The sequence below is a fragment of the Dermacentor silvarum genome, chromosome 3 (genome assembly GCF_013339745.2).
Source record: "Dermacentor silvarum isolate Dsil-2018 chromosome 3, BIME_Dsil_1.4, whole genome shotgun sequence".
Taxonomy (NCBI): domain Eukaryota; kingdom Metazoa; phylum Arthropoda; class Arachnida; order Ixodida; family Ixodidae; genus Dermacentor; species Dermacentor silvarum.
The window spans coordinates 43,338,312-43,407,808 of record NC_051156.1 but is presented as its reverse complement, the minus strand read 5'-3'; the positions used below and the strand labels follow the sequence as shown (position 1 = coordinate 43,407,808).

The window sequence follows — 69,497 nt, the reverse complement described above, 5'->3', positions numbered from 1 at the left end:
CTGACACCAACAAACGTCTGTACAAACACAGGCGCCATTTGCGTTGCAATAAAATATTCATAGAGGAAATATTGTGGGTACAAGCGCTCACGCAGACAGCGTGTATAGTTTTCCTTGCAAAAATACGGAGGATCGCATAACAAAAATACGGAATTCTGTCTGTTTCGTACAGAACAGTGTAGTCACCGTATTATTACGGAAAAATGTCCGTAAAACTTTAAACGGGGAGCACTTTCCGTATTTTAACGGAAATTTTGCTGTATTTCAGAAAATGAGATATTTTCCGTATGTTTACTGCAATTTTTCCGTATAATGACAGAAATTCTCCGTATATTGACGGAAATTTTTTACAGTGCACGCACGAGGGAGTTCATACGGTGAGCAGTCGCCAGGGTGCTGCAGTGATATCCTTGATAGGGTGCCTTGATGCCCGCGCGCATCGAGGCACTCTAATCCTTGATAGAGTCAGTCATGACAATGATCTTTCCATTCCCTGTCTATTAGGGGAATGGCAACGCAGCGCTGTGGCACGGTTGTTCACCGCAGGTGCTTCACTGAGGCGGCTATTAAGGCCGCCGCTTTACCAACTGAAACGACGGGAGCTACGGCTATCACTGCAAATGGCTGTGCGGTATTCTAGGGTGCGTAGTGATGCAGCACAGTGAAAATGCGTCCCTTTATCTGCGTGCGCGAAGCCTCCGTGATGCATTGCAAAGAGCGCGCTGCCCAGCGACACAATTCATTGCTTGTCGTCGCTTGCCCAGTGAAGTTGCCTCCGTGCGCATATACGCAAAATTTGAGTGTGTTGTTCTCTCCAATGTGCTTGCCGATTGCCTCTGCTCCTGAGCTAAGAGCGATCGCAGATGAATATAGTAACGACAGCGCAGCAATCGCATTTTGGCGGGTGATGGCTCCTGTGCGCAGTTAGTAAATTAATCTTCGAACGCAGGAAGGGGTTGCAACTGTTTAGTGTGCCGTGCTTGTGATGAAGAAATGCCATCGCATTGGGTGTAAAAAGGTGAGCGTTTCTTGACGATGACCGTGTTTGCAACACTGCGGGTCCGATACATCACCAATGACAGAGCAGCCATCTCAAACAGCAGCTGCGATACCTTGACGTTGGGAAACACTACGCAATGCTCAGCATCGTCATACACAACGGCGCATTGACGCCTTGCAAGCAGCTACAGTGTCGTGCCGATAATTATTTGCTGTGCGCTACGTCGCTACAATGCAGACAATTAACTATGTTGTGGGGCCATCACAGCCTAAGACAGATACATAAGCCAGCGAAAGTCGCCGCTTTGTTTTTGATAGTGGTTCTCAGTACATCACCGATGACAGTGTGCTGTGCGTATTTTCTGTCGGCGGTCAAAATTCTTGATGCCTCTCACTTCCGCACCACGTCGCTGTTGCCGGAAAATAAGTTGGGCGTGGCCCAACCCTGGTGGGCGCGCGCACAAGAGTTACATGCCTCGCGCGGGGCGTGGCGTTGGTTTTGATTGACACACGAACTCGTGCCAAACTCGTACATCGCGAAACCCCCCTGGAGTTGAACTCGGGAACATGGTGGCGGCAGCAGTAGCCTGTGTCATCGCATCCAGCGGCAGCAAGCGTCTATATGACCGTCTGGACCCATTCACCTACATGTCCGATGTAGAGTCTCAGCGTCATTTTTGCCTTTCCAAACCGTCAGTGCACTGGCCGCGTCACAAGTTAGGCGAAGGCCCCGGTCTGCGTAGATAGCGTGGCGGGCAAATTATGCTTTCCCAGTACAGACTGGTGTGACTAGGCTGCGGAGGAATAGTTCGTGCGATCGCTTTGGCTCGCTCCGGCTTCAAGCGCTGTTCTTCCACCGCGCCCCAACCCCAGGCCAGTTCCGGTGTCGTCATTGGGGTACTGGGGCACCTGCGAGCACCTGGGGTTCAACCCGGACTAACCAACTTGTGAAGAAGTGGTCACATTTTCCAGGAAGACTCAGGATGGGCGCCAGGCTGCCTTCCGGTGCAACAGGTGCCGAAAGCAGTTTTTGCATTTACACGGTACCGCTGCACTGTAGGGGCAGAGAGGCGAAGGCAGTTACTTCGCCAATACGAACCGCCTCGGCTGTCCGAACGTCCACCTTTTTAGGCGGCAAGTGATTTGGCTCACGTACTGCGCGAGCAAAAGCGTGGACATATGGCTGCTGAAGGAGATGACCGACGACTTAATTCCTCTATCGGAGCAAGCTATCGGCGACTGGAGGAACTACCCTGTGAGGCCGCGAGGGACGACCTGCTGGCGCGACCTCCACTCGGTGGCCCCGGGAAGATAGCGCAAATTTCCGAGTGTCTTCTTCGCGGTGAGCAAAGGTACAGTCGAGGCCGCCTAATGACAGGCGACAACGTTTCACCGAGCTGCTGCGACTTTTCAAAGTCGACACGAAAGGCGGCGACGCTAGGCGCCATTATTGCAGCGAGTGTTAAACCGGGGACCATTATTCATAGTACCAAATTGTCCGCATACAACAGTATCCGAAATTTAGTAGATGCTAACGGGGCTGTGCCTCAATGTGCATTGGGAGGCAGCAAACCACAGCATGAACTTTGTGGACCTCATCACGGGCGTTCACACGCAAAAAAATAGAAGGTATTGTAAAAAAGTGAAGCGATACCTCGTCAGCGGTGGGTACAGGGTAAATGCACCGATGCTGGAGTCCCACCTGGGATGGATGTGATGGCAGTCAACGGCCACGTGCGCAGCAAAGACTTTCTTGCGTTTGTTAGAAGCCACGGATCGCTCGGGCTACTCACTGTGAAGACTCCTTCTTGCGGTTGTTAGAAGCCATCGCACGGCGCTAGCCAGTATGAAGGTGCATCACAAAATAAAAAAAAAAATAAAGCGTAGTTTTCTGACCCATTCAAACCACTTCTGTGTTAGCCGACGCTCACATGGCCACATGCAGCGATCTGTTCATCAAACACCAGTGCGAAAACCAAGCGCACACCAATCTGTGCTCGGAAATGCTAGCGCAAGCACGTATTGAGCCGCGCCAATCCAGTCAAGAAGAAAAAAAGGGAAGGGCGAGCGTCCCCTCGTGGTATAACGCGAAACGTATTAAACTACAAATTAGTCTAATACACATTCAGTCGACATCTTGTAAACGTTAAAATGCTTATAACCCACGTCAATGTAACTAATAATATTGTAATAAATGTATTTATTTTATAACTTGCTTGTGCGTGTAATGCACTCGGTGGAACGACAAACAAGTGAAAGAAGTCACGACCATGCACCGACCGTATGATCACGTGGGCCCCAGTTTGTCGACCGCCCATATGGCAACGACCAAGAGATGATAGCCACCCACAGTGAACCTAGATAAACCAATAAAACGGGAGGCGTGCCGACTGACAAACTTTGTCTTGTTACCATTAGTTCTTTCAACTTGGGGCGTCGCCAGAGCTCGTGAAGATCCCGAGTTTCGCCAAACTCGGCACATCCTGCATAGCACCCCAGTACTCGTGTTTTTACGTCACGGCACAACGTTTTTCACCCCATGTAATATTTATTTCCTTTTACCAAACCACAATTTACGCTAAACTGCTTCTGGATCATCTTGTGAAGCCTAAACGCCAAATGGAAGGGCCGTTTTCTTCACTCGTGGTGTTGTCAGCACTTGCAGCGAATACGTCACGCTTCCGCTTGCTTCCGTTACCAGCACTCGGCGCATTCACCATTTGGGATGCACGTTCCATTATGGCAGGAACCCAAACTGCAGTTGTAGATTTTGATTTCTCCATTAGATGTATCTGGCCCAGTGTAACCGTACTGAAAGAGAAATAGAACTCTTAAATTCTAGAAACTGACCTATTAGCACTACACTTTTAAGTAATTTTCACAGGTCCTGGCATGCAGTCGCTCATGTGTGCACTCGGATTTGCGCCGCCACTGCTCACCTGATAAGAATTACCCAAAACGTAATGCTTATGTTTGTCATAATTAGCTTTTCGCTGTAGAAAATGACTTTCCTGCTCTTGAAGCGACGCTAAGTTTTCCCTCTCTTCCTTCCGCTTTACAGGTGGTGGTTACTGTCGAAGGATGAGGCCTCGAACTATTCTCATCAGTCATGTGGTACTTCAAGTTGACCGATGGATTTGTTTCAACACAGTACTTAAAGGGGCCCTGAAACACTCTTTATCGAAGTGGAGACAGGCATTTGAAGAGAAAATAGGCTATTTCAGAAATATTTGTCGCAAAAAGTACTTCAATGCGTTCTGCAGAAGCGGAGCTATTGGCAATTAAACACGGCATTCACTGTGCTCCCGTTCCTTCTTCAACGCCTTGCACTGCGAAGGCTACGGCGGAGTGGGGTATCGCCGCAACGCTCCGCCTTCTAAATGTGACCTCGGCGCGCCGTTCACATTTTATTTTGGATGTTAACGTAGACACCTTGACTTCTGATTTTGGTTCCTACGATGCAGTAAACCTAAGGCAAACGCGGTTGTCCTCAACGAGCCGCATGCCCGCTTATCCAGTGGACTCGTGGCGGAACCCCGCGGCGGCCGCGGTATTACGCCACGTAGACGACCGCAGCTAACAATAGCAGCCGCGTATGGGAATCCGCTTTATTACGAAATAAAGCGTCCAGAAATCAATGGGGAACATGGCTTCTGTTGAAAACAGAGCGTTTGAGAAAAACTTTTTGAGCAAACTTTTCTTTGCCTGCAGAGCCGCGGGTTTGCAACCTGGTTCCAGCTTTCATCCCTCCACTATCCCTTAGGTGCCCTGGAGATACTGCGCTCCCCGCCCCTCAATATAACAAGCGCGCTCTTCAGGTCTCCGTATGCCGTATTATTTTTATTTTCGCATGCTAAATGATCTCCGAGGACAAGCATATGCATGATACCGATGGAGCACATAATTTTACATCATGGCTAACCTACGCAAGCTGCTGTACCAGAGCTGTAGAAGAGTCGGGCTGCCATCGAAGCATTGAATCATTCATTATGAGCGCTGCCACTGATTTACATGAGCGGTCTACGCAAGTTCGTCTCGGGACCACAAAAAAAAACAACAAAGCTCGGATTGTATGCGCGTTGCATAAAAAGCTGTAACGGTTTAACCGTACCTTACTGCTACAAGTTAGCCCTACCGAACTAATCGGAAGAACTCCGAAATTCTTGGTTGTATTCAATAAACTTGGTTCGATTTTGTGTAATTACTCCATTTTAAGTTGTCCCCCAACCAGACAGAATTAAGTCGGTTCTTTATCTTCGAAAATACTCAGTGGCGAAAAAAAAGAAACACCAATGTTCGCTAATTGGCAGAGGGAGGCTTACTCTATTATGTTAATGCTTGGCGCATTATGCCTTCAGGCTACTGCCCGTTCTTCGAAAATGACACGCTTTCCCTCTGCACCCCTCTCAACCTAGCAAGACAGACGTCCTTTCTCAGCAACCGAGAAAATGAGAACATGGCCTAGCATATCGCCGCTCCAGAAAGTCACAAACGCAGTGCTGCGATTCCTTAATGGAACCAGACTAAGGGACCGACTGCGATAAAACAGGTATTGAGAATTTTCAATACGTCGACGACATCAACACTGGACTTTTTCTTAACCATCTGCTCCCATTTTCTCTTCACCCAGTGAAGGGTAGTGAAGCGGGCTCAGATCTGGTTAACCTCCCTGTCTCTCATTTGTCTTTTTTCTGACAAACATGAAGGCAGAACTTCGGGCAGCGTTCGACAGGTATCAACAGTTGCTTTCTGCCGTTTTACCGCTCGGACTTGACATCAGCTAGCTAGCAAGGAAGCTAGAATATCAGGCGCGTGCTCTTGAAAAAAATTGCTGAGTCCGTAGTTTTATGTTGGTAGCAGGCTGCGGCTAACCCTTGCTTTCACGTAATGCGCTGGATGTCTTGTCTCATCTTGTATCCATTGCGAAAGTGGAAAGTGCGTCCACGATGTTTTGTTCCGTTAACATGAAGGCGTGCCGTAATGACCGATTCTGAGATTGGTAAGTATTGTCACGACATAGTAGGAGACAATAAAGCCGGCGTACATTACGGATATGTCGTTGACTTGAGTGGTTGTGGCGCATACCCACAGTGGGGGTGGGCCGTCAATTGGGTGGTTAAATTGGGTGTATAAGAACAGGGTAATTACCGATTTGAACGCTGGAGCTTCGAAAGTAAGGTTTTGTGAAATATAAGAACAGCCAACGCAACGTCGTTGTCTCTGTTTCCCTACCCGCGCTTCTTTAGCGTCATTTTCATGGCCTGGCACATACACGCGGCGACGATATAGGATGTGGCATTTGCGCTTTGTATGCAAAAAAAAAGGTTATTGCCCCGATGCAACAAGTTGTGTAGAGAAAGAGCAGTGTAGAGAAGGTGCAAAGTTGATGTCAGTGGGAAAAGTGTGGCTTCGTATGATGCACGTGCACAATCTCGGACAGATGCGACCGCCGTTTGGAGCAGTAAGGACAGTCGCGAGAGTCGTTTTCATGGCTTGTCCTATACACGCTGCGACAATAAAGGATGTGCCATTATGTATGTAAATATTACACGAAATTGCAACGATGATAAGCTTTTCTACTATTGCGAATGGTACCTAAATAAAAACGTTCTTGCAGTTATACCTTTATCATTTTTTAATGACAGTCTAGGCTATTTTTGAGAAATGAGAAGGAACTAAAAGGCCAATATGTTTAAAAAAAAGCCGACAACATCGTTATTTTATTGCACAGAAAAAGAAAGCTCCAATAGGCTTCGTTTTCTGTAGAAAAAAGAGAAGATTCGAAGAACACCTTGCGATTTACTCCTGAAAGAAACTCAGAAAACGATAAATCCTGCAAATATTAAAGAACACACCTGCACTTTTGCATTTCGTGTCCTTTTCTATAAAAAGAACATAACACGTTAGTCGAGGCAGTGCGGCCGATGTGGTAGCGCAGCAGATTAAGTGACCAGTAGCGCTTCAGACTTTCCCCTGAAATGCAACGTCATGGCACTCTCGGAGTTCTGAGAATATGCATAAACTGGGAACGATTACAATGAGGTGCCTCTTGACTAAACCTTTTGTATTTATCGATAACTACTTCTATCCTGCGCTCCCACGGGAACCGGAGAGAGGACACCATTTTCTACAGCCATTCCAATTCCAATTCATTCCAAATGGATACGTCTGACAAGCGCACCGGCTGCAATTCGTAAATTGCAATGTGTCGTAAAGTAATTGCTATCAAGTAAATTAGTGAATTTTTTTTAATTAGTTGAGAATATGTTTCGATCTCTCGTGCTACTAATGTCGCCTCAGCGAATAACCCAGCTCAACGGTAAAAATTATGCTACCTGCCACAGGCGATTTTTAAAAATTACATCAAGCTTAATTTTGAACACACGGTATACTAAAGAAATTAATTGTTGCCGAAGCTCTTCCAAAACGGGCTTCCAATAATTGTTGTTCAGTGTGGCATCGCGCATTGACAATAGCTTACGTGGTAAACTGCCGATGTCAGTTATGTGCCTCTTTTTGCTCATAGCCAAAAGTGACTCTAAAGCCCCAACAGCTAGACAGCAATTTCTGCTACCTTTGTCCCTTTATGGGAAGTGAAATGTGTTGCCGACATTCGCTTTTCTTTAACTCAGAACTGGTATGCGAATTCACGCATTATTTCAACAGTTGTTTTTAGGTTCGGGCTCGATCGCCAGGAATGAAGGCCCATCCAACAAGGCGGAGTCTTTGCATGCTAGTGCACAGGAATGTCTGTAGTACGCAGTGCTTTCTCTCACTGATAAATTATGATACATCAATGTTGCTTTGCACTTTAAGCTCAAGACACAGTCAATCTCAGTAAAGCTTTGTTTTGATTGCCACCTAACACTACTAGGCAGAATTATAGATTCCAAGAACTGAAGAACCGAACCCTAATATCCTGAGAAAAAAGTAAGTGTTAAACGTGTTTAAAGATGTTGCTAAAGGTACTCACGTAACATGTTTCATTGTCATAATCAGTTTGATTCCACGACGATGTGGTATTGTAACAAGACAGGGTACAGTTTTCTGAAATCTAGAGGAATAAAAATGGAAACGCGGCAGGTTATTGCGCAGTAGTCTTTTGAAGTAGGTTATTGGTGAGGTTATTGCGCAGAAGTTTTTCTGCTTTCTGATTATTATAGTCTTGTTGTGCTTCTTAATAACACCAAACTAGCTTTTCCCACTTCTATCGACGCTCTTTGTAAAAAAACGATTTGTAATTATTTTTTGTCTTATGTAAAAAATCCCAACACAAAAGCAGGCTAAAACGTGCGCTCAATGTCTTCATGCTCAACTGTGTACTGCATGTTTAGAAACTGTGAAAAAAATAACTAGATGCTGTCAACACTCTCTATTCAACTCGCTTCTGCTGAAAGCCCTGTCCTTCAGGCTGGTTCATTTTCCACAAAGTACAGTGCCGTAATATGACGATGTCAAAACCAAGAGCAGGTAGCTGAACCACAAGAACCTTTACGGTGCGTTTTGGAACGTTCAGCGAAGCCGTCATGGCTTGTTACATATTTACGAAGAAGTTTTAAAGAGAAGGCCACTTCTCACCTACTGTAAAAAAATTCTTGCATGATTTCATTGGCTCGTACAGTAGTGAAAGAGTTCTTGTTAACCACAGGTAGACGCCTAAATGTTGCACCGAGAACAGCATGTCGCACCGTGTTCACATTTCGTAGAAATGAAGGTGGTGTTAGGGGTTATGTGCAGCCAAAGCTAGAAATGCGGTTTCATTACGTCAGACAGTAACTTATTTGAGCACTGGAAAGCATTACAACTCAGATATCACCGGGGTCCTGGCAGAACCAAATCTGACAGCCAGTGAGAACTTGTGTGTCAAAATTTGCAGGGAACGAGGGTCATGTTATCATATGCGAGTCAAATAATTTCTAATAACGTCTAGTTCAAGATAGCACTGTAAATATTCATCATTGGACTTTATATCTGGGCGTTTATGTTCTAGAGCTGCAGCAGAGTATCCCGACCCGGTGTTCTACGTCACCTGCAAACTCGTATACTCCGTTTCATATTTAGCGTGCACCACCGTGAAATTTACGCAAGGAGTTCGGCAATCAGAAGTACACCTCCGCGCATTTCGTCCTTTAAGTGTCGTGGTCACCATGTTGGGCCTAGCCGAGCGCGAGCTTGCACACGGTGCGTCGCGCCGGGCTGCAAGTGAAAACACCATGCGGAAAGACAACGAAATGCTAAATAACCTAAAATAACTTTTAAATATGACTATATTATAAATCGTTTGATTCGAAGATTAAACAAATTCATCCATTACTGAGCCCATATAAAAGAAGAATGTAACGCAATTTCGAGTAAAAAAAATCACCAACCATTTCCCTGTCGAGAAAATGGAGGTAAGCGAAGCTTGTTGTCGGTGTATCTGACCTTCGTCAGGGTAACGTTCAGAAGCCGTCGCCTCGGGATTCTATGATCGTCGCTGACGGCGGGCATCAGCTTCGGAAGCCCTCACCTCGGGATCGTCGGCTCTTCGCTGTCGGCGAGCCTCGGCTAGGGAAGCCCTTACGCTAGAATCGGCACGTCGACTACGAGCCCTTTCCCGAGCAAGTTCGCGTGGGCTATAATCAAACGCAACTTGCTCATTTGCAGAACGCACCACGCGTGTCCTTCCCATCTCTTCGCCGAACTGATCTGAGGCGAGGGAAGCCCGGAGGAGCGCGTGCGAACCCGCTTCCTTCCATACACACCAAACGAACCTGATCGGTCGCGCGCGTGTCATGTGATCCGCGTGTCACGTGATCCGTGATCAAGCGTGTAGCATATCCAATGCGGGTGTGCGCCACACGTGATTTCTTTCTTTTTTCTCTATTTCTTTCGGTCTTCCTTCCTTTATTTCTTTCTGCCTTTCGTTCTTGTCCCTGGTATGTCCCATTGAGCTTGGAACCTTTCTGTACTATCATCAGGATCGGCCCACCCGACAGGGGTTTGTGCTATCGAGCTTGGAACCTATCTGCACTATCGCCAGCATAGGCCCACCGTTTAGAGTAACACCACCACCACAACTGCGGACACTTGTGAGCCTATAAAGCTTCGCTTAAAAAAAAAAAAGCTTTCGTGGTGCGAACGCAGCTACAAGAAAAACTCTTGCTCGTCTCCACAACAGTGCACGCCACGTATGCTAACGGACTTGGATGGTCTTTCGTGGCATTGGTCGTACACAGATACATGCGCGGAAGTTTCGCGGCGTTATAACAGCGTGTAGTATGAAGGTTCGCCGAATAGTGGCGTTCGTTTTTTTTTTTACTCCCACAGCAGCAATGGCCCTCATGACGAAAATGAACACTCAATAACAGTGTGCCCGCCGACGTAACAATTTCCGTGGCAGCTGGCGTGGTACCTTGTCGAGAAATGCCGCGAAAACTGTAAACTCCGCCGCCGCACTCTCACCCATTGAGGGCGCCGTAGCTTGGCAGGCCTCGCATTCTGTGTTTTCATGAGCGGTCCTGGTACAACCGTTGCAAATAAATCGTCCCAATTCTGAGATATTCATTGTTAGTTTGAGTTGTAGGAACATATTACGCACGTCCAAAGCCCGAGGCGTACAAGTTCGGATCCTGTGAAGTCCGTATGGTATGAGAGATTGCTGCCGTGATTTACCTTAAGAGAACCAACAAATAGGATCTCATGGGCTCGCAAAGTTTACTCGGGAGGCCTTGGCCACAGTTCATTAGGCGCTAGTTTCTTCCAGGTTTTTTTTTTGTTGCCTAACATTGCTATGCATGTTATTATGCATTCGTGCATTTGATAACCTTTAAGAAAGGGTTAAGAGTATTTCTAAATAAAAGAAATTCACACCGCATTATTTGTATGAGTATTCATACTCAACAAGTACTGATGTTTGTGTGAATTGCGAAGGAAGACGTTTTCACTTCACAATTATTCTCAGAGGGATGGCGTCCCTGCATATACCTCAAGCCCCCACCACGCTATGCTGCAGCCGATGCGGACGAGGTTGTATCCGTCGCAAAGGCGTTCCAGAGAAGATAGCCATGGCCGCTGTCAGAGGCTTTTGTTTGGAGCGGAGCTGAAGGAGTGGCTCAACTCAGTTATTTTGTTTGTCGTTCTGCTTAAGGCTGTGCAGATTTCGCGCGCCATTTGTGGACGTCACGTTCTGAGAGTGGTGGCTACGGCCTATGTAAGCCGTATAAAACTGGTAGCGATGCAATAGATGCTGCGCGATTGAGCCGTCATTCATAGCGCTGCTTTGAGCGGAGCGGGCATTCTTATAATTCATTTCGCAAGTACGAATATTCGCTATCTTGGATTTACGTGAACGGGGTGTCTTCTTCGCCCCGGCGTTATTGCTGCGGTGTGGTAGTCACTCTCGTCTTTGAAATTATTCGGGCGTCATTGCATAAGCTTTACAAAAAGTTGGAGTGCAGGGGTGCTATGCAGGATGCGCCGAGTTTCTCGTTCGCACGAGTTTCACCCGAGTTTGCTCGATGGCAGTCAGTGAACGGAGATAGCAAGGAACGTGCAAGAACAGCAGGCAAAAAGAAATGTCGAGATAAAGCCGCGTATGACAACATGAGTGCACCCTATGCGGCACAGTGATTCCGTGCTTCAAGCACACAAGACTGCGCAGCAAAACGCGCCAGCGCCGCGTATTGTTATCAACGTATTATCACTATTTAGCAACACCATGACTGTACCGCTGTCTATCTGCACACTTGCCGTGAGCCTCTTGCCCCGCCTTTCTAGGGCGCGTAAAGGGCGTGCCTCCTCTTTCGAGCATTATATTTCTATCCTCCGTCGAATGCGAACAGGGCACATGCGGTGCATTGTTGCGCCTACACTTTCCCTCAATCGATGACGTTAAAATACAACAAATAAAATAAGAAACACTTTATTTCTTGAAGTATCTGTTTTTCGTTTGGAATGCTATAAATGTTTGATGACAAACAGAGATTGAGCGAATTATTAAATCTTGCACTTTTTTGCCGCGAGTGGCGATAGTGAGGCGAAAGCTTACAAGCGGATATATTGTAGAGGGTCGCACGCACGAGGGAGTTCATACGGTGAGCAGTCGCCAGGGGCGCTGCAGTGCTATCCTTGATAGGGTGCCTTGATGCCCGCGCGCATCGAGGCACTCTAATACTTGATAAAGTCAGTCATGACAATGATCTTTCCATTCCCTGACTCTTAGGGGAATGACAACGCAGCGCTATGGCATGGTTGTTCACCGCAGGTGCTTCACTGAGGCGGCTATTAAGGCCGCCGCTTTACCAGCTGAAACGACGGGAGCAACTGTTGTCACTGCAAAATGGCTGTGCGGTATTCTAGGGTCCGTAGTGACGCAGCACAGTGAAAATGCGCCCGTTTATCTGCGTGCGGGAAGCCTCCGCGATGCATTGCAAAGAAGAGCGCGCTGCCCAGTGACGACACAATTCATCGCTTGTCATCGCTTGCCCAGTGAAGGTGCCTCCATTCGCATGTATACGCACAGTTTGAGTGTGTTGTTCCCTCCAATGTGCTTGCCGATTGCCTCTGCTGCTGAATTAACAGCGATCGCAGATGGATATACGTAACGACAGCGCAGCAATCGCATTTTGGCGGGTGATGGCTCCTGTGTGCAGTTAGGAAATTAAATTTCGAACGCAGGAAGGGGTTGCAACTGTTTAGTGTGCCGTGCTTGTGATGAAGAAATGCCATCGCACTGGGTTTAAAAAAGCGAGCATTTCTCGCCGCTGACCGTGTTTGCGACACTGCGGATCCGACACATCACCGATGACAGAGCAGCCATCTCAAACAACAGCTGCGATAACTTGACGTTGGAAAACTACGCACTGCTCAGCATCGTCATCCACCACGGCTCATCGATGCCTTGCAAGCAGCTACAATGACTAGCCGATAATTATTTGCTGTGCGCTACGTCGCTACAATGCAGACAATGAACCATGTTGTGGGGCCATCACAGCCTAAGATAGATGCATAAGCCAGCGAAAGTCGCCGCTTTATTTTTGATAGTGGTTCTCAGTACATCACCGATGACAGTGTGCTGTGCGTATTTTCTGTCGCTGGTCAAGATTGTTGATGCCTCTCAGTTCCGCACCACGTCGCTGTTGCCGGAAAATAAGTTGGGCGTGGCCCAACCGTGGCGGGCGCACGCACAAGAGTTACATGCCTCGCGCGGGGCGTGACGTATGGTTTTGATGGACACGCGAACTCAGGCCAAACTCGTACATCGCGAAACCCCCCTCGAGTTGAACTCGGGAACATGGTGGCGGCAGCAGCAGCCTGTGTAATCGCATCCAGCGGCAGCAAGCGTCAATATGACCGTCTGGACCCGTTCACCTACATGTCCGACGTAGAGTTTCAGCGTCATTTTTGCCTTTCCAAAACGTGAGTGTGCTGGCTGTGTGACGAGTTAGGCGAAGGCCGTCGTCTGCGGAGATAGGGTGGCGGGCAAATGATGCTTTCCCAGCGCAGACTGGTGTGACTAGGCTGTGGAGGAATAGTTCGTGCGATCGCTTCGGCTCTCTCCTGTTTCAAGCAAGCTCGTCCACCGCGCCCCAGCCCCAGGCCAGGTCCGGCGTCGCCATCGGAGTACTGGAGCACCTGCGAGCACCTGGGGTTCAACCCGGACCAACGAAACTGCGCAGGCGAAGTAGTCACATTATATTGGAATATTCAGAATGGACGCCGGGCTGCCTTCCGGTGCAACAGGTGCCGAAATTAGTTTTCGCAGGTACACGGTACGACTGCACTGCACGGGCAGAGAGGCGAAGGAAGTTACTGCGCCAACACGGACCGCCTCGGCCGTCCGAACGACCACCTCTCCAGACGGCAAATGATTTGGCTCGCGTACTGCGTAAGCAAAAGCGTAGACATATGGATGTTGAAAGAGACCGTAGACTTGTTTCCTCTATCGGAGCACGCCATCGCCGACTGGAGGAGCTACCCCCGTAAGGTCGCGAGGGACGAGCTGCTGGCGCGAGCTATACTCGGTGGCCCCGGGAAGACAATGCAAATTGACGAGTGCCTTCTTCGCGGCGAGCAAAAGTGCAATCGAGGCCGCCTAATGACGGGCGACAACGTTCCGCCGAGCCGCACAAAATTACGGTGGTGTTAAAGATGGTGGCCCATGGGTCTTCGGCATGGTCTGCGCGACCTGATGGGTGCTGCTACTTTTCAAGTTCGACCGACGAAAGGCGGCGACGCTAGGCGCTATTATTGCAGCCAATGTTCAACCGGGGACCATTATTCATAGTGAAGAATTGGCCGCATACAACTGTATCCCAAATTTAGTGGATGCTAACGGGGCTATGCTTCAATCTGCATTGGGAGACAGTTAACCACAGCGTGCACTTTGAGGAAACCAACACGGGCGTTCACACGCAAAAAAATAGCAAGTTATTGTCAAAAAAGTGAAGCGCCACCTCGTCAGCAGTGGGTACAGAGTAACTGCACTGATGCTGGATTCCAACCGGGGTGAATGTGGTGGCACTAAATGGCCACGTGCGCTGCATAGACCCTTTCTTGCGTTTGTTAGAAGCCACGGATCACTCGGGCTACCCAGTATAAAGACTCTTTCCTGCGGTTGTTAGAAGCCATCGCTCGGCGCTAGCCAGTATGAAGGTGCGTCACAATGTAAAAGAAAATAAAGCGTAGTTTTTTATCCTTGCATGAGTGTTTTCCGACATTCCTGAGTGCTTACACAGTAAGCGCGCGGCAAACCACTTCTGCGCTAGCCGACGCTCCCTTCGTCTCGCAGCCTTACTTTAGCGCGAGCAACGAGCGATCTGTTGAAAGCCCAGTGTAAAAATCAGGCGTACACCAATCTGTGCTAGGAAATGGGAGCGCAAGCACGTAGCGAGCCGCACCAATTCAATCCAGAGGAAAGAGAAAGAGCAACGAGCGATCTGTTCAAAGCCCAGTGCGAAAACCAAGCGCACACCAATCTGTGCTCGGAAATGCTAGCGTAGGCACGTAGCGAGCCGCGCCAATCCAACCCAGAGGAAGAAAGAGGAGGGCGAGCGTGCCCTCGTGGTATAAGGCGAAACGATTAAACTACACATTAGTCTGATACACATTCAGGGTACAACTTGTAAATTTTGAAACACCTCTACCCTACGGTAATGTGACTAATATCATTGTACTAAATGCATTTATTTGATAACTTGCTTGTGCCTCTAATGCACTCGGTGGAACGGCAAACAAGTGAAAGAATGCACGACCATGCACCGACCGTATGATCACGTGAGCCCCAGTTTGTCGACCGCCCATATGGCAACGCCCAATGGATGATGGCCACCCAGAGTGAATCTAGATAAACCAATGAAACTGGAGGTGTGCCGACGGACAAACTTTGTCTGGTTACCATTAGTTCTTTCATCTTGGGGCGTCGCCAGAGCTCGTGAAGATCCCGAGTTTCGCCAAACTCGGGGCATCCTGCATAGCACCCCAGGATGTGTATCTGCTATCGCAGTAAACGAGCTCCGAACTGAAAGAATCACTGAAGGCGACCAATTTTTGTTTTCTTTCCATGCAAATAATTACGGAATCAGTGAAACGTTTGCATGTATTCTCATGATATAGGTATGCTGTCACGCTTGTCAACAGACGAAGAAATATATGAATGTACTGGGCACGCACCTCACCAGCCGTGGAATTTGTGTAATGGCATGTCACTGGTTCAACTGGAATAAATAGACAACGGGAGAGTTAGCATAGTCATGCCAATACATAATTTTTATACGAAAAGAACAATATTTAGTCTGTATATCGGTCTCTATCAATTTCAGACACAGGAAAAAAGAAATAAATTAACGCAGCAGCATTTGACAACAATACATACGCCGTGCCTCAGTCCTTCACGGTTATGCAGTCGTTATCTTCACGAAAATGTGTTATAAGCAGTCGTGCGTCAGCGTCAGCCATCAACTCCTCCGTAACAATCACAACGACACAGAATTACACTACTCATAAAAGAAAGCCATCACGTAAGTGTCACATAAATTATCGTGCATAGTTTGATTCTTCAACAACGAATTGAAAACCAAATTGGGAGGTATTTGACAGGTTAGAATGGTTAAATTACGTATTCAGGCGTTTTAAAAAAATCACAGCATATCACGGGGTGAATGATGATGAGTGGGCGAAGCTCCGGAGGGAATCATCGGATCTCCCGCTTAAGGGGACGCTAGCACAAACGCGTTAGAAACGTGCAGTACTCTCTAGTAGGGGGGAGCGGCCACAGCGTCTTACGCAGCCATTTACACATGCCGGAACGTGCACCGCGTTTGCCGACGCCATCACATGACTGCTGAGAGAGTATACCCCCCGTATTCATAAACGCTCCTCGACTTGAACTTCACTTGCCACCGCTTTGGGCAGCGCGTTCGAAACGCGTTGAAGGTAAGGCGGAGAGGCCACAGCAACTTACACCAGCTTCTTACACGGGCCCTAACGCGCTAGCACAAACGCGTTAGAAACGCGCTAGAAACGCGGCCTTTCGTTAATGTTGGGTATTTATTGCCATCGTGGTGCGTGTGTCCATGTCCGCTTCGTGGCGTAGTGGGCTAACGCCGCGCGCTCGGAAGCGAAAGGTCCCTGGTTCGATTCCGCGCTACGCACACAACTTCGGAATTTTTAAAGACGATAGTCTTTCTTGGGGAACTTAAACGCTGAAAATTTGGTCTGTCTGTCTGTCTGTCAGCCGATTCAGCCACCCGGCCAATGTTGGACCACTTGCTTACCGCCTACACTACTTAAACTGGTACGGCTGTTCATACTTGTGAACGTTATCGATCACAAAGTAAATATTACGCATATCTGAGGCGCAACATCACTAGGTAAGTATTAGGAGGTGTATTCCTTTAATAGAAAATACATAGATACGTAACTCTAAAGACCTTAGTTTCTTAAGCTGCGCTGAAAATGCCATGCTATGCGCGCCGACGAACGACGTTCCCCGACTGCGCGCCGACGAGCGCCCTCTGCCATGGAGAAAGGAAACCCTCTGCACAAGCTCATGTTTCCCGATGTATTGCCAGATGGCGTCCATGTCTCACGCAGCGCCTCCTCAATTTTATCAATGCCAGCCAGATGCGGCCGATTCAACATAAAGGAAGCGCTGTCTGAGGCAGGGCAAAACATAAATGGCCGCTTGATGAAATAATGCGGTAAAATGAAATCTGTTCAAACAAACCTTCATGCCAGGACGGAAATGGCATGAAGGTAGCACTCATGTAGTACGGCCGGCAGAAGACTATCGTCTTTCGACGACATTTGCAGCGAAGCACGCAGATACGCGGCAAATTTTTTTTTCTCAGACTGGTTACACTCTACTACTACGACGACGGGGACGAACGGGTGCCGCTATAAGGAGCTTCGCCCCTAAAAGCCGCGTTACACTGGTTCGTTCATAAATCGAATAACAGAAATTGGGCAGTAGTACTGCCCAATTCCAGTAGTACTCCCAATTCCTGTAATTCGATTTATGTTGTCCATGTTATTTCGGTTATTCGAAAAAAAAAAGCTCTTGGGACTGTTTTTTGATACAGTGGACTGTCGGGAAACGGGACCTCACGGCACCAAGAAATTACGTTTTGATTATTAGGAGTTCCATTTACCGACAGGTGGAACTGGGGGACATGTAAACTGCTCTTTGAAACGGGCAGATACCTTATAGCAAATATCAGGCGCAGCAGATATGAATAAGAAGCTTCTTACAGAGTTTATACTCGCACGCAGTCGTTGACAAAAGCTGGCAGCGTAAATTTTTTAAAAAAATTGCCCCGGCATCCTCGTCGTCTACTACTATGGTGACCGGAACTAGTGCAAACTGCCACGCACACGGAGCCAAGGAGACAGTTTTACTCAAGGTGAAAGCTGGGGAAATGCGGAGGAGCCGGCCGTGTGAGAAGCGATTTTCACAAATTATGGTACTTAATACGATTACTTCATGAGTATTCCTGTATTTGCTATTATTCTGAATCTAGTTTAATTTTACCCGGTTTTAGGCTGCAACCGGCATGTTTTGGCCGTGTTTTGCGCTTGTGTTTTGTGAGCGTGACGCATGACAAATTAGCCGCCGACAGCCCGGGCCAATAAAGTGCTCCGCTCTTAAAAGTAAATATTAGTAGTTGTGGTCTTTGTCTGGCGGTGCTCCACCGGGAGTCACCTAGACCACTGCGCGGGTCCGAGGATGCGAGCCCCGCAGGGCGACGATCAGCTTAGTCGAGTGTGCAGCGTGGGCCTGAAGCGGACGCTCGTTCAGTCTCCACTAGGAGAGAGACAGAGCACCGCAAGGAAAAGGCCCAGGGAACAAGAAAGGCGTTCATTAGACGACTGCCTCGGCGCTGACTGTTATACTCTGTCGGCGCGGTGCTAATGACCCGAAGCTCCCGCACATCAAAGGCGGTACAATAAAATCTGAGAACGCTGTAACAAGCTGCTATACGGGGGGATGGCTTCCAACAGCTCGGTATAGCCCTCGAGGGCGATAAAACATAATGCAAAATTTTCTAATGAACCGAATGCGCTCACATTTCGTGAGCTTGATGCGGTACGCGTGTGGTATAACGTAGAATTCACTATTAAAGCTCAACCTTCAACGTATCGTCTAATTTCATGAATAAGATAAGCCAGAATGAATATGCTGCCTTCTGGAGACTAGCAAATGAACTATGAAGGCAGTCTAGCTATACGGTAAATATATTTACGTGAATGACACGTGCATGCAACATAGATGAAGCATCGAAAGTACGTGCGGATCCATGTTTTGCACTGGCAAATATTTGCGTTACTAATCACTAAAATTCACGAATTATTACAATAGTTCTTCTGTGTAGTCATGTTACTCATGCTTGTCACTGTGACTCTCATGTAATATAAAGTTGCATGGAAATACTCTAAATTTGCATGGCTTTTAAGAGAACAAAATAAGTTGTGAGGCTTTCACAAAAAAATGTTCTTACTTCCATCATCGTAATATTCAGATGAATTCGATGATCCATTTGAATCTGTAAATAAAGTTGAAATAGTGACATTTTATCAACTATGTGGTCAATACTGCTTACACTTGAACTATACTGTGCAGAAATAGATGGACGCCCTACGTTCTCCGTAACGTGAGTCCTCGCTAAAATCCTCGTGGTTGGCATGGCCATACGATATGACCCTCAACAGCCACGCGCAGTCGGATGCAGGAATGGACGCATACTTCAAATCAGTGCGGAAACTTACTTTAACACGAAAAGAAGGACACAGGACGAGCGCTTCTGTACGGGCACAAAACCCTTCTCTTGTCCTTCTGTTAATGTGGCCGTTGCTTTCCACGCAGACTTCGTGGGGTGCGCGACTCTGACGCGTCCCCTGATGTTGTTTTCCCCGCATGGTTCCTATTTCTTGTAATCCGGCTTCGCCGCATGGCTTTACGGCGGCGGCAGTCGGTGTTGCTGCAGCGAATTGGGAGAGATTGTGCGGGTGTTGCTTTGCTGACGCCACCTGACGGCAGGGTAAATGGGGTGTAAAAAAGGGAAGGCAGCAGCTGTTGGCCGTGGGGGCGGCAAGCAGCGCAGACGCTTCGTGCGTGCACCGACAGGCTTGGCGGGACCGTCCCGAGCACGCTTAGAAGGATGCCACCGGACTGGAATAATAAGTATCAATGGAACGCGCCACCGTTCGCGTTACGGTACACGTGAACGATTAGGCGTTGGCGTCTAGCATGAGGGCGAACATATTCGCTTCCTATCCGGTAGCGGTGAGTCGGACCTCCTCGATTTGTCGCGCGCCTATCGGCATAGTAATTCGGCTAGCATGCATTAACGTATGAAAGGTGCAATAAGTGCTATTTTGATTGTTTGCCCTTCTGTGTTGTCGTTACTTTGTGCCAAAAGCATGTGTGAGACGCCACAACTTCAAGTACGAATTCATTGCATCTAGCCTAGCTTTCTACCCTACGAGAAAGACTCGCGCCACTCTCAAGTGCGTGAGTCAACCGTGGGATTTATAGCCTACGGGTAGTTACGGAAACGATTCCAGAGCTACTGTGCTGATTTACCCTGCACGGGTAGTCGGAAATAAATGAACAAACAATCCTACACACTAATCGTAACAGCAAAAGCTAGCTGTTGCAAACGCGTGAATTATTAGGCTGCGAACGGTGCTGCGTACATAAATGATAATAATAATAATAACGCATTATTGAACTCATGATGGCTGCAACACACCGATTAGCCAATGCCAAGTGGTCTGTAATGCCGCTTGGTATGAGAAAAAGGCAGCAGTAAGCGCAAAATAAAGGCAAGAAGGTCACAGGTGGACTCTTGTTTTATGCGTTTTTGCCTGTAGGTTTAACCACAATTCACCAATTCAATTTTTTTTTAATTACTGCACAGCGCATATTGCAATTTGCGAATTGTAACTGGTGAGTTTTGTGCTTAGATGCATAAATGAGCATTTTGTTTCTTTCTTTAATGAAAGGTACAACACTGCAAATCGAATGACACAGTTCGCACATCTCCAACGCAGTAGTCTATAAGTGAAGCAAAATAAAAATGAACTGACGGTACTGCTGTCAAGGTAACGTGGCATGGAACCTACTTCAGCCCACGCAGACCAGTTATCTCCCCCGTTATTGCATCTATGAAAATTTCCCTCGCATCTGCCTAATCTATTCGGTCAGACTATCACGAAAATCATTATCTACGCTGCATAGTCAAGTACACTGTAACGGATAAAGCGGGCTGCGTTTAACTAGTTCATATTACGAGCATGTTTTGAAAACGTTATAATTTTGTTATTTCTGAAAACTGGAACAATATCGGTACACGTTTATCCCTAAGCTGAAGGGTACTTTTTTTTTCGTTTTGACACCATGATTCTGACTTGATTTAAAATAATGTGCTCGAGGAATCTCGTCGCTGGAACACACCAGCCGTAAGCAGTCGCGTCGGTGTACGAAAACCCTACTAGGTCTCCGTGTGTACATTTCAAGCCTCGCTTTCGTCTAGCAGAAGACACAGGGCACACCTGAAGCTCATAAAAATACCGGCAACGGGCATTATGACTGTGGGAATTGAGCTTATGGCCCATTATTCATCGCGCCATGCCTCCCTGCTCTGCGATTTCGCAACTACTGAGTCATGTTCGATGCTCACTGATTTGAGTGTGGGTGCTCCAACGGACACCTATAGAGGAAGCCTAAATCCCACAGTAATAACAAAGTTTCTTGCGTTTTGGATTGCGCAGGTCACAGCGTAGGGCGTTCCGCGCCACATTCGAACCGGACGTATCAGGCATCCCTTGACTGATGTGAGAACCGTCTTCAGCATACCGAGCTTGTTAACCAATCCACGGCACAAGCCACAGTAGCTGCTGCTAGTTTTTGGTAATTCAATGTGACTTGCAGCGATTTTAAGCCTAGTAAACACCTATTTTCGTACTCAGCGGTGAAGAACTGTACCTTGCTTAACCACCCACACCCCCCCCCCCCGTTTTTTTATTTTGTTTAGTGATTCACCTGTCTTTCAAGAGGATCGTTACCCGTTAAGTAATATTCAGGTTTCTGTGACTTCAGAACTTTATACAATAAACGTACATGTAATTTATTTCAGTTTGAATGATAGCACAGAGTGTCTAATTCAGCAGGTTGCTTGTAACTGATGTATACAGGTGATAAAGCTGGAGTATTAAATCTGTAGTGGCCCTTGCGGATCAGAACATTTAGGTTTATATTTTTACGGGGAGAAAATATCTGTATCTACAATATATACAGTTAAAGGGTTGTAGCTCAGTGGCCAGGGTAACACCATCTACCAATGGTATGGTATGGTATGCCTTATCTGATGGCGCATACCATCTACCAATCTCCGAGACACTTCAACCTCCTCTTCACCTCCCAACGTTACTTTGTCCACAGCGGCAAAAACTCGTACGTGACAATATTGCTAGTATATAGAAGCAGAGTGTTATGAGTTTGTGGGTTTACTTACAATACACTGGACGAAAATACGCGCAAGTAGCAGGGCCAGGCCAGTCCGGAGCAGGAAACAACCGCGTCCACGCATCTCAATTTTTTTTGCACTCAAGTTCCCTCGTCTTATGCTGGAATATTTTCCAAACGAGCTCGCGAAGCCCGCCGAGCGGGCTAGAGGGGCTTATGATGATATTGCTTGAGTCAGGCTACGCGAAGAACTTGTGTGGCGCGCTAACGCCAACTGGTTGACTCCGCTTTGGCGACCGCGCATCCCTCGATCGAGTGAGTGTTAGTAATCATACAGAGTAAGTGGCAAGAATTATGTCTTGTCCACCCCCTACGCAGGCGTACATAGCCTAATAGTATCATTGAGAGAAATGGTGATGGGAATATGTCACACATTATAGCGAGCTTTGCTATATGGTGCTGCCTCTTGCCTATGAGCGCAGCGCTCTAAGACAAGCCAGACCACGTGCTTTTTAAGCACGACGCACAATCTGTATGATCGAAGAGCCTTCTACACAAAACAAAGGCCATAATGGGGTCAAGAAAACACTCAGGAATAACATAGATGCTATCTTTAGTGAAAGCGAGTGTTGGCTGCAAGGCTGATGGCCCTGCCATGCCTGCAGCAAAAACGCGTATACCGATCAAGATCATGCTCGGTGTTCTTGTACGCGTATAAACACGAGGAAACATAAAATGGCAATTTGTGCTAAAAAACTCGGAAAAAGCACGTTGGTCATGGAGTTTACATTGCGCTTTACAGTGACGGGAAATGATGTAAACCTCTTTTTAAATGCAGTTTCGGAAGCAATTTTATTTGCAAGAAAGTTAAAGAAGCCATGACAAACTGATCCAGCTCTTTGCCGTTTATCATTGTAACTGAAAGTACAGGCCCAATACGCTGCTGCTAAGTTCTTCCCACGAGCAGTGACTGCAATTTTGGCACGGACTGTGTGACGTTAGAAAATGTAGTGCCACAACTGTGTCGTCTGCCCCGGAAAAGTTGCCAAAACTGCATCGGACACAACGGCGCAGTAAGGCCATAGCCATTGAGTTGTACCTGCTATTTCTTTACTGGCGCGATAAAAAGGAACAGCAGACCGGCGAGATAGCAGATACGCATTTGCAAAAACAAAACAATCGACGCCATGGCGCCGTTACAAATTTTCACCTCCGGCAATTGCTTCCGGTTCTTGCATCACACAAAATCATCACGTTCGAGATCGGCTTGCGTTATTTCGAGGGAGCCGTCCTTGGGTGTGCAATTTCGTTGATTAATTATTCAGTGTTGCCAGACGGGCAACAGCGTTAAAAAATAACATACAAATTTTCTAATCAACCAAATGGGCTCTCATTTCGTTAGCTTGCTGTCGTACGCGTGCGGTTCAACGTAGAATTCTTAATTGAAGCTCAACCTTGAACGTATAATCTAATAACAAGATTAAAATAAGCCAGAAAGAATATGCTCCTTCTGGAGACTAGCAAATGAACTATGAAGGCAGTCTTGCGATACGGTAAATATATTTACATGAATGACACGTGCATGCAACATAGATTAAGCATCGAAACTACGTGCGGATCCATGTTTCGCACTGACAAACATTTGCGTTACTAATTACTAAAATTCACGAATTATTTCAATAGTTCTTCTGTGTAGTCGTGTTACTCATGCTTGTCACTGTGACTCTCATGTTAGATAAAGCTGCATGGAAATATACTAATTTTGCATGGCTTTTAAGAGAACAAAATAAGTTGTGAGGCTTTCACAAAAAATGTTCTTACTTCCATCATCGTAATAATCAGATGAAGTCGATGATCCATTTGAATCTGCAAATAAAGTTGAAATAGTGACATTTTATCAACTATGTTGTCAATACTGTTTACACTTGAACCATACTGTGCAGAAATAAATGGACGCCCTACGTACGTTCTCCGAAACGTGGGTGCTCACTAAAAAACCTGGTGGTTGGCATAGCAATGAAATGTGACCCTCCACAGTCACGCGCAGTCGGATGCAGTAATGAACGCATACTTCAAATCAGTGCGGAAACTTACTTCAACATGAAAAGAATGACACAGGGCGAGCGCTTTAGTACGAGCACAAAACTCTTCTTTTGTCCTTCTGTTAATGTGGCCGTTGCTTTCCACGCAAACTTCGCGGGGTGCGCGACTCTGACGCGTCCCCTGATGTTGTTTTCCCTGCATGGTTACTATCTCCTGTAATCCGACTTCGCCGTGTGGCTTTACGGCGGCGGCGTGGTTGCGACGTATGGCGAGAGATGGTGCGGGTGTTGCGTTGCTAACGCCACCTGACGGCGAGGTTACTTGGATGTAAAAGAGAGAAAGCAGCAGCTGTTGGCCGTGGGGGCGGCAAGCAGCGCAGACGCTTCGCGCGTGCGCCGACCCGCTTGGCGGGACCGTCCCGAGAAGACTTAGAAGCATGCCACCGGAATGGAAGAACACGTATCATTGGAACGCGCCACCGTTCGCGTTACGGTACACGTGAACGATAAGGCGTTGGCGCCCACCATGAGAGCGAACATATTCGCTTGCTATCCGGTAGCGGTGAGTCGGACCTCCACGATTTGTCCCGCGCCTATCGGCGTAGTAATTCGGCTGGCGTGCATTAGCGTGTGAAAGGTGCAATAAGTGCCAGTTTGATTGTTTGCCCTTCTGTGTTGTCGTTCCTCTGTGCCAAAAGCATGTGTGAGACGCCACAACTTCAAGTACGAATTCATTGCATCTAGCCTAGCTTTCTACCCTACGAGAAAGACTCGCGCCACTCTCATGTGCGTGAGTCAACCATGAGATTTATAGCCTACGAGTAGTTACGGAAACGGTTCCAGAGCTACTGTGCCGCTTTAACCTGCACAGGTAGTCGGAAATAAATGAACAAACAATCCTACTCACTAATCGTAACAGGAAAAGCTAGCTGTTGCATACGCGTGAATTATTAGGCTGCGAACGGTTCTTGCGAACGAAATGGTTATGCGCAAAAACAAAAAAAAAAAAAACATGGACACAGAAATAGATGGGGACGAGCGCAAACTTTCAACTGACTTTATTTTTTTTTCCTGCGTTGTCAAAACATACTCGGAATGACGCAGGTACAACAGCAGTGATCACATGACACACTTCAAAGATTACAACGTGCCGCGCAAGAACACCATCTCAGTTTCTTTTAAAGAAATTAATGTGTCACTTATACAGCCATCTCCTTTTGACGAAATATGAAAGGCTTCCAACAGTTCACGGGCAGTAGTATTACGGCTTTTGCCCAAAATTTTGATGCCTCGGAAATTTGGTACACACATGCAATGCCAGACGTGCGCAGGCAAATGCGCATTCTCATTAGTTTTAATCGACACGGTGCTGCGTACGTAAATGGTAATTATAATAATAATGCATTATTCGAGCTCCTGAGGGCTTCAACACACCGAATAACCAATACCAAGTGGCCTGTAATGCCGCTTGGTATGAGAAAAAGGCAGCGGTAAGCGCGAAATAAACGCAAGAAGGTCACAAGTGGACTCTTGTGTTATGCGTTTTTGCCTGTAGGTTTAACCAAAATTCGTCAATTAAATTTCTTTTGAATTGCTGCACAGCCCATATTGCAATGTTGCGTATTATTACCGGTGAGTTTTGTGCTTTGATGGACAAACAAGCATTTTGTTTCTCTTTTTGAATGAATGGCACAACTGTACATTTAAAGCGTGTTTGATGGAAAATATCTCCAAACAAGTGTCATTCTAAAAATTCACTGCAAGTGAATACACTTTCCTAAAACTACAATTCATTGATTGCAATATTTGCCGTAAAGTGATCATTTAAGAAGTTATTTAGTGGACTTTTTTTACTTAGTTCAGTCTGTGGTTCGATTTGTCGTGCAAGTAATGTCCGCCTCTCTAAATAATTCAGCTAAAGGACTAGAATTATGTTATCTGGAACATAATTCCATAATTAAAATAAAAACGCAACACGCTATCGGCAAACGCAAAACGCTTAATACAAAACTCTTCATTCCTGCATGCCCCAACGCTAACACCCGCAAAGCTCTTTGGAGCCCCAAACTTTAGGGGCCCCTATTCTAAAACTTTATTAGCTATCAACATGGCTTGTTCTTTTTACAGTAACCGGTTTTCACAGCATTAACACTGTTATCAATTTGTTGTTTACCATTGCTCTTTGTGCGCCGTCACGGCTTTTACCATTTCGAGCGAGTTAGTTCAGGACGTGCTCCTCGCCGAAAACGACTGCGCGGTTCTTACACTAGTGTGCCAGTTTCCGCAGTAATCTTTTAAAGCTCCACTTACACCGATTCAGACAGTGAGTGGCATCTGTTGCCTGTCCCTTTTCTTAACGCATGTTCTTGGCGTACTAGAGACCTAAGATGGCGGCCAGGTTGATGTAAATTGACACTATATAGGTAGTATGTGTCCCAGCTAATCCGGCGCAAGCTAATTGAAAAAACAAAAAAATCTGAAAACAAGATGGGACGATGCAACAAATAACGCGAGAAATAATAGCGCGAAAGACTTGTTTTAGCTCATCAAAAAAGAAGCCGTGAGCACGTCACACATCGCTGGACAGCTGAACTTCTACGCCGTAGGCAGAGATAACGTGAGAGATCGATGACGCTGAACATTATTTTGTGTTCACGAAAGCTAAAAAGCAGAGTTCGCAGTTAATATTACTGTAAATAACTAAAAATAATAACTTAGTACTATCTGTCATAAAATAAAAACACTGATTTCGCCCTCTGCAGCGATTCGCTGGAACTTAAGAGCTTCCGGGGCCAACCAAAAAGTGTTCTGTGCAAGCATGATGTCGCTGTTATTGATGTAAAAGGCCGTTCGTCACGGCGGCACGGACATTTGTTACGACGGGTTGTGCAAAAAAGGATTGCCGTAGTCGAATGTGAAAATGTATACACAAATCAAATTGCATATAAAAATGGCTATATTTGGCTACGAAATATTTTACACTTTTTTTCTGTTTGGCTACATTTGGGCTACAACTTCTCTAGCTTTTGGCTACGCCGCCTCGTCGGACCTGGCAACACTGGCGCCGCTTTCTCGCTGCGACGCCATCTTGAATCACAGCGAGCGGTTGCGATTGCTTGGTGCCGGTGCTTAGTTCGAGACACAGTGCGCGCGGATGCTTCGCTGACGCTTCTACTTGCTGGACAGTGTTCAGCCGCATGACTGACAAGCTTGTCAAGTGCATCGAGTCGACATGACGGGCTGTTGTGTTCCCAAGTGCACCGGATCGACGCGTAAAGGGCATCGTTGTTTACGCTTCACCCGGGACCCAGAGCGAAGGAAGAGATGGGAAGCCCAAGTAAAGCGGTATCACTGGAAGGCAACGGATAGCTTCTACATTTGCGAGGTATGTGTCAAGAAAGTTTAGACTATCGCACCGTGTTTTTCATTTAAATAAGAAAGTATTCTCTGATCCTCGCTCACGTACCTACGTTCGCTCACGAACTGAGCACTGCACCGATGCTGTCTGAGCGAGCCCGCGTCGCATAGGCTTTTGCCGTTTTGATCGGCGCAGTCTATGCGAGTAGTACCCTTATTTTAAGGACTGACGAAGATGCTTCGCCGCGAAATAGTCTTGCATGAGCTACAAATCATCATGTAAACCTCCTATTTTACTTTATCACGGGAAGCACACATCGTGTGTGTCTCTTGTTTCTTTTTTTTTTCTGTTTCTTTTTTCGCTACTGGTTATTTGGGACTAAAGAACGCAGTGCTTCGTCTGGGGAGAGCGGCTGTTGTGTACGTGGCAAGCGAAGCTTTGTGATTTTCTCTGATTTCTCAGCAGATATCTTGCGGATCTCAGGTTGTTACGTTATATAGCTGATTTTTTAGACGAATATATTTGTAGCGTGGTGCTCGTAACCCGATGGTCATTCGTGTTCATTCCCTATCGTAGTGGGTACTGTGACGGTCTTTAAATGCCTGTGCACGGTATGCCCAGGTGTAGTAGAGTTAAGGGGCATCATGGGACCAAAATGTTTCGGCGCTTTCTGGCATGGTGTCTGTTCTAGCCTGTGCATTTCTTCGAAACGTGTGAAGCGAGGTAATACAGCATTACTTCTGCGAAAATTTATTTTTAGGCACTGTAATGGGTTCTCTGTATTTACAAGGCAACTTTTCATATCAATAATCACTTTTGTTGCTCTACTCGTACTTAGAAACACTTTGAAGAGGACCAGTACGAGGGAAATCGACAGGATGGGCGCCGTATGTTAAAGTCAACAGCCTTAGATCATCATGGACTATATTTTCGAACTGAAAAACATTGCTAATCTGTATTTGACTTTCTTAGTTTCATTTACGGTTTTTGTACGCGATATGTATGCAGTGTTGTTTATTTTTTCAATGTAGTTATCAGTGTTCTCATGGTTATTTATAAAATGTTCTGTACTCGCTATCGATGTGTTTGGCTGATGCTACGTATTCGATGGTAGCTGATGTATTCTGGCTGGATATCTTGATTAATATTACCCGCGGTTGCGTTTTCTTGTTTGTATTCTTGTTTTCGATTTATATTGTGTGTAATAAGGTTGATGTACTCACTTAAAGTCCCCCCATGTAATGAACAAGTTAAAAAAAAGCTCTCCCTATCCCGCATTGTGTGTGTCAAGCCTACCTTGCGAGTTTTTTTTATCTCGTCTTTCAACACAACCTTCAGGCGCCACACAGAACATATAATTTTTCATGTACATATCTCTTTCATGATTGACTGTACTAGACATTACTAAGTAAATGTATTTTGTGCATCGTTTGGTTTCTTGTGTGTATTACGCAAGATTGACACAGACAAGTTACGTTACGTGTTTCTCTACACCACTAACTAAACCTTATTTTCACATCGCAGTTAATTTTACACGAACTTAATCCTGTCAGCACACAGTTTTGTCGGCAAAAAAAGCAAAATTGCGCGTAGATATCGTCAAATAATTGCAACGAACGCGAAGAGCATGCGCAACGCAATGGAAAGTAACCGCCGTGCGCGAGTGGCTGGCTACGGTAAAGGAGGCGGGACGTGTAAACAAAAATACAACAGCGAAAAAGAAAAACTTACACACACAGGGGGTCTCAAACCTAATATACCAAGCATCTAAGCACAAAAAATAGTGCGTATTTCAAACATACACACGGCATATTAAATGTGATTGAATTAGGCAACTTGGGGCATGTTCCCGCCGCCTTACATTTACATCTTCGACCTTCGACGAGTTAACGGCTATTGGTTATAAAGATGTGCAGATGCGATACCGATAAAAAATCCTCATCAAGGCAAAGCACTTGGAAGCGCGCCGGGAGTAACACTTTATGAATGCAAGCGTAGCTGAGTCTGAGCTCGTGTGATTCAATATGGCGGCGCCAGCGCGGTTGTCTCCACCCTGAACGGCGGCGCTGGCATCGAGGCACCCTACGCCCTTGTCCACCGCAGCGCCTCTAGCTACGGACGAGAGAGAGAGAGAGAGAGCGTCGGGAACGAGAGAGAGAGAGAGAGCACAGCTGCGCCTCTAGCGGGAGCGGCGAGTACCAGCGTGGCTACAACGGGGCGACGGCGTACAAGGCTCGACCCTAAGGAGCTTCGCCCCTAAAAGAACCGAAAGGAGGGTTCTTCCATTGGGACTCTCTAACCACCCTCACCCTGGAGCCGAAGGTACGGACGCTTCGCGCAAGAAATATTAGCTCAAAGTGGACGAGCCCTCCTCCCTTCTTCGAGCACACAACGGCTCTCATCATTGCTTCACTGCCACGTGTCTTAGCGTACCCTGCACTGCACGGACTAGCGTAGCAACATGTAGGCACAGTAGCATGCCTATTCAGCGCAAATGCAACTTGATATAGGGTAGCCCAGATACTTTTCGTCGAAAGGTCTAAAACGTTCGCCAATCAGGTTGCATGTTTGCGCGCGCCGCATTCGGAGAGACAGTCAACGTTTTGTGATTCAGCGCTTTTCCACAATGCATCCCTGCTGGTGGCGATAGGTAAAAAGCGTCTCCTTAATGAAGAAAATATAAAGTCCATCATGTTTCTACAATTTCCAACTGGGACACATAGGTATAACAATAATGGGACGAACTATGCGAGCTCAGATTTTGCCAGATTTTGAAGATTAGTGATTACTGATTTCCAACATTACTGATTTTGACGGTGTAAAATGTGATAAATGTTATGCGTTCGGTACGATATGTCCGCTTGTTTGAGTAAAAATGTTTACGGTCTCATTTTGAATTGAGGCTTGTTTTCAATCTGGAACCTTGACAGGGCCCTGAAGCACTTCTTGAACAAAGTAAGAAAACCTTGCCGATCTGTTAATGAGGCCCTTGTAAACATGTCGGCCAAATATTACTGCACAGCATGCAGCAGGGAACTAACAATATCTTGGAAAACGCAGTGAAGAACCCCTTGCTCTCTCCACAATGTCATCATGGAGCGTCATCGCTAGCAGCGCAGCCTCAAGAGCGGCTTGCTGCTTTCTCGATGGCGAGAACATTCTTTGTAATACAATTGTTGCTCGTATGAGCGAAATAAATAAACCGTATATATATATATATATATACATATATATATATATATACGCTTGTGATCTTAAAAAGGGACGTGGCTCTATTCTCGACACGCATGGTGGCTGTACGGCCACCATTAGCCGTCATGTTGACTCTCTCATTGGTTGTCGAGAGGTCACGTGTCTTGGAATTTGTGCCGGCAAACGGTAGTTTTGCAAAATGCAATTTTGCGTTTACATCAGAATGACAAACGTGGCGTGGCGCCGCAAATTTTATCGACTAATACTTTGTTGTGGTCCTTGGCACCTATATTGCGACTTTAGCGCTCTAAAAAGAAAGTGGACGGTAGCGTGCAGAAACCCGTGCAATGTACCTGCAATTTCGCGAATATGTGGTGGCGTTCCAAGATAACCGGCATGTCACCTTGTTGATTGGCTGAAGGAATATCCCGTGAAGAGCGTCACAAAACGTGCTGTTTCGTAAATGTCAATTTGACGTTGCGTGACGTTGCGCTGGGCCGCCATTGCAGAGATTTTCCGCCATAATTATAGTGCGACGAGCCACGCGAATTATGGTAATGAGCGGCCATATGCAATAGCAGTCGAGAGGCATGCGTGTCGCCGCATTTTACCTGTAATTTGGTGCCATGGAAATCTTTTGTTCACAACACGTGCTCATAGCATTTGCATCGCTCTGGGGTGGTTTTGGCATTTCTGTTTTGAATCATTAGTTTTATGAAAAACACGTTTATTTAGAATAATATTGGTTGAAAGTAGCAAACTGTCTGCCACTCTTTACACTTTTCACTACTGCGTTATTATTGTAATCAGTACTAATGACTTTTCGCGTCATCAAAGGCTATGACAACGGCGACTTTTTAATTTATAAAAAGAAATGTACCCAAGGCGGCGCCTTGAAGTTTCCTCTCGCGGTGCGAGTAAGCGGCGAAGTGAAAAAGAGATGGCAGTGCGGGCGCTTGTGTCGCGAAAGCGGATACCTGTGGCGCGCGCAACGCTATCGATGATATTCGGCCGATTCTCAGCCACACGAGTCAGGCTGAGTCGCTTGCATTTCACGAGATAGCGATAACGCGGCCTACAGCGCGTGCTCATCATCACTGGTAGGTCGCTTATGTTGTCTCAAGGTAGAAAGCACGCGCGTGGGCGCCAATATACGATGACCCATTCCGTTTCCCGAGGACACGCATCCTAGCTAATTCAGCAGACGACAGCTTGCGCGCATGCAGACGACGGAAGCGAGAAACGATTTTGATGGAATAATCGTACGCTTTGAGCTAGCTGCTGCATTTCTACTGGGGAGCAAAACTGTTTTCCTTTAACAAGACAGCTAGGTTCAATGCCTACATAACAGTTTCTTTGGCGAAATGTCAAATTTGCGTCACGTTACGAAAGCAAATTGGGGCCGTCAGCGCCATTTTGTAAGCATCGCGCCTACGTTATGCCTCGAAGAAAATTGCGGAATGTCCAGAATAGCAGCTAAGATAAACATCTTTGCGCTGCAGGTCTACGTACGATAGCTGCGTGTTGCTGGATCTGCTGCGCGCGGGCTCCGAGATGCAAGGCGCAGCATTGATACAGCGTTTGCCACCGAGTGCCGCCACGAGCCCTCTCCCTGCCGACACGTACGACCTATGTGCGGGGCCAGCGGGGCATGGCTATCTTGCGGGCCCTTGCGGCCCCTTGCCGTCTCCCATTGTCTAGCTTCCAGCGTGCAGTGGAAATGCAAGGACGTCGAAAGCGGCTCATCGGTCCGGTGACTCCGTCTAACTTCACTTGTGCCAGTAAGGTACGAAAAAACGTTACGGCAGGAGCTTCGAATAGGGATAGTTGGTGTGCATTCATTTTACAGCGAAGCTGTTAAGGGCTTACCTTTTGATCGTTGCGTCGGGAAATAGAAATAATCACCGCATATCCACGAACTGAATGATGATGAGTGGGCGAAGCACCGGGGGATCATTCGGCCAACCGTGAATCCCCCGTATATATATATATATATATATATATATATATATATATATAATTACAGTCAATGTAGCCGCATTAGTAGAAGAGGAGGGAGGTTAGCGGAGAAGACGAGGAAGAGAACGTTTCTTGCTCGTCCGGTGCATTGCAAAGCCCAAACGGCATGACGTTGAACTCAGAAAGGCCATCCGGGGTTATAAAGGCCGTTTTTTCTTGATCCGCCGGGTGCATTGGGATTTGCCAGTACCCCGATCGCAAATCGATAGAAGTAGGATGCTGAATGAAGGCAATCCAATGTGTCATCAATCCTTGGAAGAGGGTAACGTCTTTCTTGGTATGGAATTGAGACGGTGGTAGTCCGCACAAAATCTCCAAGTATCGTCTTTCTTTTCACAAGTATAACTGGAGCAGCCCCGGACATGCCAGTACCCCGATCGCAAATCGATAGAAGTAGGATGCTGAATGAAGGCAATCCAATGTGTCATCAATCCTTGGAAGAGGGTAAACGTCTTTCTTGGTAATGGAATTGAGACGGTGGTAGTCCGCACAAAATCTCCAAGTATCGTCTTTCTTTTTCACAAGTATAACTGGAGCAGCCCACGGACTAGGTGACTCCTGAATTACTCCTTTCTGTAGCATTTCGTGAACCTGTTCGTCGATAACCTGGAGCTCTGACGGTGACACTCTAAAGGGTTTCTGTCGAACAGACTGCGCCGACCCCGTGTTAATTCTGTACTTGCTTCCAGACGCAGGAATGGACGGCGCGTTATCGCCCTGGGCGAAGTCGAAGATGCTTAAGTGTTTAGTCAGGACGTTCACTAATGTAAGGCGCTCGTCCATGCTGATCGACTTGCTGATCATTGGCAGAATCTTCGAGTCTTCCGAGCAGACGTCAACTCGTGTATGTGGAGCATCTACGAACACGGCGACTGGCGTCGATCTGTGCTCTTTGAAGGAAGCAAGCTTCATGCCAGCAGGTACCACTGCGTTTTCGCCTGAAGGGTTGACAACCCATAATTTGGAGCACCGCTGAGCAACAGACACAAGACAATGTGGCAGAAATATATTCTTCTTCATGCACGGTAAATACGCCGGCTCTACTGTGGCGTCGAAGGCCCGATGAGTGGTAGTAGCGCAGCCTTCCGGCACACACACAGCTGACAAAGCAGGCACGAGAGTGTCCTCACAGGCATGAAATACGCCATCCTCGTTTGGAGCATCCTGCATGAGCTCGTAAGAAATGTCACCGCTCACAGACATCTCCCCTGTTCGGCAATAAACGGTGGCACCGCACATCTGTAGGAAATCAATACCTAATATAACATCATGTGAGGAACGGGGGAGGATTGTAAATTCAGTCGTGAAAACTGTACCACCCACTGACACTAGTGCAGTGCAAAAACCAACAGGCCGCGACGAATCCCCGCTCACGCCACAAAATGTTGCCACTTGGTTCCATTGAAATACCACTTTGCGTCCTAATAACCTTTGGAAAGCGAGACTCATCACAGAGACAACAGCACCTGTGTCCACTAACCCCAATGTAGACACACCATCAACGAGGACTTTCACTTTGTTCTTCAACATAAACACAGGCGGAGGCATATCTTTCAGCAGCGAATCTCCAGCGACCTCACCTCCATTGGCCGCGCTCTCTAGTTTTCCGGCGGTGGTGATCTTGAACGACACCGTGGTGAAGGAGACCGGTGCAATCGAGGAACAGGAGGTGGCGTCACGCTACGATCGGAGGCAGGTGAGCGGTTCCGTAAGTTTCCTTGCCAAAAGTTGCTGCTAGAAGGCGATTGCGCCATAGAAGGCCATAGGGCGTTGGCCGCTGGGGCAGCAAGTTGATCGTACGGAGACCTTTGGCGATGAGGACAAAAACGGGATGTATGGCCAAGAACGCCGCAGACGTAGCATGTCGGAAGCGGACGGCTTCTGCGGTAGTCTTCAGAGCTGTCAGACACGTCTGCACGCCTAGGACGAATGACTGGGTCGTAACGCGGAGCATTGCCAGTGGTGGGGCGTCCAGAGGAACGTGCGTAACGAGGGCGAGGTTCAACTCGGGTATCCGAAGAGTAGTGGCCTCTCGATGCCGGTGCGTGTCGGTACTCTGATACATTCGCGACGCTGACCGACGGTTGCCATCCATTTAAAGGTGTTGAAGTCGCCGGGGCTTGCGAAAAGTAGGCATCAAAAACATCAGGCAGGCGACGTGTCGTCTCGGTGTGCCTGTCCAACTCTTCGCGGACGATCTGTCGTATGGTCGACGCCAAGTCAAATGAAGAGCTCATATCGATGCTGGCCACAGTGGTAACATTGGCCAATCGGCCAAACTTTGGCGTTATTCGGCGCATCTTCAGCGCCTCGAACGTACGGCAGTGCTTCATAACATCAGACATTGAAGCGAGACTGTCCTTGCCGATCATAAAATTGTAAACAACCTCTGCTATGCCCTTGAGCAGGTGCCCGACCTTGTCTTCCTCGGACATTCTTACGTTGGCTTGCTTGCACAATTTCAAGATCTCTTCGATGTAGGCAGTGCAAGTCTCCCCTGGTAGCTGTGCTCTCTGTGCCAGGGTGTGCTCTGCGCGTTTCTTTTTTGCGTCCGAGTCGCCAAAGCATTCCTTTAGGTCATGAACGAAACGTTCCCACGTCGTTAATAATTCTTCGTGGTTCTCAAACCACACCAGGGCAGTGTCAGTGAGAGTGAAGACAACGTTGTTTAGTTGGTCGGTGGTGTTGCAGTCGTTGGACTTGCTTACCCGTTGGTAGTGTCTGAGCCACTCTTCTACATCTTCACCTGCTCTCCCGGTGAAAACCCGAGGTTCTCGGTAGTAGCGCCACGTACAAGCAGGCATTGATCCCGGAGCAGCAAGTATCGGTCCCAGAGCGTCTCCTTCGTTGGTCATGTTAACAGGCGAAGGGGGTATTGCGACGAGGCGACGACTCCGGCGAAGAATAAATGGCTCCGGGTCCGTCGTTACTTCATGTACCCAGCACCTTCCACCAAAAACTGTTACGACGCGAGACAAACGGTGTTTATTAAACAGGCCTCAGGGCGACCCTCAGACGAGCAACAAACGTTCTCGTCTTCTTCTTCTCCGCTAACCCCCCTCCTCTTCTACTAATGCGGCTACATTGACTGTAATATTATATATATATTGCAACGACAACCACTTTAGCAGACGGGCGACGGTCATCGACGGTTGCGGTACAGAACGGAGACAAGGCGAGTTGTGCACGAGCGCAGTCGACAACTGCATGATGCGCGGAAAGGAAGTCCCAGCCCAGGATAACGGCATGCGATGCATGAGAAAGGACGACTAATTCGACGATGTAGAGCGCATCTTGAATTAAAACACGAGCGGTGCAGGTGGCCGAAGGCTTCACGTGCTGCGAGCTCGCTGTGCGTAGCGAAATATCAAAAAGCGGAGTCGTCACTTTGTTCAGTTTACGGCAGAGAATCTCACTAATCACACAAACAGCTGCTCCTGTGTCGACAAGAGCGTTCGTCGCGACACCGTCTATAAACACTACAATCTCGTTAGGCGGCGAAAGAAGAGGCCTTGCAAATTTCGACGACGGCGCAGTTCTTGCCTCAGGAACTTCGGCTGTTAGTTTTCCTCCTGGGCATGGTTGGAACGGCGAACCATGGGGGAAAGGGAGCGGCGGCGGGGAGAAGGAGATCGGCGTGAACTGAAGGCGGGGCGACGTGAATACGAGTCCGTGGCGTCAGATGTAAGACGGTGCGTAGCTTGTTGAGGGACATGACTAAGGTTGGGAGCGCCATCGCGAAAATAGAGTCCGCGGCGGCGACAGAAGCGCGCAACATGTCCCGGAATACCGCATGCGTAGCACACTGGCCGGTTGTCCGGAGTGCGCCAGGGGTTGAAAGGTGGTCTTGGATGCGAGATAGGGACGTAAACTGGCCGTACCGGACTTGGCGGCGTGTAGAAGTTGGTGGCTGGGCTGGATGGGACTGGCGTCGGCGGGGCATGAGATCGTGTAAGGGCCTCAGCGTAAGTTAACGGCGCCGTAACTTGCGGCGGTGAAGCGGGGGACGGTAGGGCTTCAGCAACTTGCGTCTGAATAACCCGGCGAAGCGACTGGTCCAGTGGGGGGAGAGGCTCAGTGACCGATGCCACAAGAGAGAGCTGACGTGCCACTTCCTCGCGTACGTATTGCTGAATTTGAGGCAGCAACGAGGTGTAATCAATACTAGCGGTGCTGGGAGCCAAATCTGAAACGTCAGCCGTTTGCATTCCAGGGCGACGTGTGGAGATGCGCTGTTTACGCAGCTCGTCAAAACTTTGGCAAAGTTCAATAACTTCAGTAACGCTTTGTGGGTTTTTGGCCACGAGCATATGAAAGGCGTCATCGTCGATGCCTTTCATTATGTGTTTGATTCTGTCAGGTTCCGACATGGACGCATTCGCCCACCTACAGAGGCCGATGACATCCTCAATGTAGCTGGTGAAGGTCTCACCAATTTGTTGAGACCGTCCGCGGAGGCTGTGTTCAGCGCGAAGCTTGCGCACCGCTGGCCGGCCGAAAAACGAAACGAGGGTCTCTTTGAAAGCTGACCAGGTGGTAAAATCAGCTTCATGGTTCTTGAACCACAGGTGGGCCACGCCGGTAAAATAAAAGATGGCGTGAGTCAGCTTGTCGCGGTCATCCCACTTGTTGTTTGCACTAACACGTTCATACTCGGCCAGCCAGTCTTCCACGTCGTGATCGTCAGTGCCACTGAAGACTGGAGGATCACGCATACGAAGCACCCCAGAGCACACGACAGGTGTGGGAGCGGGAGAAGCTCGCGAGGGGCCGGCGTCCTCGGTCATCGTGAAGGCAGATGGTAGCGTACGGCTGCGGAGTTCCAGGACGCTGAAGGGGACTACCCAGCACCTCCACCAAATGCAACAAGAGTATTTTGCAGGTAGACTAGATGAAGCGGTTAAACAAGCTGGCTCGTTGAAAACCGACCTAGCGCGAACCACACGATCGTCAACGTCTTCTTCCACACACTCGCTGGCACAGAGCTGATGCCGATGTGCTCCGGTACAATCTATATATATATATATATATATATATATATATATATATATATATATATTGAACATGTGTACAGTATATACAGCGCTTATATAACCCTTGTGCACCCCAGCGCCTCTAGCGGTCTTCATGCAAACCAGAGCTACGGACAACGGACGACGGCGAGGGACAAGGCTCGGCCCTAAGGTGCTTCGCGCCTAAAGAACTCTAATTGGCCGTATGCTGGTGCGAGTAAAAGCGCGCGAGGGCGAGAGACGCGCCTTTCCCGGGGAGCGAACGCACAACGGAGAGCAAACGCGACTTCCCAGTGGAAGGGGAGTGGTGGGCGAGGAGGGCATCCAGGGACCCTAGACTGTGCGTGTGCTTGCCCGCTATCCCACTGCGGCGCATGCGCGCAGCCCTGCCGGCCTCTTCCACCGACTATCTCGGGGGAGGAAGATTATTTAGGAGTACAAACTACCGTCAGTCCGGGCACGGGCTGGCGACCAGATAACGTCATATTAGTATGCGCGCGCATGCAGTGACGGCGCCTTGGGGCGCCTCATGCAAGCAGCAGCGCAAAAAAATACTACTCCTTCTCCCGCTAAAGGGAGAAGGAGTAAGCCGCGAAGCAGCGGGGAGATGGTTAGCTTGAGCAGGAGATGGTTTCGCGGCAGCGGCCCGAGCGCTCATCGCGGCGCTGCGCAGGAGAGAGAATGAGGCGCGCCCGCTCCGTCATTTTCATACCGCGAAACTACTGTGACAGCTGCATACCCAGCGGAGTATGCAGCTGTCGCACCACCTGTTGAGCGCGCCGCTCCGGATTCCTAGAGAAGAGAAAGGGGGAGAGTAGGACAAGGGAGAGAGGGGAAGGGGACGCGCAAGCACTGTGGGGGTGTGGCACGCGGGCGCGGCTCCGTAGAGTATTCCTAGAGGAGAGACAGGCGGGAGCGTAGGAGAGGACAGAGAGGGGGAGGGGACGCGCATGCGCTGTGGGGGTGTGGGACGCGGGCGCCGCTCCGTACAGGATTCCTAGAGAGAAAGGGGGGATCGTAGGAGAGGAGAGAGGGAGGGGGACGCGCAAGCGCTGTGGGGGTGTGGGACGCGGGACAACAGACAGAGCCGCCGGCAAGAAATGCTTCGCATTTTAAAAAAGCAGAAGCCCGGGCGGGCTGCTCGGGCGCGTTCTCTTCGGCGGCGTCCGTGTCTTCCGCTCAAAGCAGACGACAAGGGCGTTTCCTTTAGCGGGCACTCCGTAAATACAGTGTACCGTAACGTTGTATTTGTGGGCCTGCAACTGTTCTTGTCGGTGTCTGTTCGAGGGCCATAATACTAACAGCGCTGCTACGTGCAGTGTGCCCTTCTTCGGAATTTTCTAGCCTTAGATGGGACGCAAGTTGGACGCGTGAGTGCCCTCAGAAGAACTTGTCAGGCGCGCAGCTCAACGGCAGTAACGCGCGCGACCCGTTGCTTTGGCAACCAAAACGGCGGTAATTTCTTTTCCGGTCACCAGGTGCCGCCAGCAACATAGTGGCTCCGCGTGCTTGTGACATTTTCTGGTCGCCGCAACTGGCGGAGTTTCCGCTCCTAAAGGCTCTCGCCGCCTTTCCCTTAACAGTGTCGACAATGGCGTTTAGCGGTTCGTCACGTAGCCAGCGTTTTGACAGCGGTTGTGTGCGGTCACCCAAACAACGCGCACAACTCTCGTCGACGGCAGCGGCGTTTTGCCCGGTGACATGTTTATGAAGAACGTGCCAACCTTTCCCGTACACCCTATGGCTAGGGTGTACGGCAAAGGTAGGCTCCCTACCTATGGCGGTGTACCGTAGCGACCATAAGGCCTTGGTCCCTGTGGTCACTAAGTAAACTAAAACCACCGGATCATATATATATATATATATATATATATATATATATATCAATCTTTAATAGTTCAAATAACCGATTACACCATCACATCTTAATCGTCATTATTGAAAATACATAATTCCCATGATAGGACAGCTTCGCTGGTCTTCCATCTCCACCTCAGTGGAAGGGCTGACAGTTTTTTTTTCTTGCACTAAGTACTGTAGGACGCAACAGGGACGAAGCGGACATCGGATATGAAGCGGACACGAGGGTTGCGCTCCCTTGGGTCACTTCGTGTCCCCTTCATATCCAGTGTCCGTTTCGTCCCTGTTGTATCCTACAGTACTTAGCGCAAGAGAAAAATGAATGGTTACTGCAGGAGATCCGCCAGGCGACCTAATTAATAGAGATGTCATTCTCAGATTAGCTAGAAAACTGTTCCCAGGCCCCTTTAACCTCTTAGCTTTAGTCCATCCCAGTGAAAATGACCATAGTTAAGGCCCATTATTTTAAAGAGTGCGTCATTTCCGTTGCATTAAGAAGCCAGGTACTATATGCACACAAATGAACTTTTGTGCTGTAATTGAAAATACTTGGAGCAACCTTTTCTTCAAAACACAGCTGCCTCTAGCATATCGGTGCCAGGCTATTTACAATGTTTGACTAATTTAATATAAATTTCCATAAAACTGAATCTCCGGCATTCTTGAAGTCTGCCTAGGGAATAGATAAATATGTCCCAAAGTTACAGTGCAAGCCAGAATACTTTAAATGCGGAAGATTTTTTTTCTACATGTTCTCCCAAATTAGGCTTTTAGCAGGTACCGTGTATCTCTGGCCTCTTATTAAGTATTTATTTGTAGAATTTACCGATCCAATAGTTTATATTATATATTCCCAGAATTTGCAAACATTAGGCCTCTGATTGTTGTATGTGACAGCTTTAAACGAAAAGCAGGAGAGCCGCCACGGCTGCGATAACTGCCACAAAAATGGATTGTTCGTGCAGTCATGATGGGCTCGATGCCTTGCCTTTTACCCGTAACTCGATTAGTTTGAAAAAAAAAAAGGGAAATCTGCCTCCATTCCACCCTGTGAAAGTGAATGTACAGCGAAGCTGTTGCCGACGTTAGAGAAGCAGAAGCGACGTCAGACGACGTTGCACAAGCACCACCACCACAAGCCACGATTTTCACGTGCGCACGCAGGTGAGCAGAAGTGCAGCATGTCTACTAGTAGGACTTACGCACTAGTACAGTACGACTACTGGTACATTACGACTTACGCACAAGCTGCAGACGTGATAGCTTCGGGCTGTAATTCGAATGTACGAGAAAACGTATTTCTGTTACGCGGAAACTTAAAGACAAAGCCCTTTTCCAGCTGACCTTTGAGGTCTGCCTGAGCGGCCGCGGTTGCCAGGTGCGTAACATTCAGGACGGCAGGTAAAAAACTTAGGGCTGTTATAATTTGCACAGCAGAGTTCATTTTGCAGCAAATACAATGACCTACCAAAACAGGTGCGAGTCGCAGGATTGACTGCATAGCCCAGGAGCATCGACATGAGCTCTTTAGTAATACAGAATATAGGTTTCCGAGGGTCCCAAAACAACTTTTTCCCTTTCAGTACGATAACTTCAGTGATTGCCGACGGCAAGGCATAAAGTTCGTGGACATAAATACAAAAGAATGCCGCCTAAACTACGCGAGAAGGCGGCTCACTGCGGTTTGTAAAGCGCTTCTAGAAGAAGCAGTGTCACGAGATCCTAATTACGGCGCCACAATGACAGACCTCCTTGAGTAATAAAGCTCAAGGGGCAGTTTTCTCCTATCTGCCGCGGGTGATCTTAAAAATTATGTTTGCGCTGAAATATAGCACTCGGTATGCTGTACGGAATTCGCACAGTTATGTGAAATAAGGACGCCAAAGAAAGTTAGAATCTCACCTTCGCATATGCCAGATATTATATGCATAGCTAGAAAAGAGAGAGAGAAAAAAAAAGCGTATCAGGCAGAGAGTTTGCGAAATGAAAAAAAAAATTCGAATGCGGAATATTGTACCTAGTAGATTAGCATAAACAATGCAGCAGGGAATTGTCTGGCTTATAATTTTATGAACTTGAAAGAGCGCCATTATATTTAAGCATAAATTTCATTTTACACGCAGAATGGAATCGGTATCTACTCAGCACCATTTCCCAACTTGCATGCAAGCACTGTGTGTTGTTATTTTAGTCTGCTCTCTCTCTGTGTGTGTGTGTGTCTATATATATATATATATATATATATATATATATATATATATATATATATATATGCGCCACTTACTTTAGTTGCGGAGCGGCATGAGCATTGCGCGCCCAAGCTTTAACGTAACTGCAGTACACTTGTGTGCCTGCCACACAGTGGTGCACACAGTGGTGTCAGCGAAAGCGACCGTAGGCGTATGAAGTTACAAACGCTGACGCGTTTCCTATGGTCTCACTATAGACGGTTTCATGCTCGCGATAACAGCAGCGAGCGTGCCGCCCCCAAGAAACTTCCGGTCACGTGCCTTATCAGGTTTATGCTTTAAAACGCTTGGTTGCTTCTTTGCCAGTTACAATCAGCAGCTACGTCAGTGGGCAAAACCGGAAGCTGTGCAGGGCCTATGTTTGTAATCAGTGAAACGGTGTATAAGTGCACCGTTGAGATACGACGCTTGCAACGCCAAGAGTTGTGAGACGCCTTATAGCTGTACGTGCTCTTTCGCAGCTGCACGTGAAGAGAAGCTTTGCCGCGCCAACGTATCGCCCCCGCGTACTTATAGACCGCCGTTTGAGGAGCTTCAGAGCAACGCAACGCAAAAGCCTTGCTACGTACCGCTTTAAATGCTACGCCCTACGTAAAAACAGCGCAATCCGTTCGGTAGTGCTCGGATCTGTCACTTGATGCTAATGTGACATTGCTATATATATATATATATATATATATATATATATACGTAGTAGGGGCGGTGAATAACACCGTAACCACATTATGAATAAGGAAACGGAGTTTTTGATTCGGCGAACTTGAGCCGACAAAAACAGGCTCCCCTCAAAACGCAACTATTAGTACGAACACAGCAAACATGAACTGCGGGTCAAGCGCCTCGGCTTTTATACATCACTTGTCGAAGACTCAAGCATCCACTGTTATTGCTGGTGCTCGCGTGGTTTCCAGAAACTACTACACAATTTGCGTCGCGCATGCAATCTGATTATACAAGGTGTCTAACTTAACTTTGGCCTAACTTTCAAAATATGCACATGTTACGTACCCGGACAGAAATAAGGTAATCCTGTTTCGTCGCTTGGAGATACTCAGATTATTTTTTGCATTCCGCCTGATTACATAGTTTTGTCTTAATGATACATTCACCTTCTAAATTTGGATATTTATACGAAAGGTGTCAATGAGAAAATTCTAGAGCAACATGAAACACTCCCGATACACCTTTCTGTTGCCCTATGCGAGCTACAAAAAAAAATTGCTTTTCCGTGCGCGAGAGAAGCCCGCGAATACACGCAAGATTGCCGCATGACTGGCTGCTCGAGGCATTTTTCATGTATTTGCGGGCATCTTTCACGCCAGGAAAAACACTTTTATGTATCACGTATTCAGCAACATACAACTGTATCGGGAGTTTCTCATGTTGGTCTACAATTTGTCCGGGTCACTATTAAATGTGGAACCACCAACTGGGGCTATATTTGTAGGTCCCCTCACTTTACCTATTCCATCGTTTCACCTACCCCACCGTCCCCCCCACTTCTCGCTCATGTCTAAACCGCCGACGCGGTAGAAAAAGAAAAGTTTGCCACAACACTTTTCATCTAATTGTAGTAATTGAGAAGTGTATTAAGTGATTCAGACTAATTGTTTAATTAGGCGGAAACTATGGCGAACAACAATACCTTGGTTCGGTTCATCTATGTAACATGTGCATATTTTTTTAAATTTGGCCCAGATTAAGTGAAACACCCTGTACTAGGTTCGGCGAGAACATGCACAAGAGTTAGTGATAGAATCAACGATAAGATTAGCGTAAGGTCTAAATCATGCGGGCGTGTCTTATGCTAAGCAACAACATATTGAACCGCATTAAAATAGCTTACCGTATAGAGCAGCTACCAGCGCAATGGATTTCTTGTGGGCCATTTGGTGCGTGCGCTTCGTTGCCTCCTGAGAAGACAGACACGTTTGATCAAGGAAAGGGGTCTCTATATAAGCCATGGCAGAGACGAGAAAGAATGCAGCCCGTCAAAGGAGGACGCATGACGTGATTCCGTGCGTCAGCAAGCATAATACTATCAAGTGTGGTTTTCTTTGTGTTTTTAATGCATATTCGTTGTCTACAAAGTTCATAGACTCATATTGATCGCAGCGCCATGATGTCTTAGAATTCATTTTTATACCGTGCCTGAAGATCCCATTGTCTACATGATATTTGAAAGTGTCCACTAATTTCTCGATAATTTTTGGTTTGTTTGCTGTCTCGAGAGTATAAAAACGCTACAGTACAAGGAGTTCTCTCTGATTAATCTATCGAAATGTTGATAGATGCGTCAATGAAGTTCCATAAATTCTAAAAGCAATCTTGTCTCTCGCTTGGTTGTGATGTATATATCTTGGAATAGCGAATGCAGTGCCATTATAACTTCATTTTTAAACAAAAGGAAATAAAGCAGTTTGCGTGGTGTCTATTTAGCAAAATAATCGTTTTCTAACCTTATTTGATACGTGTAATACCGCTATCAAATGGCTGACAGGCTTACTGAAAAGCTCGCAAATAAGAAACGACTAATAGCTGACCGTATATGGTTTCAACGACAATGATAGTATTGAAACAAAATCAGTTCGCGTCATCCAATGCACATTTTGTGTTCATTGAAGGAGCTACAGCGCTACAGTTTTTTTTTTAATCTAAGCTTGGAGTGATTGGCTGTACAAATACTTGGTTTGCGTACACCAAACAGTATATTTCTAGGCGTCCTAAGGAGATGTTTAATTTTGAGGCTGTAAACAGGCAAACGCTTGTTGTTATCAAATATAGCATGGTGGTATAGTATAGACTGTTTTCAGAGTCGCTGCATGAACTCTGCCAACATTTACTACGGGACCGCGTCGCCATCGAGCACTTTCTGAAGCGGATGACGTGAGGAGTTAAAGACAGAAAGGCGCTATGTTCGCTTTCTGGGGAATAAGTTATGCTGAAGGAATCCAACGCTTGCAGCCGAAACCGCACACGGAATAATAGTTCTGGTGGTGATTGACCCACGGCATTATATTTAGCCTGGTGGCGGTGAGCGAGTACCCGTTTCCGCGATTCCCATTTGCGCGTACTTCCTTTTCTGGTGTTTTCTTCTTTCTTACAGCAGTTACTTCTTACCCTATCAGTACTCCAACGCGTTCTGATTATGCTTGCATGTGAGCAGTCCGTAGACTGCGGGTAGTACAGCTTTCAACGGCACAGAAAATGGTTTTTCGTTGTTTTCACTGCCTTTCGGTACCGTCGTTCTTTTTTTTTAACATGCACATGCCTGACATTTTTCCGATATGCATAATTGGCGAGTACAGTTTGTGCTATACATACGTACACGTCTGCCCAATTAACTACCATGTATATTGTATTACCTTATCGGTCAGGGAAAAAACAGGGTAATTCAATATTTGCACCCAACGCGCCTTACTGTTTTGTCCTTCTGAAACACTGAAGTCGGTCAAGGATAGTTTTTTTTACAATGTACGTCTTCAGAACAAACATTTCAGTGACACAACACACATTTATTTATATAAGAAGTAAATTCGAGGGTTAAATGTGCTAAAGCCGATGTTTGATTATGAGGCACGATCTACTTGGTGATTTCCAAGTAAATTGGACTTAATGAGGCTTTTTATCGGGCACCTAAATCTAAGCAAATGAGCGTCTTTGCTTATCTTTTTAATTACTGCACTTACAACGAAGTAACGAAATAACTCCAGACCAGATATATGTTCTTGGTTAATTATCAGGGTGGCACCCACTGTGATTACGCGTACATACAAAGCCCGACTAGTTAAGTCCTCTTGTGTATAAAATTCTCATTACCATATTCGCATGCGAACAAATATTGAACTAGTGTTCACTTAGTACATGCTCCTGTTGCTGTGATTCAGACATTGGACTGCACTCAGAAGGCATGGTATTATGTCATGTGGTATCGGGGTCAACCGCACATTTTACTTTTGCCGTGGAACCTGTCCGCTGTAGTCTCTAGCGTACCTGTAGTATGCTTCTGCTATACTTACAGTATGCTCGATTATTCGAACAGAAATAAGGATACAACCGCTTCAAATGGCGAATTATGGTGTCGGATGCTAGTCGAATAGTAAAGGCTTTGAGATTTGTATTCGAAATGTGCATCAGTGGACCGCGGAATTCCTCAAGGCAAATAATCGTGTGATGGCATAACGAAACGTAGAATGAACCTTCGCCCTATAGATTATTTGGCAAACTGGTTCAACACAATGACAGGCCACAGTTCCAAGATTGGAGCACACACCTCATTATCAGTGATGGATCGCTGTAACAACCCGTGAATAACGGGCATGGCGGTGCAGCATCTAGAAATTCACAGAACGATGAACAGCTAGGCTTAAAGATTACGTCCGAATGACACAAAACTTGCGTGGGTATTGTAACAGCTAAATAAAGTACAACTGCGGCTGGTATGGAGGTACACAGCCAGAAAAGGCAGCACAGTAATTTATTTGGAAAATTACAATATATATATATATATATATATATATATATATATATATATCCGCTGCTGTTGCTTAGTGGCTTTGTCGTTGCTCTGCTAAGCACGATGTCGTGGGATAAAATCCCGGCCGCGGCGGCCGCATCTCGATGGAGGCGCAAATGCAACGCCCGTACATTGGGTGCACATTAAAGAACCCCGGGTGGTGAACATTATTCCGGGGACCCCCACTACGGAGTGCCTCATAATCAGATCGTGGTTTTGGCACGTACTGCCCCATGATCTCATTTTTATTTTAGAATTTTTATAAAAAAGGTTATGAACGTAACCAACGTGGCGTTATTCGTTAATTTATAAACTTCGATTATTAACCGCTCTCTTCCCTGGCTCTTACCTCCAGCTGTTCGATTTTCGGTGGTTTCATGAATGTGTATGGGCGCAAGATATTTGGACTGAGTACCACAAATCCTTTGTAAGTTCCCTGCAATAGAGCGCAAAAGGCATCGCTGCTGGCTGAGCTTATCAGATAATTTGATTTCAGGAAAAGTGGCGCCCCATGCAAATCATGTTTTCCGCACCGCAGAGCATCTTAAAGCAACGCGTAGACAGCGGCACGCTTCGAGCCCTGTCAGTAGAAATGAAGTAGTTTTGCCACGATATCATCGCTCGGGCGTCTTCACGGCGACTGCAGATGTGGCACCTTGCGCTGTCTCAAGTGTTCCGGTGCACGCGCGGTTGAAGCGAGCGGACGAGCAGGCTAGTAGAAAAAAAAAAGGACGCGCGTGCGCAGTACGCTCTCTCGAACTTAGGCGCGGAGCCGTCAGAAGGCGCAGCGATGCAGTTTTCTCTAAACTCACTGGAACCTGGAAAGTACCGCATCCCTTTTCTCTTCGCCACCGCACCGCCGATTGGTCAGTTGCCGCCAGGTGATCACTTTCCTCCATAGATGGTCCACGCCGCGCCGGACAGGACAAGCGGACAAAGGAATCACTCCCTCACGCCGCGCGTATGAACCATCGATGAGGTCGGCGTTTTCGTTTTGTGTAATTTAGGGCATATGTAATTTTCGTCGACTTAAGATAACACGACAGGAATTGACCAGGTACATAAACCACCGGGAGTCCAGAAAAGCGCTTTTCGCGACACCAATTAGGCGGCAAGAGCGACAGCAAGCGCCGTGATATCTGGCTGCACCAAATAAAGCGCGACAATTCCACTCCCACTAGATGAACTTGCTGATATCCCAAAGCTGAGAAGCTTTCCGGTATCATCGAACTGTGTCTATGCCATAATGTGATCGAGATGCTTCTTCACGTGTTTGCTTTGTAGACTGCGGTTTTGCTTGCGCAAACAAGGCGAGGAGATACTCAGAAATTTGTAGAATTGAGCAAAATGTTACTGAAGAGCGTCGGAATGCAGGCGGCTATGCAAAAAATAACCTAATGTAGTGAAAAAACCGCTGCAATAAAGATGTGTCACCTGTAAATAAATATTGAAATAATAAAATATATTTTTCGTGTGTTGTTATTACTGCTTAAAACTGCGGGAACGTGATCTGCACTGAATAACTCTGTTTTAGCGTCCCGTTCCTTGTACTCCAGTCATCGACATTTCATCTTCGTCGAAGTCGGTCTATATCAATCGTTTTGTGCGTCGGTAAATCAGTAGCGACGTTGGAAAGCTATTACATTCATGCTTAGAAACGATGCGTGACAACGCTTGATACCTTGTTAGCCTAAAAATTGTGTGTGACACACGAGTATCGCGGTCGTTTTGCATTTAGAACGACGGGCGCGCAGTTGAATGCTTCACTTTCCGAGTACATGTAATGTATATCTTATCTAGCTAAGCGAAACACGGTTTTGCTTGTGGATTTCACAGGGCCCACTGCGACAACCATCGCGTCGGTCTTCACCGTAACAAGCCTATAGAAAATCTGCTCGCGTTTTACAGCGTAAGTTGTTATGCGCTCATTCCAATAGCCGTTTTGGTTCGCGATGGTGTCCACCGCCGCCGCCACCGTTGGGGACCCTAACCGCTATCGCCGGAAATGCGAAAAAAGTACCCGGTTCCCGCCGGGATCAAACTCGCGCCCGCTGTGTAGGAGCCAGATACTCTACCATTGAGAAACGCAAGCGCTTGCAATCGGGCAGCAGGAAAATGCCCTATAAACGCTCCCTAGGCACGCGCACAGGCGTAGACGACCCTAGCATTCCCCAGTATGGTGGCGCCATCTAGGTAAGGCACCTGCAAACGCAGCGGGTGCAGGCACAGACGACGCGATTCGATTCAGACAAGGCGCGCAATAAAAAAAAAACGCGATCCCCGCTCTCCTCCAGTATGATGGCGCCATCTAGTTAAGGTACCTGCAAACGCAGCGTGCGCAGGTGCAGACGACGAGATGCGATTCAGAAGAGACGCGCAATCAACGCGATTCCGATGTGAGGTGTGCACCAAGTATTCTGGATACCTCTTCGGTACACGTTATGGCGTATCCTCGCAAGGCACGAAACGCTGCAGAGGAAGCGAATCGTAGAGCAACGTGAGCGGCTACAACCAGGCATCATCGGGCTCAGCAGACAGCTGTGCAGAGAGCATTACAAGCCGCAGCTCGCCGTCTACGCCTTGCGGACAGTCGAGATCGTTCTCGTCAAAATCAGGCGAAGAGACTTTGCCGCGAAGACCCTGTTGTGCATGGTGCCGAAATTCTTACGCTGTGACTGTGCTGCATGTGCCGCACAGGTCTGTGAGTTTTTTGCAGCGCATCGAATAGCTACGAGTTAGCTACAAGGGTAAAACAGTCAATGTAAACAAACCCGAGATTCACGTAGGCCTGCGACTTATAAAATGTTTAAAACGCGAGTAATGGTACTTAATTATGCAATTAAGCAATTTAGTATATTCCTTGGATAGCTTCCCAACGAGCAAAAAACTTCTCGGGAAGGAGAACAAACGAAAGGAGAGACCGTCGTGTCGCTGGTCTCGCTGCATGCATTTTGGCGCCTGAAATTCTTCCGATCCTACTTATATGTACTGCTTCGCACGGATAGAAGATGCACCATCTCATCTTTTATGTTAAGGATGATGACATCTGTAAAATTTCGATAATATAAACCGCTGAAAGTGAAGCTACATTGCTGAGCTGCTGCCGCCTGAGACACGCGTTGGAACAAATCTGGCAACAACAGCGCAGTGTTGCCTGCGCGCGCTCCGGCGGTTGCGGTACTTTCCAGGTTCCAGTGACTTTAGTTTGGTCGCTGCTCCCGTGGTTTCTATACTTTTGCAGTCGACTGCATTTCTCTTGTATTCTTGAGAGTGTACGGGAAAACGCGAGATAGCCGGGCGGCTGTCTCATCGTCGTGCATGGCGCGCAGGACTTCTGGCCAAAGCGCTGCGGGCACAATGAAAAAATTTGTCGCAGTTTCACCTGAAAGGCGAAGCATCAATTGCGATAGCAAACTTGTAGAGACCTATACGGAGTAATGATATTAGCTTTATTAGCTGTATAAACTGGGACATGCAGCAGCATCGGCAACACGCAGTACTGTTGTCGACGCCATCGGCGTTTTGCCCGCGTTCGCTCAAAATGCGTGCGGCGTTGGTGACTGTTGCCGGAGCCTCTGATATAAAAAAGTCGCAGTTTCACCTGAAAGGCGAAGCATCAATTGCGATAGCAAATTTGTAGAGAGCTATACGGAGTAATGATATTAGCTTTATCAGCTGTATAATCTTGGACATGCAGCAGCACCGGCAACGCGCAGAACTGTTGTCGACGCCATCGGCGTTTTGCCCGCGTTCGCTCAAAATGCCTGCGGCGTTGGTGACTGTTGCCGGAGCCTCTGATATAAATAGGCATTTGGTGCCGCAGCTAAACGTCGCCTCCATTCCCTCCCCTCCCCCCCCTCCCCCACGGCCTCTCGCGCGTCGAAAGAAGGCGCGTTTGCTCTACATATATGGTGATTGTAAAGGAGGAAAGAGACGCCTACTTCTGCAGCCCTTAAGGAAGCACGGCGCAGAACGCGCGTTTGTTCTCCGCCGTGTGTTCACTCGCCGTGAAAGAGCGCGTCCCTCGCGCCCTTTCACTCGCACATACAGCGTTCGGCGGCGCGCGGCGACGATTTCATCTCGATTGACGTCATACGGAACCTCACGGCGACGGCGACGGCGACGGCGACGGCGACGGCGACGCCGACGGCAGAAATCTGCTTTTGAGTGTCCATATAATTGCTATCGCAATAAAAGTTGTCGCAGTTTCACCTGAAAGGTGAAGCATCAATTGCGATAGCAAACTTGAAGAGAGCTATACGGAGTAATGATAGCAGTATAAACTTGGACATGCAGCAGCACCGGCAACACGCAGAACTGTTGTCGACGCCGTCGGCGTTTTGCCCGCGTTCGCTCAAAATGCGTGCGGCGTTGGTGACTGTTGCCGGAGCCTCTGATATAAATAGGCACTTGGTGCCGCAGCTAAACGTCGCCTTCCTTCCCTGCCCCTCCCCCACGTCCTTTCGCGCGTCGGAAGAAGGCACGTTTGCTCTACATATATGGTGATTGTAGAGGAGTAAAGAGACGCCTACTTCTGCAGCCCTTAAGGGAGCACAGTGCAGAACGCGCGTTTGTTCTCCGCCGTGCGTTCACTCCCCGTGAAAGCGCGCGTCCCTCGCGCCCTTTCACTCGCACATACAGCGTTCGGCGTGCGGCGACGATTTCATCTCCATTGACGTCATACGGAACCTCACGGCGACGGCGACGCCGACGGCAGAAATCTGCTTTTGAGTGTCCATATAATTCCTATCGCAATAAAAGTAGTTTACGCTGGTTGGAGAAAGGTCTGCATCAGGACGGCGTTTTGAAAGTAAAACAACGCCAATCCACGCCTCAATGCCCTCAGGAAAAAGTCAGCCTTGCCTTCCAAGGAATCAGCAAGGCTTCTAAGCTCCGGGTCCGCTCGCTGCTGCTCGCCAACGCCGTATACGCTTATAGTTCCTAGGAAGGCGCCGTCATCCAATTCGCCTTGCGGTGGCGGGTCAGTTGGGGTGCGCGACAGGCAGTCGGCATGAGAATGCTTCCGTCTGGTCCTATTGACTACGGTGTTGTTGGAGTCTCCATCGTGCTAGACGACCGTAAGGATGCTTTATGTTTGCCGGCCAACAGAAACTTACGACATTGAAGTGCCTGCCATTAGTGTGAGAACGAAATTTTGATGTAGCCCACATGAACGCAAGGTACTCTATCTCCATCGTAGAATAATTCACTTCCCCCGTACTCTATCTCCGTCGTTCCTTTTAACAGCACGGCACCAAGGCCCACTCGACTTGCTTCGGTATGGATTTCCATCTCGGTGTTTTTGTTCAAGTATGAAAGCTTAACCGGTTACTGCACCGTGGTTTCAGCTCCTCAAATGCTTCATCTTGCCGTGCTTCCCACTTAAAGTCGATGTCAGCTTTCGTGAGATGACTTACTGCTTCCGCAATGCTTGAAAAGCACTTACAAGACGCCTGTAATGTGTACACAAGCGAAGAAATCCGCGCGCTGCCAAACACATGAGGAATGTGCCACTATTGCTCCTATTAGCTTAGCTCCATGGAATATCGCAAGAGAATCTAAGAAGGTGTCTTTGAAAATTACGAAAAGATATATATTCATATACTATAAAACCAATCGGATATGGTCCTATTGGGGAAGCGTATTGCACTATTTGTTGTTACAACACCGGTGTTTTGTTATTGTAATAAATATGAATATGCTTTATTGCAGTTTACATTATAATATAGTAGGACCACATGCCACGACAACTCGAACTGGACAAAAAGTGCCTTTTTTAGTGGGGTGGGGGCCACTGCCATCGTTGCTGACGTCACGTATTTCTGATTTGGTCGTGAATGTATGCAGAGATAAATATTTGCAACAAGGATTGGTTTCTGAAGTTTATATGATAACTAAGGCTCCCTGTTTTCGGATAAATCCGAAAAAAACTGATAAACACTCGCCGGCAAAATTTTTGACAATTCGGATTTATCTGATAAACTCCGATTTTAAAGGCCAATATGACCCTGTTCCGTTCTGTCAAAAGCGCATGTTCTAAGCAGTCATTGATACATCTGCCGGTTTGGCCGATATAGACTTTACCTCACATCAACAGAATCTCGTGCACCACACTCATCGCACATTTAACAAAGGGCTTGTCGCGCACTGAGCGAGAGACCTATGACCGCTCAACGACTGTCGCAGACCTTCATGGACTCTACGCTGCTGTGGCTGAAAAGTGGAGACAGACAGTTGAGAGGAATCTTTTCGATGCACTCCAGTACACCAGTGAACCGTTTTGGTATAGTGTGGATATTGTGAATCTAAATGCGAAGAGTGAGATACCCCGCGCGTTCGAAACCTATGCGACAATTTTTAAGTTAGTGTTTCTTTAAACTGACGACATGAGCCAACTCACGAGTTATTTTGCGAACTGTCAGAGCTAATTATTCAGTAACATTGTCGCACCTCTATCGCTGTGGAGACTTTATTTACACTGTCCAGTGGCCAGTGCTTTCTCGCTGCGCGCTTAGTCTCTATAGCGCGAACGTTGAAAGGGCATTTTCAGAGCTGAGAATCATCAATCGAAAGGAGCGTGCTTCCATCAGTAATAGCAACCTCGTTAAGTATGATTGCGCCTATTACAACAAGCTTTAAGGCTGTAATACGCACAAAATTAGGTGTTTTGAATTCAATTATTTGTGCTTGTGTGTATATGTGTCTGTGCGTTCAAACCTTCCAGACAACAAAAATACGCTTCGTGTATTATGATGTTTTCGCGTTCAGATATGATTTCATCAAAAATTTCGGAGTATTGAGAGTAATGCAAAATTTAACTCCGAATTTCGGAGAATTCAGGATTTACGAGAAATAAACTCCGAAAAACACCCTCCGAAATTCAAGAAAAATAAACTTCGAAAACACGGAGCCCTAATGATAACGTATGACCGCATCTGCTCCGAAGAGCACTGAGGGTGCAAACAAGCTCCCAAATTATTCTTCCTTAAGCTACCCCTGTGAGTTTATTAAATGATTCGGTAAAGGATCTTTTATGGATCCGTTAAAGATATTCCCATGCCCACGTTGTGGGCAATGGGAATGGCAAATATTTTTTTTTCAGCTACCTATAATAGCTTCTGCATTATCGCTGGTTCCGTACAGTGGAAATGAACTCGCATTTATTCCCTACTTTTCACTCAAAAGGCTTCCATTAAAAAAAAAGTTCATTGGTGTCACTTTTAAGAGTATCTGCATATATCGTAAGGTACATGCTTCGTTCCCGCTTATAGCACCTATGCATTCTCAAAGCTAAGTACTGGTACGCAATAAAAATAATCCGGTGAATATTAGGTTTTCAAGTAGCCAAAGTGTCCATTTGCCGATGTCACAGGCCCGAACAGAAATTGAATGGCAGTGTGCTACAAATAGTATTTTACCGCGCGCCACTGGAATGGCAAACATGCAAATGATTTTAAAGGTCGTTAAACTATACCATTGACGTCGCGCGAGACATTAAGACATTGACATCATGGAGATTTTTCTACTGGCGAGCACGCGCTAAACATATTTACAACATGCGTCATATAAAGCCCGAGGCTTTTGCGAAAAGACATGAGGTGAGGAATGTGCCATTATGGCGGGAATTAGCCTAGCACCAGGAAGATCGCAAGAGCATCTGCGAAGGCGTTTTTGAAAATTACACAAATATATAAATTCATATCATATAAAACCAATCGAATATTGTCCAATTCAGGGAAGTATATTGTGCTATTCGTTGTTGCAACACCGTTGTTTTCTGATTGTATTAAATATGAATGCGCTTTATTGGCGCATGCATTACATTATAGTAGGACCATCTGCCTCGCCAATTGGAACGGGACAAAAAGCGCCCTCTATAGGTGGGTGGGGGCACTGCCATCGGTGCTGACGTCACGCATTTCCGATTTGGTCGTGAAGGTATGCAAATATAAATATGTGCCAACGAGGCTGGGTTTATGAAGCTTATGTGATACCGTATGACCGCATTTGCTCCGAAGAGCCCCGACGGTGCAAACAAGCTCCCAAATTATCGTTCCTTATGATACCCTTGTGCGTTTAATAAAGGATTCGGTGCAGCGCAAGCTTATTCAGTGTAATTAGAGGAACAATGTAATCTTCTGAACATCAGTATGCAAAACTTATTTGATAATTCATTTTTTTCTTGCTCTAACTACAGTAGGATGCCACAGGGATGAAATAGACACTGGATATGAAGCGGACACGAAGTGACACACGGGAGCACAAACTACCAACTGGTTTGTCAGATCCTTATACAGCAGTTAAAGCACACAGCGCCGTTTTGCGACTGCGTGAACTATGATTAGAGCAGAAACACTCAGATCACGTACTCACATTTCTGGTTGTTATGATTCTACAGGTGCATTCTGTGTGTGTATCCACTCTTTGCGTCGGTACTTCGGCTTTTGTTAGCATGATTGAAGGCGTGCACACGCAGTTGTCTTCGTTCTTCTATACCTAAAGAATGTCTGAGCTAACGGGCCCTCGCTGACTATCTAAAACCTGTCTCATTGCACTACCGGTCGACGACCCGTTCAAAATAAATAACTCGCTGCAAGTACTTGATTTCCTGGAGGAGTCCCCCCCGCCAATACAGTGTTTTTAAATCGATGTCACAGAACTGTACTACAACACACCGAAGGATAATTCCGTGAAGAGAGTCGAAGATTGCGTCGACTTATATGGTTGGGCAAAATTTCAAGACGTTTGCAAATGGTCTTTGGACAATTTTTTTATACCTCCTGAGAACGTACCTAAATTCTGCGTTTATCAAATATGAAGGGGAAATTTTCGCCCAAAAAGAAGGAATCGCCATAGGGTCGTGCTTAGCCTCTGTGTTGTCATAATTTATCTTGCGGCTGGTAACAGACGACTGACATAAAGGCTCAAGGACACTATAGTGTAATACGTTGTTTCAGATATGTAGATGATTACCTTGTATGCACCGAATACAGCAGACTTTGGGCTACGACTGTCAAGAGTGTGTTAAACATGTTCCAAGAGGCACAAAGCGGCCTCTCTTTCACTCACGAGCTACCAGAAGACTCGAGAATACAGTATCTGGACCTTAAAATAAGCTAACACATGGTCGCATATGTTGGTCATATAAAACGAAAGGGGGATAACAAATGTCGCGCTACGACTCGAGCCGTTGAAAGGTTATAAAAATAGGAATAGCTATATCAGCTATCGAACAGGCAATTAATAAGTCCTGCATTCACGCAGTTGCAGATAGCGTCAACACACAGACTAAGAGACTAAAGAAAGGTGGATACCCCGCCAACATGGTAGTGCAAATTGGGGAGGAAATGATTAAGCAAATCACCAGGCCGAAAATGCGAGACAAAAATAACAAGGACAAACTTAAGCGAGCTGTTATTGTCCCTTACGTTCACAACCTCTCACACCGCCTAAAGAAGGTGGTAGAAAGGCAAGACGTAAACGTGCTGTTTTCAGCACCGATCAAGCTAAGAGGGCTTTGCAAGAAAGTGAATTCAGAGACCAAAAAAGCGCAAAGGCCATATAACACACGCACAAAAATACGTAACCTGTGAAAATAACGTCATGTACAAGATTCCGCTAAAATGCGGTAAGGTATACGCGGGCCAGATGGGACGCGGTCTGAACGACAGGCTCAGAGAACATCGATACGCATTAGAACAAATAGCCGCATCCTTCAACGCCGCCATGCATCGTAGAACGTGAAAATGCACAGCTTACTTTGACAAGACGACAGTCGTCGCTAAAGAAAAAGACAAAATAACTAGGGAAATACGAGAGGCATTAGAAATAGAAGAAGAAAAAGACAACTGCGCGAGCACGTCTTCAATCATGGTAACAAAAGCCGAAATCACCTACGCGAAGAATGCATACACACACAGAATGCACCGATAGAATCATAAGAACCCGAAACGTGAGTACACCATGAACTAGTAAACGATGGACTAGTCACACGTCCTTGTCTGTGTAAACGTTCGTGCACATTAACACAGCCAACGCTTAGCTTTAGTAGTTGCGCTCTAGCGCGACGAGGCAAGCCTCGACCGCGAACACGCGGCGGGAACTCGTGAGTACCTGATCTCGGTGTTTCTGCTGTAATCATAGTTCACGCAGTCGCAATACGGCGCTGTGTGCTTTAAATACTGTATAATGATCTGACAATATACCAGTTGGTAGTTTACGGTCCCTGTTGTCACTTCGTGTCCGCTTCATATCCAGTGTCCGTTTCATCCCTGTGGCGTCCTACTGTACTTAGCGCAAGAAAAAAATGAATGCACACCAACTAGCCGAATTCGTAGCTCTTCAAAATTTTATTTGATAATAATCCAGAGACGGCTGTTCATCATTCACAAACTATTGGAAAAACATTCGAGTCAATTCTGGTACTATAAAAACTCTATTTGTCTAGATTCGCTCCTGGCAATATTCTTTTTTCCCTTTCGCATTCTTAGGGCACCTCACACACTTTTCGGAGTCTCTCTTTGAAAATACCGATTCCAAATATTTCTTGTTGTTTTCTCAATCTAATGCCAAAAATCATAACTGAGTTGTTTTCAAGACAAATTTATAACCCAACTTTTATGCCCTTGTGCGCCGCGCATTCGCAGAAAGAGAGAGCCTTTTTCAATTTGAGGATGTGGCATACTGCAGTGATATTTCAATGCCTCTATAAAACCTGCTTACGTTGTGGGCAATGGGAATAGCAATATTTATCTTTTTTCAGCTACCTGAAATAGTTTCTGCATTATCGCTGGTTCCGTACAGTGGAAATGAACTCGCATTTATTCCCTACTTTTCACTCAAAAGCCTTCCATTAAAAAAAAAGTTCATTGGTGTCACTTTTAAGAGTATCTGCATATATCGTAAGGTCCATGCTTCGTTCCCGCTTAAGGCACCTATGCATTCTCAAACCTAAGTCCTTGGTACGCAATAAAAATAATCCGGTGAACATTATATATATATATATATATATATATATATATATATATATAGAAACTTTATTTGGCTGGAAAATATTTGAAGTATAGCGGTGGTCGGAGCCCCTCAGTCCAGGGCCCCACTGGCCTCTGCCGCCTGCCTGACCTGGCTAATTAAGGACTTTTGTCCTGCCAAGTCGGAACGGGCGAGCTGTGCCTCCCACTGCTCCATTGAGATATTATTAGTGGGCCTATGAGGGTGCTTACTACACTCCCAGGTCACATGTATTAGTGTAGGTATGCCACTGCACCAAGGGCATGTGGCCCTATAGCGGGTGGGATACATGGCATTTAGCAGTTTTAGATGGGGGAATACCCCGGTCTGTATTTTGCGCCAATCGGCGGCCTCTTCCCCGCTAAGTTGTGGGTGAGGCGGCGGGTATTTTCTGGGGACTCCGCGCTGATGAGCAAGGATGTCTTTTGAATTTAAATTGATGGGATTTTGTGAGGGATAGTGTGAGGGGTTGGGGTTCGAAGAGGACGCCATCGCTCGGTTAGTAGACGCTCGAGCTAAAGCGTTAGCCTGTTCGTTCCCCTGTACCCCCGAATGTCCCGGGCACCAGAGTAGGCGATGGCGGTGGTTGAACGATTTGGGGATTATCGCGAGGCTAGCCGCAGTCACGTGCCCCTTAAGAAACATGCAACATGTCTCCCGGGAGTCAGTGACCACGACTGAGTCCCTTTCCGAACGCTCCGCGTGAGCGAGCGCGATCGCCACTGCTAACATTTCGGCTGAGGTGGGGGAGCCCGCCGTGGTCGACGCGGTAATTCGCTGCTGGCTGATCGCGTTCACGACTGCCAGGGCGTACCTCCTTTGGTAGCGCTGCCCGGTAGCCTCTGCATACGCAGCTGCGTCCGTGTAGTACGTATTGTACCTAGCGTTATTGGAGTACATCGATTGAATATGTTGTGCGCGTGCTTTGCGCCTTTCCTTGTTGTACTCGGGATGCATATTCTTGGGAATTGGAGCTACTGTAATTTCGGATCTCACCGAAGGAGGGAGAGGTACGGCCTCTTCGGTGAGATAAATCGGGTATGCTGGGATATTAAGTCGTGCCAATATTGCCCTACCAGTTTTTGTGAAGCTGAGGCGCTCCCTCTGTCGCATCAGAGTGGCCTGCCTCAGTTCGTCGAAAGTATTGTGTACTCCCAAAGCTAGCATGCGCTCCGTGGAGGTAGATTTAGGCAGGCCCAGAGCCGCCTTGAAAGCTGTTCGAATTATCGTGTTGGCCTGCCTCTCCTCTTCCCTGTTCAGGATTTGGTAGGGCAAGCCATATGTGATTCGACTAATCACTAAGGCCTGTACGAGCCTTAGGGTATCGATTTCTCGCATTCCCGCCTTTCTATACGTCACTCGACGTATCATTTGGGCTATGTTGTGGGTTGCGGATTTGATGGTTTTGAGCGTCTGTGCTGCTCTCCCGTCGCTCTGAAGCCACAAACCCAGGACTCGCATCGTAGGTACCTCTCGGACCATTTGGCCCTCAACCACAATGTTAATCGACCCTCTGGATTTGTAGCCTTTCGCGTGTATCCGGATGACCTCGGATTTTTCGGGCGCGCACTTCAGCCCGCTCGTTCGGGAAAATTTCTCCACCGCTAATACCGCGGTTTGGAGCGTGTATTCTTTATCCCCTAGGGAACCTCTGCTCACCCACAGCGTGATATCGTCAGCGTAAAGCGTGTAACTTAGGTTGGGTATCCGATCGAGATCGCGCGCGAGGCGACACATTGCCATGTTGAAGAGCAGAGGAGATATTATCGCTCCTTGAGGGGTTCCTTTGCTCGGCATTTTAAATATCTGCGATGTGATTTGGCCAATGCTGATGCTGGCCTCGCGGTTGGAAAGAAATGCCCTTATGTAATTGTAGGTGCGCTCACCACAACCCGAACGTTCGAGTTCCTCGAGTATTGCGCCGTGAGAGACATTGTCGAAGGCTCCTTTGAGGTCTAGTGCTAGGACTAGTCTCTCGTCACCGTACGGAATATTGGTTAGAATCTCGTCCCTTAGTAGGAGGAACGCGTCTTGACACGATAAACCTGTGCGAAATCCTATCATGGAGTCTGGGAACCAGCTCCGCTCTTCCAGGTATCGCTGTAGTCTGCTGTGGATCACCCTCTCATAGAGCTTACCGAGGCAGGACGTGAGCGATACCGGCCGGAGGGTATCAATCGAGGGATTCTTTTTCGGTTTGGGGATCATGATTATTTTAGCCAATTTCCATTCTTGGGGCAAATCTCCCTTGGCCCAGTACTCGCTATTGAAAACATTTGTTATTTTCGCTAGGGCCACCGAATCCATGTTTCGAATCATTGAATTTGTGATTGTGTCTGGGCCCGGTGCCGAGTTTTTAACTGCGGCTTGCGCCGCTTCGTACACTTCCGCGTACGTTATTTCTTCGTCTAATTTAGGGTTGGCCTCTCCCGCGTATGGTCTCGCCGTGTAGGGTGATGCCGCCGCGGGTGAGGGTCCTATGTATTTGTTCTGAAGGACGTCGACTAGTTCTTGATCTGTACCCTCGAAATTGTCTGCTATAATTTGGAGCTTCTTGTTATTCTCAGTACGTGTGCTCATTGGGTCTAGCATACTCCGGAGTATTCGCCACGTACTGGCCGTTCCCAGTGTCCCAGATAGGTTTCCGCAGAAGGTCGCCCACTCGTTTTTAGCTAGCTCGTTGGCGTGGCCTTGGGCTTGCTCTGCCAATAGAGCGATGCGTTGTCTTAGGTGTTTGTTTAGGCGCTGTCTTTTCCACCTCTTCACGAGTTTCCGCCTCTCTTCCCATAAGCTGACTAGGTGAGAGTCTATCACCGGCGCCTCCGCTGTGCGCTCTATGGCTTTGGTGGTGTCCCCGTGCACTTGTTGAAGGAATTTAGTCCATTCCCGCATGTTGGTCGGGGCGGTATCTGAATCCTCCTGTGCCCTCTGGAGTTTTCTATAACGAGGCCAATCGGTTAGCTTGGTGGTTCCTATTGTTCTACGTATGATGGGTGTGGAGAGCGCTATTCTGATTATGTCATGATCGCTTCCCAGGTTTTCGTCGAGGGAAACCCATTGTACGTCTCTGACATTAATTGTATATGCACGGTCGGGCGCCGTGTCTCTGCTCACGCTGTTACCCGTGCGCGTCGGTTTGCCAATTTGATTGATTGCCCGTAAGCACAAGGCTGTGGCGGTACGCTCGAGTAGGAACCCTTTGGGCGATGTTTTCGCGCATCCCCATAGTATATGGGGCGCGTTAAAGTCCCCCACTATCACCGCCTTATCCCTGGTGCCCGTTAAATCTTTTGTTGCCGAGAGAATTTGTGGTAGATCGTCCCCTTTGCTTTTGGGAGGACTGTACAAGTTTGTGATTATTGTGTGTGCTTTACTTCGTTTCTTTGGCATCACACTGATAACTATGGAATGAGTATCTCCCTCAATTTGTGGAAGTGTTAATAATTGAGCGTTTATAGACTTGCTCACCAGCGTGGCGACCTTCGAATTTTGGGGATCGCTCAGGGTGTAGTATCCCTGCATTTTGGCCGGCTTGGCTCCGACCTCCTGCAGACATATCACGTCCGGAGCGATTTCGAAGTTTTTGATAAACTGTCGGAGCACTGCCGCTTTCCTGGAGAAGGAGCGGCAGTTCCATTGCCAGATCTCCAATTGTTCTGAATTTGTTATTCGTTGTGGTTTCCTAGTTTGATTAGCCATGTTGCCCAATCTTGTTTTATGCCCGTGACGTTTCCGCGTCCGAGCTATCAGATTCTGTTATGCAGTGGCTTATTTTAGCTTTTGCCGAACCCGCCCCAATCGCAATTGCGCGTTTTTTGGTCGGAACAGCCTTCGTGGCTGCCTTAAGTTGTTCTGCCACAAATACCTTATGTTTTTCAAAATCATTCGTGCATAGCTGCTGAAATTCCATTAGTTTTTGATTGACTAACGTCATCATGTCGTGCATGAATATTTTTAGGTTTTCCGTTATCATTGTTTGGATTTGCACTGTTGTTGTCTGCTCGTTATTTGCGATTGAAGTTGTCGGAGACGGCGCGGAGCCCGAGGTTATGTCTGTCGCCGCGTTCGTTTCGGCTATTTCTTTAGTCTGACGCGGCGTTTCCAGCTGTTCTATTTTGTTATTTAGTCGCGCCTCTAACTCTGACATCTGCTTCTCTAGTGACTAGGTTTTCAAGTAGCCAAAGTGTCCATTTGCCGATGTCACAGGCCCGAACAGAAATTGAATGGCAGTGTGCTACAAATAGTATTTTACCACGCGCCACTGGAATGGCAAAAATGCAAATGATTTTAAAGGTCGGTAAACTATACCATTGACGTCGCGCGAGACATTAAGACATTGACATCATGGAGATTTTTCTACTGGCGAGCACGCGCTAACCATATTTACAACATGCGTCATATAAAGCCCGAGGCTTTTGCGAAAAGACATGAGGTGAGGAATGTGCCATTATGGCGGGAATTAGCCTAGCTCCAGGAAGATCGCAAGAGCATCTGCGAAGGCGTTTTTGAAAATTACACAACTATATAAATTCATATCATATAAAAACCAGTCGAATAGTGTCCGATTTAGGGAAGTATATTGTGCTATTCGTTGTTGCAACACCGGTGTTTTCTGATTGCAGTAAATATGAATGCGCTTTATTGGTGCATGCATTACATGCATTACATTATAGTAGGACCATCTGCCTCGCCAATTGGAATGGGACAAAAAGCGCCCTCTTTAGGTGGGTGGGGGCACTGCCATCGGTGCTGATGTCACGCATTTCCGATTTGGTCGTGAAGGTATGCAAAGATAAATATGTGCCAACGAGGCTGGGTTTATGAAGCTTATGTGATACCGTATGACCGCATTTGCTTCGAAGAGCCCCGAGGGTGCAAACAAGCTCCCAAATTATCGTTCCTTATGATACCCTTGTGCGTTTAATAAAGGATTCGGTGCAGCGCAAGCTTATTCAGTGTAATTAGAGGAACAATGTAATCTTCTGAACATCAGTATGCAAAACTTATTTGATAATTCATTTTTTCTTGCTCTAAGTACAGTAGGACGCCACAGGGATGAAATAGACACTGGATATGAAGCGGACACGAAGTGACACACGGGAGCGCAAACTACCAACTGGTTTATTGTCAGATCCTTATACAGCAGTTAAAGCACACAGCGCCGTTTTGCGACTGCGTGAACTATGATTAGAGCAGAAACACTCAGATCACGTACTCACATTTCTGGTTGTTATGATTCTACAGGTGCATTCTGTGTGTGTATGCATTCTTTGCGTCGGTACTTCGGCTTTTGTTAGCATGATTAAAGGCGTGCTCACGCAGTTGTCTTCGTTCTTCTATACCTAAAGAATGTCTGAGCTAACGGGCCCTCGCTGACTATCTTAAACCTGTCTCATTGCACTACCGGTCGTCGACCCGTTCAAAATAAATAACTCGCTGCAAGTACTTGATTTCCTGGAGGAGTCCCCCCCCCCCCCCAATACTGTGTTTTTAAATCGATGTCACAGAACTGTACTAGAACACACCGAAGGATACTTCCGTGAAGACCGTCGAAGATTGCGTCGACTTATATGGTTGGGCAAAATTTCAAGACGTTTGCAAATGGTCTTTAGACAATTTTTTATACCTCCTGAGAACGTACCTAAATTCTGCGTTTATCAAATATGAAGGGGAAATTTTCGCCCAAAAAGAAGGAATTGCCATAGGGTCGTGCTTAGCCCCTGTGTTGTCATAATTTATCTTGCGGCTGGTAACAGACGACTGACATAAAGGCTCAAGGACACTATAGTGTAATACGTTGTTTCAGATATGTAGATGATTACCTTGTATGCACCGAATACAGCAGACTTTGGGCTACGACTGTCAAGAGTGTGTTAAACATGTTCCAAGAGCAACAAAGCGGCCTCTCTTTCACTCACGAACTACCAGAAGACTCAGGAATACAGTATCTGGACCTTAAAATAAGCTAACACATGGTCGCATATGTTGGTCATATAAAACGAAAGGGGAATAACAAATCTCGCGCTACGACTCGAGCCGTTGAAAGGTTATAAAAATAGGAATAGCTATATCAGCTATCGAACAGGCAGTTAAGAAGTCCTGCATTCACGCAGTTGCAGATAGCGTCAACACACACACTAAGAGACTAAAGAAAGGTGGATACCCCGCCAACATGGTAGTGCAAATTGGGGAGGAAATGATTAAGCAAATCACCAGGCCGAAAATGCGAGACAAAAATAACAAGGACAAACATAAGCGAGCTGTTATTGTCCCTTACGTTCACAACCTCTCACACCGCCTAAAGAAGGTGGCAGAAAGGCAAGACGTAAAAGTGCTGTTTTCAGCACCGATCAAGCTAAGAGGGCTTTGCAAGAAAGTGAATTCAGAGACCAAAAAAGCGCAAAGGCCATATAACGTAACACACGCACAAAAATACGTAACCTGTGAAAATAACGTCATGTACAAGATTCCGCTAAAATGCGGTAAGGTATACGCGGGCCAGACGGGACGCGGTTTGAACGACAGGCTCAGAGAACATCGATACGCATTAGAACAAGTAGCCGCTCCTTCAACATCGCCATGCATCGTAGAACGTGAAAATGCACAGCTTACTTTGACAAGACGACAGTCGTCGCTAAAGAAAAAGACAAAATAACTAGGGAAATACGAGAGGCATTAGAAATAGAAGAAGAAAAAGACAACTGCGCGAGCACGTCTTCAATCATGGTAACAAAAGCCGAAATCACCTACGCGAAGAATGCATAAACACAGAGAATGCACCGATAGAATTATAACAACCCGAAAAGTGAGTACACCATGAACTAGTAAACGATGGACTAGTCACACGTCCTTGTCTGTGTAAACGTTCGTGCACATTAACACAGCCAACGCTTAGCTTTAGTAGTTGCGCTCTAGCGCGACGAGGCAAGCCTCGACCGCGAACACGCGGCGGGAACTCGTGAGTACCTGATCTCGGTGTTTCTGCTGTAATCATAGTTCACGCAGTCGCAATTCGGCGCTGTGTGCTTTAAATACTGTATAATGATCTGACAATATACCAGTTGGTAGTTTACGGTCCCTGGTGTCACTTCGTGTCCGCTTCATATCCAGTGTCCGTTTCATCCCTGTGGCGTCCTACTGTACTTAGCGCAAGAAAAAAATGAATGCACACCAACTAGCCGAATTCGTAGCTCTTCTAAATTTTATTTGATAATAATCCAGAGACGGCTGTTCATCATTCACAAACTATTGGAAAGACATTCGAGTCAATTCTGGTACTATAAAAACTCTATTTGTCTAGATTCGCTCCTGGCAATATTCTTTTTTCCCTTTCGCATTCTCAGGGCACCTCACACACTTTTCGGAGTCTCTCTTTGAAAATACCGATTCCAAATATTTCTTGTTGTTTTCTCAATCTAATGCCAAAAATCATAACTGAGTTGTTTTCAAGACAAATATATAACTCAACTTTTATGCCCTTGTGCGCCGCGCATTCGCAGAAAGAAAGAGCCTTTTTCAATTTGAGGATGTGGCGTACTGCAGTGATATTTCAATGCCTCTATAAAACCTGCTTACGTTGTGGGCAATGGGAATAGCAATATTTATCTTTTTTCAGCTACCTGAAATAGTTTCTGCATTATCGCTGGTTCCGTACAGTGGAAATGAACTCGCATTTATTCTCTACTTTTCACTCAAAAGGCTTCCATTTAAAAAAAAGTTCATTGGTGTCACTTTTAAGAGTATCTGCACATATCGTAAGGTACATGCTTCGTTCCCGCTTATAGCACCTATGCATTCTCAAAGCTAAGTACTGGTACGCAATAAAAATAATCCGGTGAATATTAGGTTTTCAAGTAGCCAAAGTGTCCATTTGCCAATGTCACAGGCCCGAACAGAAATTGAATGGCAGTGTGCTACAAATAGTATTTTACCGCGCGCCACTGGAATGGCAAAAATGCAAATGATTTTAAAGGTCGTTAAACTATACCATTGACGTCGCGCGAGACATTAAGACATTGACATCATGGAGATTTTTCTACTGGCGAGCACGCGCTAAACATATTTACAACATGCGTCATATAAAGCCCGAGGCTTTTGCGAAAAGACATGAGGTGAGGAATGTGCCATTATGGCGGGAATTAGCCTAGCTCCAGGAAGATCGCAAGAGCATCTGCGAAGGCGTTTTTGAAAATTACACAAATATATAAATTCATATCATATAAAACCAATCGAATATTGTCCAATTCAGGGAAGTATATTGTGCTATTCGTTGTTGCAACACCGTTGTTTTCTGATTGTATTAAATATGAATGCGCTTTATTGGTGCATGCATTACATTATAGTAGGACCATCTGCCTCGCCAAATGGAACGGGACAAAAAGCGCCCTCTATAGGTGGGTGGGGGCACTGCCATCGGTGCTGACGTCACGCATTTACGATTTGGTCGTGAAGGTATGCAAATATAAATATGTGCCAACGAGGCTGGGTTTATGAAGCTTATGTGATACCGTATGACCGCATTTGCTCCGAAGAGCCCCGAGGGTGCAAACAAGCTCCCAAATTATCGTTCCTTATGATACCCTTGTGCGTTTAATAAAGGATTCGGTGCAGCGCAAGCTTATTCAGTGTAATTAGAGGAACAATGTAATCTTCTGAACATCAGTATGCAAAACTTATTTGATAATTCATTTTTATCTTGCTCTAAGTACAGTAGGACGCCACAGGGATGAAATAGACACTGGATATGAAGCGGACACGAAGTGACACACGGGAGCACAAACTACCAACTGGTTTATTGTCAGATCCTTATACAGCAGTTAAAGCACACAGCGCCGTTTTGCGACTGCGTGAACTATGATTAGAGCAGAAACACTCAGATCACGTACTCACATTTCTGGTTGTTATGATTCTATCGGTGCATTCCATGTGTGTATGCATTCTTTGCGTCGGTACTTCGGCTTTTGTTAGCATGATTGAAGGCGTGCTCACGCAGTTGTCTTCGTTCTTCTATACCTAAAGAATGTCTGAGCTAACGGGCCCTCGCTGACTATCTAAAACCTGCCTCATTGCACTACCGGTCGACGACCCGTTCAAAATAAATAACTCGCTGCAAGTACTTGATTTCCTAGAGGAGTCCCCCCCGCCAATACAGTGTTTTTAAATCGATGTCACAGAACTGTACTACAACACACCGAAGGATAATTCCGTGAAGACAGTCGAAGATTGCGTCGTCTTATACGGTTGGGCAAAATTTCAAGACGTTTGCAAATGGTCTTTGGACAATTTTTTATACCTCCTGAGAACGTACCTAAATTCTGCGTTTATCAAATATGAAGGGGAAATTTTCGCCCAAAAAGAAGGAATCGCCATAGGGTCGTGCTTAGCCCCTGTGTTGTCATATTTTATCTTGCGGCTGGTAACAGACGACTGACATAAAGGCTCAAGGACACTATAGTGTAATACGTTGTTTCAGATATGTAGATGATTACCTTGTATGCACCGAATACAGCAGACTTTGGGCTACGACTGTCAAGAGTGTGTTAAACAAGTTCCAAGAGGCACACAGCGGCCTCTCTTTCACTCACGAACTACCAGAAGACTCGAGAATACAGTATCTGGACCTTAAAATAAGCTAACACATGGTCGCATATGTTGGTCATATAAAACGAAAGGGGAATAACAAATCTCGCGCTACGACTCGAGCCGTTGACAGGTTATAAAAATAGGAATAGCTATATCAGCTATCGAACAGGCAGTTAAGAAGTCCTGCATTCACGCAGTTGCAGATAGCGTCAACACACAGACTAAGAGACTAAAGAAAGGTGGATACCCCGCCAACATGGTAGTGCAAATTGGGGAGGAAATGATTAAGCAAATCACCAGGCCGAAAATACGAGACAAAAATAACAAGGACAAACATAAGCGAGCTGTTATTGTCCCTTACGTTCACAACCTCTCACACCGCCTAAAGAAGGTGGCAGAAAGGCAAGACGTAAAAGTGCTGTTTTCAGCACCGATCAAGCTAAGAGGGCTTTGCATGAAAGTGAATTCAGAGACCAAAAAAAGCGCAAAGGCCATATAACGTAACACACGCACAAAAATACGTAACCTGTGAAAATAACGTCATGTACAAGATTCCGCTAAAATGCGGTAAGGTATACGCGGGCCAGACGGGACGCGGTCTGAACGACAGGCTCAGAGAACATCGATACGCATTAGAACAAGTAGCCGCATCCTTCAACATCGCCATGCATCGTAGAACGTGAAAATGCATAGCTTACTTTGACAAGACGACAGTCGTCGCTAAAGAAAAAGACAATAACTAGGGAAATACGAGAGGTATTAGAAATAGAAGAAGAAAAAGACAACTGCGTGAGCACGTCTTCAATCATGGTAACAAAAGCCGAAATCACCTACGCGAAGAATGCATACACACACAAAATGCACCGATAGAATCATAACAACCAGAAACGTGAGTGCACCATGAACTAATAAACGATGGACTAGTCACACGTCCTTGTCTGTGTAAACGTTCGTGCACATTAACACAGCCAACGCTTAGCTAGAGTAGTTGCGCTCTAGCGCGACGAGGCAAGCCTCGACCGCGAACACGCGGCGGGAACTCGTGAGTACCTGATCTCGGTGTTTCTGCTGTAATCATAGTTCACGCAGTCGCAATACGGCGCTGTGTGCTTTAAATACTGTATAATGATCTGACAATATACCAGTTGGTAGTTTACGGTCCCTGGTGTCACTTCGTGTCCGCTTCATATCCAGTGTCCGTTTCATCCCTGTGGCGTCCTACTGTACTTAGCGCAAGAAAAAATGAATGCACACCAACTAGCCGAATTCGTAGCTCTTCTAAATTTTATTTGATAATAATCCTGAGACGGCTGTTCATCATTCACAAACTATTGGAAAAACATTCGAGTCAATTCTGGTACTATAAAAACTCCATTTGTCTAGATTCGCTCCTGGCAATATTCTTTTTTCCCTTTCGCATTCTTAGGGCACCTCACACACTTTTCGGAGTCTCTCTTTGAAAATACCGATTCCAAATATTTCTTGTTGTTTTCTCAATCTAATGCCAAAAATCATAACTGAGTTGTTTTCAAGACAAATTTATAACCCAACTTTTATGCCCTTGTGCGCCGCGCATTCGCAGAAAGAGAGAGCCTTTTTCAATTTGAGGATGTGGCGTACTGCAGTGATATTTCAATGCCTCTATAAAACCTGCTTACGTTGTGGGCAATGGGAATAGCAATATTTATCTTTTTTGAGCTACCTGAAATAGTTTCTGCATTATCGCTGGTTCCGTACAGTGGAAATGAACTCGCATTTATTCCCTACTTTTCACTCAAAAGGCTTCCATTAAAAAAAAGTTCATTGGTGTCACTTTTAAGAGTATCTGCATATATCGTAAGGTACATGCTTCGTTCCCGCTTATAGCACCTATGCATTCTCAAAGCTAAGTACTGGTACGCAATAAAAATAATCCGGTGAATATTAGGTTTTCAAGTAGCCAAAGTGTCCATTTGCCGATGTCACAGGCCCGAACAGAAATTGAATGGCAGTGTGCTACAAATAGTATTTTACCGCGCGCCACTGGAATGGCAAAAATGCAAATGATTTTAAAGGTCGTTAAACTATACCATTGACGTCACGCGAGACATTAAGACATTGACATCATGGAGATTTTTCTACTGGCGAGCACGCGCTAAACATATTTACAACATGCGTCATATAAAGCCCGAGGCTTTTGCGAAAAGACATGAGGTGAGGAATGTGCCATTATGGCGGGAATTAGCCTAGCTCCAGGAAGATCGCAAGAGCATCTGCGAAGGCGTTTTTGAAAATTACACAAATATATAAATTCATATCATATAAAAACCAATCGAATATTGTCCAATTCAGGGAAGTATATTGTGCTATTCGTTGTTGCAACACCGGTGTTTTCTGATTGTATTAAATATGAATGCGCTTTATTGGTGCATGCATTACATTATAGTGGGACCATCTGCCTCGCCAATTGGAACGGGACAAAAAGCGCCCTCTTTAGGTGGGTGGGGGCACTGCAATCGGTGCTGACGTCACGCATTTGTCCTTTGGTCGTGAAGGTATGCAGAGATAAATATTTGCCAACGAGGCTCGATTTACGAAGTTTATGTGCTGCCGTATGGCCGAATTTGCTCACAAGAGCCCTGAGGGTGCAAACAAGCTACCAAATTATTGTTCCTTATGCTATCCCTGTGCGTTTAATAAAGGATTCGGTGCAGTGCAAGATTACGCTATTG

General features: G+C 46.7%; 2 long non-coding RNA genes across 2 annotated transcripts; both read right to left on the bottom strand.

Moving 5' to 3' along the window:
* Positions 1–3,531: 3,531 nt before the first annotated feature.
* On the bottom strand, positions 3,532–8,008 carry LOC125944477 (uncharacterized). Its single transcript, XR_007466226.1, has 2 exons — positions 7,973–8,008; positions 3,532–3,810 (listed from the first exon to the last, which is right to left on the bottom strand). It is a non-coding gene; the product is annotated as an uncharacterized LOC125944477 (long non-coding RNA).
* Positions 8,009–15,654: 7,646 nt separating this feature from the next.
* Positions 15,655–43,604, bottom strand: LOC125944476 (uncharacterized). Its single transcript, XR_007466225.1, has 5 exons — positions 43,525–43,604; positions 41,332–41,361; positions 23,768–23,812; positions 18,978–19,022; positions 15,655–15,695 (listed from the first exon to the last, which is right to left on the bottom strand). It is a non-coding gene; the product is annotated as an uncharacterized LOC125944476 (long non-coding RNA).
* Positions 43,605–69,497: the final 25,893 nt, after the last annotated feature.